This window comes from Cibotium barometz, chromosome 7 (genome assembly GCF_041138505.1).
Source record: "Cibotium barometz isolate CiBa-2024 chromosome 7, ASM4113850v1, whole genome shotgun sequence".
Taxonomy (NCBI): Eukaryota; Viridiplantae; Streptophyta; class Polypodiopsida; order Cyatheales; family Cibotiaceae; genus Cibotium; species Cibotium barometz.
Window position 1 is genome coordinate 44,485,505 of NC_141052.1, and position 72,089 is coordinate 44,557,593.

The 72,089-nt window shown below is 43.6% G+C and overlaps 1 protein-coding gene across 1 annotated transcript; it reads right to left on the bottom strand.

The window, feature by feature from the left end:
- Window positions 1-1,625: 1,625 nt before the first annotated feature.
- Window positions 1,626-55,743, bottom strand: LOC147637055 (uncharacterized). Its single transcript, XM_086800670.1, has 16 exons — window positions 55,461-55,743; window positions 38,945-39,000; window positions 29,881-29,962; window positions 29,597-29,747; window positions 29,327-29,495; window positions 29,028-29,241; window positions 28,719-28,902; window positions 28,330-28,431; window positions 27,747-28,073; window positions 3,855-3,938; window positions 3,605-3,766; window positions 3,405-3,488; window positions 3,070-3,204; window positions 2,869-2,987; window positions 2,610-2,779; window positions 1,626-2,194 (listed from the first exon to the last, which is right to left on the bottom strand). The coding sequence occupies exons 2-16, from the start codon at window positions 38,982-38,984 to the stop codon at window positions 2,046-2,048; spliced, it is 2,172 nt and encodes a 723-aa protein (XP_086656796.1). The 5' UTR covers window positions 38,985-39,000; window positions 55,461-55,743; the 3' UTR covers window positions 1,626-2,045.
- Window positions 55,744-72,089: the final 16,346 nt, after the last annotated feature.

Genomic DNA, 72,089 nt, shown 5'->3' on the forward strand with positions numbered 1-72,089 from the left:
TCCAATTCCTTTATTGCCAAAGGATGGAGCATAGAGAAGGTGTACCGCAGGGTCAAAACAGAGTTTTACGAAGGACAAGAACAGGGACCACTTGGCCCACGATTGTGATTATTCCCCCTCTTCTAAACCGACTCCGAAGCCCCTCCATGGAGAGGGTGTCTTGAGCAGGTCTCACTCCTCCCATCCTTAGTTACGCAGATCATCTCTTGGAATGTTCACAAGATTTTGGGGGGGGGGTTCGGGGGCTTCCACCACAAAAGAGGGGTACTTCTTTAGGAGCTTTAAGAGATCTTACATAGGAGGCCCAGTTGATCTCTTGCTCCTACAGGAACATCAACTTTCAAGAGGGCGCACCCGCAAATGCGGGAAGATCTTGCCCGAGCACAACCATTACTTTTTGGTCCCCCGTTTTCAGCCCTAACAAGAACCAAGGAGGGGTGTGCATTTCGATCAGTGAGCAACTGCTTCCATTGGTGCTGGATTCAGACATCATTATCCAGGGGAGAGTGCAATGGACTATAGTCAAGGTTGGGGTAGGACCGTGTGGGTCTCCTCAACATTTGTGCCCCCAATAGGACTGTGCAGGGCGGACTAAGTTCTAAGCCCAGGTGAGACAGCCACTTCCCTACCCCACCGAGCCACGAGCTAGATGGACGTACCGACCAATCTCAACGTCCCATACCGCCACGAAGCTACCCTCGCGGGCCTCGAGACTGCTGCCGGCCTCGGCTGCATGAAGCAGGTGCACGTCTGCACTAGATCCACGCTCCTGACCATAGAGCTCTCACAAAGTCCGCGAGACTCTATATGACTAATGACAAACCTTGGCCACCCTTTTATAGGCTCTTGGCCGGTCATTGGGCGTCCACACTTGGGCGCCCGCCCGTCCATACTTGGGTGCCCGCCCGTTAGTCTCCCCCTAACTCAGCTCGCCAATCAGCCAGCCTAGCTCCAAGCTTCCCCAAGCCTCGAAGCTAGTCTTGTGTGCATGTAGCACACGGGAGATACACACTGTGCACATGACAGGCAGTTGCCTAGGTGACTGAGTCAAATCCCACCCTCCACTATGAGGAGAGAGCTCATGGTCAGGCCCTCAAGATAGAGTCTATCCCCACCCGACTCTTAGTAGAGTCCTAGTCCTGGCGCTTGTCAAAGGTGAGCATGTACTTCAGCTTATTGGCTGGTTTTTTATATAGCTAACAGAAGGACCTATATCCTGAAATATTAATTATGAAAAAGGTAGGATTGGATAACTTTACCACTAATCTTGCAAACAAAAAGCAATTTTTGTATCTTTGAAAGTCTCGTTTATTTTCCCCTCTTTAAATGTACTGTTTAAATTAGGAAAATAACACAAGAAACTAGTTGGGAAAAATATATATATATATATATATATATATATATATATAGCGCCAAAACAGTCTTCGATGGTCATCATTTAAGCGCTTTAATTATAAAAAGTGCTAAAATTTTAATTTTTCTTTAATATATCTTAAATAACTTTTCAAAACATTATAAATACAATACAAAATTTCTCCACATCAAAAATCTCTCTCCATACGAAATTTTCGTTTTGCAAAATCAATGCAACTTTTCTTGGGTTAGAGCCATGGGAAAAAAAAGAAAGCAAGGAAAAAAGAAATCTATTATCATTTATGAAAGAAGAAAAAACGTTTGACAGACAAACAATAAACTCACTTAATTACCTTCACCTTAGGTTTAACAGTGAAAATTGAAATAAGACCTCACAACACTGCCCAGCCCACCGGTAGAATTTTAGAATTTTCATTTTTTTTTGTGAAGAAGCGCACCGGAACCCCAACACCCCCCCCCCCCCCCACACACACACACACACACACGGGGCACATTTACATATATGTACACGGGGGGGATGCAGGACAAACATCCTTTTTTATGACACACTGCGAAATGATTTTTACATGCAACCTGAGATTCACACAAGCCATTTTCTTCCATGTAATTCCCACCTCTTATCCCATGGGTATTAGGTCTTTGACTTCATGTCATGCCTCCTTGAGGATTTCTCAGCCACCCTTGCTGGCCCTCTTGGTCACTGGTTGGCGAGCCTTGCTTGCCTGAGCAGGCGGTCCTCGTTTCAATCGCCTCAAGACAGGAGGCTTAACTTCCGTCACCTTCGCAGTATCGTCGCTCTCCACAGATGCATCGCTTGATTCTGCAGAGGATGCAAAAGACTAAAAATTTAATATAGCCTTGAACAAAAGAAACCTTCCTTCTACGCTCCTGTGGGATCAAATTCCACCGCCTTTACACAGACAAGCTAGCTACCACCCCCGTATTCAGTGAGCTTAGCCTATACAATGACTCTTACTGCAGTTCTCAATCTGTTCAGTTTACTTTACTGCATTGACAAGTTCATATCCCAAATCTTTTATATGGTATTGGACTGCTAGTTAGTCATTGCAATGCTACTAGAGCAAGGGAGGAACGGTTCTGTATCAAGCCTTGCAGGTCAAAACACTTCTCATTCATGCTGTTCCCCCAAATCCTTCTCAAAATAAAGACAAAGGTTACAGCATTTTAATGACACTGGCTTAGAAAGCTGCTAAAAAGACATGCAATTGCATTACCTTTGCTGCTCACAGTAGAGTTGCCAGCAGTTGTGGATAGCTCCACTTCTTCTTTTGTCTGCGCAACTCCAGGACCATATGTTCTAATGGCACCAAGTGTTACAATTCCAGCTTCAGCCTCCACTTCAGGAATTTTACACGATCCTTTAAAAGGTGGCATGTAGCAAAACCTGCATGCAAACATATGCTTTAGTGCACCAGAATAAGACACCAAATGTACAACATATGATTCACAGCAAACCATTGTTTGACTACTTACCAATCATCTGGTAAATCCTTGTCGTCAAAGTTCGCATCCAAAATCCGCCATTTCAAGCACTTATTGCATTGAACCCAACTATGGTCAGGAGTGTACTGGGCATTTTCATCCTTCTTTCCCTACATAACAATTTGAATTATCTCAACAATACCTTTTTACAGATGAAAATGTGAGAAAACAAAGAGGAGTTGAAACCCGCACCACTTCCAAGGAGTCAAAATTTTCATCCCAGTACCGATTGGCCATGTTTCCAAGCCAGTCATCCAAAACAGCATAAGCCTCGCAATCTTGAAAACCTTGCTTATTGTTGAGCACAGCAACACCATCTCCAAGCCTCTGTAACACATAAAAAGAGAATGTGGTTTTTGGGACCAACCCCATTCCCCGACTTCAGGTTCTAATCTGTACCTTTCAAACACCCTATAGCACATATTAGATACAACATTACCACTTAACTCTACAATTTGAGGGACTTGTTGCCATAGCTGACAAGATCACAAGAGGAAGAGCTCACAAACATGGCTAGTCTTGCTTACCATTATGTCAGTCACATCAATGACTCCAATAACACCGCGTCCCATATCTGCTGTGTGGATCATTCCTCCTACACGTTTATATGCCTGAACTTACAAGGTTAGCCATGGTAATCTGATCATGTCTGTAGGCATTTAAAGGTCACACATTCAAACCTTTTTCATTAATTCACTCCATCTGTATGCCAGCATTCATATTATACCTCAATCAGCCGTCCATGCCAAAAAAGAAAAATCCCACAATTTCCACGATCTCTTTCTGCTTGGCTGCGTCCAAGTGTGAGCTCCACTTTCCTCCCCCCCAGAAGTGTGTCTTTGAAAACTCGAGTTTTATTTAGAGATTTATGAAGGCGCCGGGTTTTTACCTTCATTCAACTCCACCAGAATTACACAACATTCTCATGTAACCTACATCATGGCTAACATTGGAGAAGCAAAAATTGCATCCAGTACCAGTGTCCCTTGTATGTAGATCTTCATCTTCGGCTCTAAAAACATGACTTCCAAGTATGCATGGAGAGAATAATCCAAAGGAACCTGCATTAAAAAGCCATAAAACAACCCTTCAACTGACCTGACATTTAAAAAGTCAGATCTCTCTGTAACAGAATCACTTCAGCACTCTACAAGCTGTACAATGTTCATAAACAATTCAAAAACTCTTGATGAACCAAATTGTGTGACGTATCTACACATGATACTTAAATAATCTTCCTTTTTTCAGATTTAGTTAGTTAAATCAGTGGAGGGGGTGTTGCACATGCTAGGGTGGATGAAAGACAACCACGGTACGAGTGTGTGCAGAGACAATGAGAGAGAGATGATGAAGCTCAGAGTGTCGCACAACTCAATGATGATTGGATTAATGATGATGAGGACGTAAATCTTTCACCACGTAGCCTCTCACCCTATGAAACCTAAAAACATGTTTCCTAGAGAAACCTACGACCTGTTTCCACATGAAACCCTTAGGCCTGTTTCCCTTTGAAACTTTTGTCCTGTTTCCATACAAAACCATTCATGGCACCATTCAACAACAGTGCCAACTACGGCATACATCTAGTTACCTGTTCCCTCATGAAACATCTAGAAACATAGAGATGCCCATAGCTGTAGGTCCCTCTATTCCTTTCTAGCAGGAAGAAAACAATCTGCTCCATGAGCACGCAGCCATGCGAGCTTGCATCACTCCCATGCCAAGAAACATTTTCAATTGACCTGTACTTGCTTGCAGCCAACCAAAACATCCCATAAACAATCTCAAAACAGTCCTGGCTCTGCGCCTCCTTCAGCCCGCTCCTTCCGAGAGAGAGAAAGAGAGAGAGAGAGAGAGAGAGAGAGAGACCCGTTCAGCCCTGCGCCGCCTTCCATGGGAGAGAGAGAGAGATAGAACAGTCTTGCACTTCCTAGAGCCGGCCTCCTTTCAAGAGAGAGGGGGCGTGAGAATCTGTTGGCTGGGCGCTTCCTGCAGCCAGCCCACCAGCCTCTTTTCCAAGCCAGTAAAGCATGTATCTCTGCTGCATCTGCCCGACCAGCCCTTCCTGCAGACCTGTCCGCTTTTCAGCAGAGCGAGAGAGAGAGAGAGAGAGAGAGAGAGAGAGCTGCAATCTGGCTGCTTTCCAAAGGGAGAGATAGAGAGTGGGTGAGCTTGCTGAGCTGTACGCTGCTCTGCAGTCTGCCCACCTGCGCTCCTTGGTGACCAGCCGTCAAAGAGAAAGCACCCCCGTCTGCTGGCCCGACTTGTAGCTAGAGAGGGAGAGCCTCCACGTGCTGTTCAGCCCCTGTGTGCCACCTGCAAACAGACCGCCAGCCTGCTGTTCAACCCTGCTCCTCTGTCCAGTTCACATGCAGTCCATCCACGTGGAGTCCAAGCCAACAGCCGCCAGAGAGAGATTTAGAAGCTCCTGCGGGTGTAGCTTTTTGCTGGCCCCTCCAAAAGAGAGAAGTACACCTTCTTCAGAAAATAGGCGCCCCTCCTTTTCTGCCCGCCAGCCCTTCCTTTTGAAAAAGCACAGACGGCTGAAGCTGCAGCTCGACTCCCTCTAAAAAAAGTATAGGCCCCCATAATAGCATAAAGGCCACGATTATCCCCTAAAAGGGGTTCTTTTATTTTTTTAAAGGCTTTTAAACCTTTGTCCCCTCCAAACCCCTTTGTCCCCATGGGTTATGAGAAAAGACTTTAATCACTTGGCCCCCTTCATACTTGGGGTTGTCCACACATGGGTTTACTTTTTGACTCCAATCTGATGCCATTCACACTGTCCACCATGTCCCCGTGCACACCTGCATACTGTCCAGAGAAAAACACAGGGTCATGACATAACCCCCTCTTGAAAAATAGCAAGCGTCCTCGATTGCACTCAATGGCACAATAAGGCATCTTATGAGCAAAGACTCCCCATACGACAAAAGCAATGGCCCTCAAGTGCATCTGGGTGATTAAAAAAAAATCATCCTGCACAATAAGGTCACACCGTCTCGTCAAAGTGACAAACAACTCTTGCTTGTTCCTGCAAAACCTGCAGCAAAAGTCGAAAACCAAGTGGAAACACGTTAACTGTGTTAGCCAAAAACAAAACCATGCATCATTCTACATATGACACACATATGCATGACACATATATGCATTCGCAAACAATATGCTCCTCAAGATGCTCTACCTACTCTAAAGTAACAATCTAAATCCAAACAATACATCCACTGGGTACTTCCCACATACTCCCCTTCCTCTTAAGAGCTCACTCCGGAGCTCACTAAAAAGCCAGGGTCCTCTTTGAAGAGTAGTCAATGTCTCCCATGTAGCGCCGTCCTCGACACGATCCTTCCACTTGATCTTGTATTCCGTGATAAGCGTATTACGCAATCTTCTTTCACGAAATCCAAGAATCTTTTCAGGTTCGTGCGGAACAAATGTCATGTCCTCGACATCTATAATTTCTTGAGGAGTAACTAACTGATCTGTTGCACCCAGTACTTCTTTAAGTCTACTGACATGAAATGCAGGATGAACTTTCACATGAGAAGACAAATCCAATTCATATGCAACTTAACCAATCCGTCGTGTAATACGAAATGGTCCACAATATCTAGGGAATAATTTCGGAGATTGACCTGTCCGTAAAGTCTCGGAATCTTTCGGAACTCGCAAATACACCATCGTTCCTTCAGAGAACTCTCTGGGTGAACGATGTCTATTAGAATAAAATCTGTCTCGGTCTTGAGCACTTCTAATAGATTCCTTCGCAACTTGTAACATTTCCTGCATATCTTGCAAAAAATTATGTGCTGCATCATGCTAAAGTCTTGAGAATCCTACTGTAACAGGTGATCTAGGTTGAAAACCATACATAAGCATGAAAGGACTAAAACCTGTACTCGTATGCTTAGTACTGTTATATGCAAATTCTAACATAGGAAGATAATCCTCCCATGAACTCTGTCTTTTGGATACATATGCTCGAAGCATATCCTCCAAGATCTGATTCACTCTTTCAGGCAGGCCATCAGATAGAGGATAATCAGAGGAACTCAAATTCAAAGTTGTTTCCAACTTCTCAAAAACAAGTTTCCAAAAATCACTCGTAAACTTCCCTATCGGTTTGGATATGTTTATGGACATGGATATGGAAGCCTGGATTTGGCTATTGACCCAAATGCAGGGTCTATTTTGTGAACATTTTGATGTAAGAATTGTTTGATGTAAATATTGTTCTCAAAGGCTGTTTCAACGAACAATGTGTAAGGTCATTAATTAAGGAACTTGTTTTATATGACACACAACGTGGTAGGACTAATTAGAAAACAAAATTGATACATGAGTTGGGTGGAAAGTGGGAGGATGGAACGGCACCATCCTATGGACGGGTGGATCTAATTAGTCGGGTAACTTTCCAACAAATTAATTGAAAACTCTATGTAGATAAATAGGTCCCTGGGCAATCTTCCTCCTTGGGCTATGCCTTGCATAGATGGGAAAAAAAGCGTTGTCTCTAGGAATCAAGAATGGAGGTTTCCCAAATTAAGATCAATCACTCTATGATTTGATTTTAAGAGCCATTTAGAAGACCACGCTCCCTCCATGGGATAGAACTAGGTCTTACCTATTAATTGTATCCTTGTATCTTTACATGGTCAAGGTGTCGACGAGTAGGAAATTTTTCTCTATGTCTTGCAATAACCCGTACAGTCTAAACAATTGCTCGATAAACTGCCGTGCTAATTGCGTAGCTGTAATAGTCTTCCAGGTCGCTTAAAATCTAGCCATTTTTGTCAAGCGATCTACCACAACCCAAATAGAATCGTGGCCTTGATGTGTTCTTGGCAATCCGGTAATAAAATCCATGGAAATACTTTGCCATTTATTACCTAGGATTTGCAAAGGATGCAACAACCCAACCTGTCTAAAGCGTTCAGCTTTATCTGCCTGACAAATTTGACACTTGAGAACATAATCTTCTACATACCCTTTCATCTTTGGCCAATAAAAAGTGTGTTTCACTAATGATAGCGTCCTGTGTACCCCAAGGTGTCCAGCAGAAGGGGCGTCGTGACACTCCCTCAGAATCTTGGACCTAATGTCCGGGATCTGTGGTACACAAATTTTGTCATTACGGAATAGTAAACCATTCCGAATCATCCACTGACCTCCTGCAGCCCGTATAGTAGACTGCTCCGTCACCGAGTCTTGGTCAATCAATGAGCTCCCGTCCTGGATCTTCTGCCAAAATGGACCAAAATAACTATCAGTCTTGCAAAGCCCTCTCAATGACTGAAATAAGTCGGTAGAAATCTCGGTGAACGACAAAGTATTCACCTCTCGAATTCGACTAAGCGCATCTACAACACTACTCATGGACCCTTTCCGATAACGGATCTCAAAATCAAAATCTTGCATTAACTCCGCCCAACGAGCTTTCCTTCCTCTCAAATCATCCGAATCACACACATACTTGATTGACTGATGATCAGTCAATACCACAAACTTGGAGCCATATAAATAATGTCTCCAAACCTTGAGAGCATGAATCACAGCATAAAGCTCCTTCTCAAGGGTTGGCCAACGAGATTGAGTGTCGTCTAGCTTTGTACTTTCAAAAGCAACCGGTCTACCATCTTGAAACAAAGTAGCCCCGATAGCATAGTCACTGGCATCAGTTTCAAGAACATAAGGCCGACTAGGATCGGGTAATGCTAAGATAGGTGCTTCCTTGACTTTATCTTTCAAAAGGATGAAGGCCATATCCAAATCGTTATTCCAAGTGTAGGCTAATTTAACTTACGTCCACGACCTTTCAATAAGTCGATCATCGGTAGTGTGAGCTGAGAGTACTCCCACACAGATTTCCGAAGAAAAACAACAAAACCGAGAAAAGAACGAAGTTGTTTCACTGTTCGCGGTATAGGCTAGTCCAGAACCTTCTAAACTCGGTCATAGTCAATGCTCAATCCATCTCAAGTGATCTTGTGTCCCAAGTAAATCATGTCGGTCCTTAAAAAACTCACATTTACTTAACTTAGCATATAGTCGATTCTGTCTTAAAATAGATAAGACAATCGTGAGGCGTCTGACATGATCCTCAAGAGTACGACTATATATCAAAATATCATCCAGGAACACCACCACAAATTTTCCCAAATGTTCACGAAAAAGATCGTTCATCATTTCCTGGAAAGTGACTGGAGCATTGGTTAACCCAAAAGGTAATACGAGAAACTCGTAATGGCCATACCTAGTCCGAAAGGTGGTTCTTTCGACATGCCTTTCATGAATACGTATCTGGTGATAGCCAGTACGTAAATCGATCTTCGTGAAATATTTCACTCCTGCTAACCGGTCAATCAGGTCATCTGATCTAGGGAGAGGATAACGGTTCTTAATGGTCAGCTTGTTCAATCTCTTGTAATCTACACACATTCTCCAGGTGTTGTTCTTCTTTCTCCTAAGCAACACAGGTGCACTCCAAGGTGATTTACTTGGACGGATCTGGCCCATCCTTAAATAATCTTCGAGTTGTTTAGCCAACTCATCTTCCTCAGCTTGGCTCATCCTATAAGGTGGAATACTGACAGGATGAGCACCAGGGATCAAGTCATTCTGGCTGATCAGAGGGAGGCACAGTGTGTTATTGTGGAACACAGATCTGTGTGCATAGATCCTCTGTGCTAAGAGGCATTGTGGGCCGTCAGATTGGACATACAGGTGTAATCTCTTGGCTGATTTTTGTTGTACTCAGCCATTCATATTTTTGGAATTGAATAAAGAAATACCGCGAGGGGCGCCAAGCTTTGGGGCCAACAAGTGTCGCTTTGTTTTCACATTTGGGCACTCTAGCTCCAATCTGTTTTGTTTTCACATCTAGATTACAAGTGGACGGGTGACTGCTAGTCTACCGCACTCTGGTTTCTATCAGAGGCGGGTTTCAAGGTTCTGTTGCCGGGACCAATCATCAACTTTCTGAAGGGGGTGAGCTCGTGGTTGCTTTGAAGAAAGCCATCGCTGAAAATTCAGCAAACATGTCTGATACAGAGGATGAGTACTTCTATCATGAAGAAGAAGAGCAAGAGACTTCTCCTGAGAGAGATGTATCTGAGGATATTTTTGCAGGAGAACAGGCTGCAGATGTTGAGCCTTATGAGGATGTAACACAGCCAAAAGATGTGCATGGTAAAGAGGATGATGATGCTCGGTTCAAAGATCGTTTGGCTAGTGTTATGGATACTTTTATGCAGCTCACACAGAGTGAGAGATTTGCTGAATTTATGAGATCCCGCACAGAGCCCCGCACAGAGCCCGAGAAAAAGAAGAAGAAGGCTCGTTCAAAGAATCTTCCACAGGGTCATAGTGGTGCCATCCCACAGGAACCATCTTTTGGCCAGTTTCCGAACATGCAGCATGCTTATGGTGCAAACTCTCAGAGTTCCTTCTATGGACAGCCACCAATTCCTCAGCAGAACATGCATCCAGGTTATTTTGGTGGTGGCTCGGTGTTCCAATCTATGACTGGGGGTTATCCTCAGGGAGGCATGGGTATGTACGGGCCTTTTGGAGCCAATTTTCAGCCTGGCATGCAAGGGAATATGTATGGTGGTATGCAGTCCGGTATGCAAGGAAATATGTTTGGAGGCATGCAACCTGGGATGCAAGGCAATATGTTTGGTGGTATGCATAATGGAATGTTTGGAAACATGGCTGGAATGTATGGTATGCCTGCTGTGGGAATGGGAAATGTTGACCCAATGATGGGCATGAATGTTGGGGGCACCAATCTTGCGAAGCCACTTCCATATGATAATCTAACGCCTATGGAAAAGGCACAGGATTACAAGGAAGGGGGAGCTGCAGTGAAGTTTGACACATTCAGTGGGGCCAAGGATAAACTTAAAGCACTTACCTTTTTACAGCAGTTTGATGCTGCTTTTTCTGATGGGAATTACACAGAGTCTTCTAAGGTGAGGAAAGCTGCCACTTTTCTCAAGGGCAATGCTTTGCAGTGGTGGTCTACTCTTCTTTTGCAGGGCATAGCACCCACCACATGGGTCCAATTCAAACAGGTTTTCTCTTCCGTATTGCTCACATCTACATTCGAGGTGGATGTTATGACCGCATGGCACAAATTGGATGCTTCAAAGTGTGATAGTTTGGAGGATTATAACAAGAAGTTTTGGGAAGCTTTACTCCCAATGATTTCTTATCGTGCCGTGCCATTATCAGAGCAGGTAGAGAAGTATTGTTGTGGGCTGCCCAAAGAGATACGAGGTTATTGTATAAAGACAAGAGTAACGAACATGTCACAGATGATTGAAAATGCTATGACAGCTAATGCGTTACTCACTGGTGGTTCATCTGGGTTTAAAGGCAGTAAGAAATTGAGCAAGAAAGCTGAAAAATTTGGGCATGCTTCTCGTGATGCTAAAGGGTCTTCAGAGACGAAGTATAAGAAGTTACCAATGCCCAAGAGGACTTCTGAGGAAAGACAGGCTTTGAGAGATGCTCAAAAGTGTTTTTACTGTACTGAAGAGGGGCATATGTCATTCAATTGTCCCAAAAGAAAGTCCCAAAAGGACTCTGACAATAAAGGAGAGCCCAAGCCAAAGAAACAAAAGCCTTCTGCAAGCTTAGTTCCTGATCTTGTGGGGGAGCAGCCAGGTGGTGAAGCAACAGAGTTGTGCAGGGCATGGGGTAAAGTGAGAGATCAGAATGCCTTGATCTTCTTTGATACAGGTGCTAGAGCCAACTTCATTTCACCAGATTTGGCTGGCCGATTGGGGATTCGCGCAGAGGAGATGGGGCCGTTACATGAGTCTAATATGGCTTGTCCAGGGTATGCAGAACCCGTTACTCCTATCATTAGGAAGCTTCGGCTTCATATGCAGCATTATGTGGACAACGAAGAGTTCTTCATCATGCCTTTGGATGGCTGTGATGTTTTGTTGGAGAAGCCATGGTGCCACAGGGTACATGCGGTGGTGGATACTTACAATAGGAAAATCACTCTGACTCATAGAGGGAAAGAGCATGTATTGGATGTAAAACTCAAAGGGGAATCTGTTCCTATTGTATCCGCTTCGGCGATTTCATCAGTAATGAAAAAGCATCTTTCCGCGTACTTGATTTATGTAAAGGATGCACAGGATAATGAGTCTAAGTCTAATTTGTCAATGTTAGATAAGGACAGGGCTGATTTCTTAAGTGGGTTTCAAGACTGTTTTTCCGAGTCATTGCCAGGAGAATTACCTCCTGAGAAGCCAGAAGATCATGCTATAGATCTGATTCCTGGTAGTACTCCATCGAATAGACCGCCGTATCGTGTTAGTGCAGCCCAACAGGAAGAGATTATGAGTCAGGTGCAGGAGCTTTAGAATAAAGGGTTGATACAGCCTAGCTCATCACCCTTTTGCTCACCTGTGCTCTTAGCGCAGAAGAAGGATGGTTCTTGGCGCATCTGTATTGATTACAGGGCGCTGAACAAGAATACCATCAAGAATCGATTCCCCATACCGAGGATCGATGACATCTTGGACTGCTTACAAGGCTCCACAGTTTTTAGTCGTATTGACTTGAAAAGCGGGTATCATCACATACGCATTAGACCCGAGGATGTGCATAAGACAGCATTCCGAACCACGTTTGGGTTCTATGAGTTCTTGGTTATGCCCTTTGGTTTGACAAATGCGCCTGCCACATTTAACAGAATGATGGACAGGATTTTCAAGCCTCATAGAGAGTTTGTGGGCACATTCTTTGATGATATGATTGTGCATTCACAAACTGAGGAAGAGCATAGAAGGCATTTGGCCATTGTGTTTGCAGAACTCAGAAACCATAGGTTGGTTGTTAATGGCAAGAAGAGTGAGTTTTTCTTGCAGGAGATACATTTCTTGGGGCATATTGTGTCTGCGCATGGAGTCCATATGGATCCAGCAAAGGTTGAAGCAATACTTAATTGGCCAGCTTTGAGGACCGTGCATGATGTACGCAGCTTTCTAGGATTGTGTTCCTATTACAGGCGTTATATACGGCACTTTGCTGAAATTGCTTCGCCTCTTCATGCTTTGACAAAGAAAGCAACTCGGTTTAGATGGGCTGATCGGGAAATTACAGCATTCAAAAAGCTCAAAGAAAAGCTTACTTCGGATCCAGTATTGGTGTTAGAGGACCTCCGAAAGGCTTTTGTTGTCCAGTGTGATGCATGTGGAAGTAGCATTGGTGCAGTTCTCATGCAAGAGGGACATGTGATAGCCTATGAGACTAGAGTTTTGCAAGATGCTGAGAAGCATTTACAGGTTTATGAGAAAGAGATGTTGGCTGTAATTCACGCTCTTTCTACATGGAAACACTACTTGCTTGGGGCTGATTTCACGGTACAGACAGATCATCAGACCTTGCGTTATTTCCTCACGCAGACTAAGCTTTCAGAGAAGCATATGCGTTGGGCAAACTTTTTGTCAATGTTTCACTTCCAGATTGTGTATGTGGAAGGCAAAAAGAATGTAGTGGCAGATGCTTTGTCACGCAAGCCACAAGTCTCTGCAGTTTCACTTGCTTACCATCATGAGCTTGATGAAATGAAAGAGCAGTATGCCCATGATGAGGACTTTGAAAGGTTGTATGATCAGATGTCTGAGGGTCAGCGGCATGAGCATTATACTCTCAGAGATGGGTTTTTATTGATGCATGGCAGACTGTGTGTTACCAGGCCATTGCGACTCAAGGTTATGATTGAAAGTCCTGCTCCACCGTATGCAGGTCATAGAGGTATTGACGCCACGGTCAAAGCAGTGGAGACTTTCTTTTATTGGCCAACCTTGAGAAGAGATGTTGATGCCTTTGTGAGGCAATGCATCGTATGTCAGAAGGTAAAGTTTGACCGTCAGAAGACACCAGGGTTATTACAGCCTTTACCTATTCCGGATAGACCTTGGGAGAGCATTGCCATGGATTTTGTATTTGATCTTCCACGGACACAAACGGGAAATGATGGCATCTGGACTATCATATGCAGGTTCAGTAAGCAGGCTCATTTCATTCCCGTGCGTAAGATGATCAAAGTGGATCATATGGCGAAGTTGTTCATGGCGAACATCTTCAAGTATCATGGCTTGCCTACGTCTATCATTAGTGACCGTGATCCACGGATGACGAGTTTGTTCTGGAGAGGGTTGTTTGACAACATGGGTACAACTCTCAAGTTTTCATCGTCATTTCATCCACAGACAGATGGTCAGTCAGAAGAGGCTAACTCGACAGTGTTGGATCTTCTCAAGTGTTATGTGTCAGAGCACAAGCAACAATGGGAAAAGTATCTTCCTTTGGTGGAGTTTGCATATAACAACACTGTACATAGATCGACAGGCAAGGCGCCTTTTGAGATTGTGGAAGGAGGGAAGAAGGTACCACCCATTTTGCATACAAAGGATAAGATCTTTGAGGCTGATCAGTATGTGGAGAGCTTACATGAAGCTTATCAGAGAGTTAAGTTGGCACTCCAGAAAACTCACCAGAAGCAAAAGAAAGCCGCAGACCGTCACAAACGTGATTTACAGTTTGCATTGGGTGATTGGGTTCTTTTGCGCTTTGAAAAGGCTAGACTCAAGAAGATGAAGGGTAAAGAGCGCTTATTCCCTAAATTGAGCATGCGTTATTATGGGCCTTTTCAGGTTTTGGAAAAGATTGGTGAGGTAACCTATCGTTTGAAGTTACCAAATCACTGGAGGATTCACAATGCTTTTCACGTGAGTCTCCTTAGACCTTTCCGTGGGGATGTGCCTGAGGATGTATCAGATGAGGCTCAGCCGGAAGTTGAGGAACTTGATGAGGTTCTGATTCCAGAGCAGATACTGGCACATAAAGAAAGGAAGGTACGACGTAAAGTTTCCCGTCGCTATCTTGTGAAGTTCAAGAACTATTCACCGATGGATGCGAAGTGGATGGAGGAAGGTGACTTAACAGATTCACCTCAGGTTTTGCAGCTTTATCTCGATGCCTTTGAGTTAGAGCCAACTCTTATTGTGACTCATGCAGGTTCAGCAGAGCATGGGTCTAGAGCATTACCTGATGCTCAAGAGGGGGGTAGCACCTCCACTCCCTTGATACAGACAGGCTCAGATGACATCTAGAGGTCGCTTGGTGCAGTTTTTATCTCACCCGAAGGTACTGAGGCTGACAGTACATCTGTTTATGGGACTTCTATGATATATGTGTACTAGTCACATGAGATTTTGTGGATATGTATGGTTCACAGTGGTATACAACTTGGACTATTACTATGCCATTGGTTTGCAGTGAATGTTGACACATGTGTATGGCTTAGAGAGATTGGGACGCTGATCTTGCCATATTGTGTATTTCACTTTGGATATTTTGATGCATCACCAGAATGCAATCGAGGACGCTTGCCATTTTTCAAGAGGGGGGTATGTCATGGCCCTGTGAAAATGGAACAGCACAAGTGTGGGCATGGTGGTTGCAGAGTCAGAATATTGAATGATTCACATGGGGGGTGCCCGGACAGAGTTAAAGATGTGTGGACATCCCTAGGTGTGAAGGGGGGAACTAGAACATTAAACTTTTAATGTTTATTAAAGTTGCCCCTAGGCCTTAGTGGCCCTAGGGAACTTTTAAAGTTTGGGGGCCCTAGGATTTTTATGGGGAGGAGGCCACTCCACTTTTGGAGTGAGTGCTTCTCTCTCCTCCCCCTCTCTCTAGCTTTTGGGAAAAGGAGTCGTGGAGGGGATGCGCTTGTGTACATGCGTGGAGAAGCTAAAGAGAAGAGTCGACTGCAAATTTTGTGAGCTGCTGCTGCTGTTTTTCTGAGTGCAAACCAGCCGTACAGCACTGTACGGCCAGATCTGCTGCAAGTACTCTCTCTCTCTCTCTGGCACAGGCTGCGGGTCTATCTCCCTGCTGGACAGGCTGCGCACAGGCCCTGTACAGGCTGTGCAGACAAGTACACAGCAAGTACAACACTGTACGACTGCCGTACAGTGTGCGGACAGTCAGGTACAGCAAGTACTGCTGCAAGCAGCGTTGGACAGGTGCTGGACAGGTCTGATTACGCAAGCTCAGGCGAGCACAAGTGTGGACAGCAGGCTGCATTTGAAAGTACAACTCTTGGCACGTATCCCGAGGAGACGGGTACGGGGCTGTTTTTCAGATCTGTACATTCAAAGACAGCATAGAGGTGAACACAAGGAGGAAGGTACAGACAAGTACGTGCATGCGTGTGAAGCAGGATTGTGGAAACAAGTGCCTGCAAGTACAGATTGGTACCGTTGCTTCCTCCAGTGCTGATTCACGAGCTGAATTTGGTAAGCTCCGCTTCTGTTCATCTATCTCTCTTTCTACTGCTTGATGTGTGTTGCAGATATGAGCTATCTGGCCCCTTGTGAGAGGAGGGGTATGGCAGATTCACAAGGGTTGAGACAGAGTTTGGACAGCATATGTATGTATGAGCTGAGATGTTGTATCATGCACTTGAGTTATGCCAGATGTATGCTCATGGCTGCCCTGCTTAGTGGTCTTGGCTGGTCAGAGGGAGGCACAGTGTGTTATTGTGGAACACAGATCTGTGTGCATAGATCCTCTGTGCTAAGAGGCATTGTGGGCCGTCAGATTGGACATACAGGTGTAATCTCTTGGCTGATTTTTGTTGTACTCAGCCATTCATATTTTTGGAATTGAATAAAGAAATACCGCGAGGGGCGCCAAGCTTTGGGGCCAACAGGTGTCGCTTTGTTTTCAGATTTGGGCACTCTAGCTCCAATCTGTTTTGTTTTTACATCCAGACTACAATTGGACAGGTGACTGCTAGTCTACCGCACTCTGGTTTCTATCAGAGGCTGGTTTCAGAGGGCTTTTTACCACACGGCTCCCGAGTGGCTATTGGTCAACTTAGAGTTTCATCACACCGATTGGAGATTGAGACTGGCAGGGCAACACGGATCCCCCGAGAGGAGAGGGTATGCAGATTGTGCAGAGAGGAGGTGGAGAGTGAGGAGCATTATGTACGCAGATGCAAAGCATATACAGCCATCAGAGAGAGATATCCCATTTTATTCAGAGAGCCACATTCCCTACGCCAGATCTTCGAGGCAGCAGACCAGCGCATACTGGGGAGATTCATTCTAGACAGTGCCACAGAGAGACATCATTACAGGCTCAGACAGCTCCAGAGGGGGGACGACAACCACAGATTACTACATTTTTTCAGAGATCCATCCCACTCCCAGCCCCTACACGGCAGGGAATTACTCTCCAGAGAGCAGAGACACTCAGAGCCCGCAGGAGACAGAGGACACCTGGCTTTCGGACACCACGCCTATACCAGAGAGAGATGACAGAGATCGGAGCTCAGTTTCCCAGAGAGGGTGCGGAGCGACAAGCTCGCTTCAGAGCACACCCAGGGATGTTCTTCAGGGAGCTGTGGACACCCCCTTCATTGATGTATACCATTTTATACCCCCAGTATGGTACGGGATGGAGCTAGCTAGGTTGCATATCATGATTGTCTACTCCATGCATATAGCTTTGCATTCTCCTAGTAGTAGAGCTCCATCCCCTCCCCCCACTCATTGTATTTATTGCACACCCAGATTCAACTTTTTAGTTCAGTACTTTTTCATTTTGTTGGGATGACAGAGGATACCCCATACAGGTACACCGATTTGTCTAATAGGCCGAGTTCGGTCTTTTGGAAGACGTTAATAAAATCTTTCTTTCCTTTCTTTCTTTCTTCATCTTGCAACAAACCTACACATGTATGCTGTAGGATACATAGAAAGAGCTCACCCGAAGGTGTCCCGCTCGCATCTTCCTCCCTGAGAGGCTCTGATACCACTGTCAAATCCCACAATCTCTCCGAGAGTGAAATCTGCAAAACAGCCATGAAAAGCAAGACAAAGCAACAAACCCTAACCCTAGAAGGAAAAGCGGAAGAAACATATCTGGGTGCAAGCATACTCGCCACCCAACCATGACAGCCGTGAGCGAGGCTCGCAATCTTGGCCGTCCCCACCGAGCCACGAGCTAGAGCGTCATGCTCTCGTGAGTGCCCTGCCTTCGTCCTCATTCGGTGTCCCCTACTACCCGGCGTTGTCCCCCAAGGACAACGGCCTCCTGCACGATGGTGCTCCTGCTCCACGCGCTCTACACTCTTGTGCTCCATCCATCAGTGTGTGCCCAACTGGTACCCCTCAATCCAATAAATAGGAAAGGAACGCCCAAAAAGCACACGCTATCAATAGCGGACCAAAAAGCACATGTCCGCCCACAACACATCACACTCTAGCTCGCCAATCTGCCTTCCCCGAGCGTGCACATAACAGGGATGCCGAGAATGCTCCTATCCCCATAAATCATGACGGGCTCCAGAAAAGCTTTGCAGATAGTAAAAGTGTCCTATCCCCAATTGGGAATACGTTCATACTGGCGAAACCACTGGATTCCTAATATCATGTCACGCCTCAATAGAGGCTAGACAATGAAATCTCGTTGGAATAAGGTCTTTTGAACTTGAAAAGGAATCTGATGTGCTTCTGAGAAATGTGGGTGCGGAGACCAGGTGTAAACCAGTCCACATCCAAATGATAGGACACTATTATACAGCTCATTTTGGTAGCCAACTAAGGAGAGATAGCATGCTCAAAACTGCCCATGTCAAATAAGACTACAAACTGGTGGCCCTTGGCAAAGCCATAAGCTCGGATCAAGCTTTTCTGTGCAGCATCACTCTCACCCTCCTACTTAGCATCAAGTACCATGGATGGCATAGGATGCATCGAAGGTAAAAGTTGAACTGCGTTGGTGGTTGTCACCAGCCTGGACATTTCCCAGTCTGAAAGGGGTTTGGTGGACTCCAGGATGTTTAAATATTTGGAAAGTACAAGCTTTGGGAATGGGAGATTATCCTAGAATACAAAGGACCACACTCCTAAAATTTAGGAGAGTTGCTATTTTTTGGCCCGACTCCGATGGAAATTCTGTTCGCGTCATTACATCTGGAATTGAGCAGATACCAAGAGTTGGCAAAGTGCCTATGACAGAATGTCTACCAGTTGGGATATTTTTAGAGATAAAGTTTATGCAAGGACCCATCTCTTAGATTGGGACATGTGGCAAGGAGGTGGACCAAAGTGAGACAAGTGGCCTCACATTTGTTAGAAAGTCGATCAAAGTGAGACAAGTGGCCTCACACTTATCACTTCAGCTATTGTGTGGCTCTCCACTTGTCATCGTAGCCTTCTCTTGCCATTTTAGCTCATGGGAGGCCCAAATCTATAAATTGGAGCCCTCTCTCTTCATTAATGGAGGCTCTCTTGCTGCACACTAGCCTCTACCACCATTGAGGCTGCCCTAATGATGGCTACTCTCTTTCTCTCTCTCCTGAAGGCTGCCCATGAAGAATACCGGCTGTTGGGGACTGTTTTAGAGGCTTCCATCGCGAAGAAATACTGAAGGCAAGGGAATGTAATCATTTATTATGATTTCTAGCCATTGTAATTGTTGCACCAGCATTTGTACTTGCTATACCTGCTATACCAGCCACCGTACGGACTGTACCAGCCACCGTACCGGCTGTACCAACCACCATACCGGCTGTACCAGCCACTGTACCAACTGTACCAACATTTGTACTTGTTGTACCTACTGCACCAACCACCATACCTGCTATACCAGCCACTGTACTTGCTGTACCAGCCATTGTACCTGCTATACCGGCTGAATGAAGAGTTGTACTTGCTGTACCAGCTCTATTACATGAAGACCCGTGGTTTTTGGGGAAGAATCAGTACCCACACGGAGGTATATGGATTATATTGTTGGCTCGGCATTTCTACAGCCTATGTTCCAGCTTGGTAGCCTTGTGTTGGGCTGTGTTATGGCATTTGTATAGGGATAATCCGGCATCTCCCGTGGGGAGAGTAAGGCCCTCAAGGCTTGTACATGATATTATTCTCCTTGGGTAATAAAATACTCCAAGGGGGGGGTCGGCCCATTCCGGCCTCTATGCGGTGTCACACGTGCAAGCTCCATTATCAGCATTTGTGGATGTTTTGTCCGGCTTTATGTTTTATGCAAAGTGATGATGGATATGTGTTAAGGCTGTGGCCATGTTTAAGTGTTTTAACATGCATTGATGGTATCAACAAGTGTGTAAAAGGCCCTAGTCCCCCGGGCACCCGCGCGAGTTACATTGGTATCAGAGCATAGACTTCCTTGGAAGCGAAGGCTTCCTTTTATCAATAAGGAAGAGAAAAGATCTCAAGTGGGGACCACACTTACCATCATTGCTATTAAGCATGGCCAGCCACTTCATAGCCTATGAAGCAAGAGCATGAGCAGTAGACAGCTTGTTGATCTAAGGATTTATGAATTCACAAAATTTATCTTGGAAGTAAGGAGTTGGCTTTATGTGCATACATTTAGCACTCTTTCTATATGCATATTGTGGATTATATTATCAAGCTTACAAGCAAGCTATATGAAGATATATCTCGGGATATCTTAAGGATATGGTGAGGAGATATTTCTTTTGGCTTCATGACCAACGTGCAAAGAAAAGCTAAGTATACTTTGAGTTTGCAAAGTTGGTGCTTTTGCTATTTACTATGAAGTGTTTTTGATGGTCACTAACCCTTGTATAGCCATGCAAGGAGAAAGGTGGTGTTGTTTGCCTTGAGATGGTTTCAGGGAAACATTGTTTATGGCTCCCTTTATTGGGATGGATTATATCTATGGAGATTTCTTTCTTGGATGAGATTTATATAGATATTGGGCTTTACAAGCAAATTTCTATGGACGAATCTGTCCGAGTTTATAGAGAAGAAATCTTTGGATATCTCATGGATATGATGCTTTTATGGATAAAGTCCACCTCTACTCCAAGGTGTGTGGTTAGCACGGAGTATGTGGTAAGAGGTATGGTATACATGTCTATGGATTCTTGGACTTCTTTTCTAGGGATTTGAATTCATTCTCAGGCTTATGGATTATGTTTATGACTCCCTTTTACTGGGATGGATTATTCTTTATGGCTCCGTTTATTTGGGATGCATTGGACTTATGGAACTCATGGTTCACATACCTTGTGTAGTGTTCTCTTGTCCTACGTGCTCTCTTGAAGATTGTTTCTACCATGTGAGGGTGGAACAATAGAGAGCAGATGGAAGGGAACATGGGCACTTCAAAGGGTAGTGACAAGCACAACATACCCTCTGTAGTGTTCTCTTGTCCTACGTGCTCTCTTGAAGATTGTTTCTACCATATGTGGGTGAAACAATAGAGAGCAGATGGAAGGGAACATGGGCACGGCACTTGAGAGGGTAGTGTGAGTTGGTGGCCGAAATGCCTACAAACTATTGGTGGCCGAAATGCCTATAAACTATGTGTAGCAGAAATGCTTATGAAACACCAGGTTATCTATGCCTGCGACGAGTGATTGTTTTATCTTGTTACTTGAGCCTCTCATCCAAGGTGTGTGGTCAGAGTACCAACACGGAGTGCAAGTGGTAAAGTGGACATGACGCCTGGTTGGCACGGAACTTATATCTATGCCAAGGATCATGTGGACCGATGCCTTATTGGCAGAAGACTTATTTTGTCTCACCCATTTGCTTGGGACATGGATTATGATATCTGGACTTATGGGACTGTTTTGTCTCGCCCATTTACTTGGCACATGGATTATGATATCTGGACTTATGGGACTGATTTGTCTTGCCAATTTACTTGAGACATGATTATGATATCTGGACTTATGGGACTGTTTTTTGTCTCGCCCATTTATCTTGGGACATGATTTTGATATTCGTATTATGGAGACTTATTTAGTCTCGCCCATTTCTTTGGGACATGGATTCTTCAGTTATATTGGATTTTTGAGACTGTCTCGTCTCGCCGACTCAATGGAATATGATTATATCTTGAACATATGGCTTAAAGCTTAAAGTTGCGGACAACTTTTAAGAAGCAGGGGCGGATGTCACTAGCCTGGACATTTCCCAGTCTGAAAGGGGTCTGGTGGACTCCAGGATGTTTAAATACTTGGAAAGTACAAGCTTTGGAAATGGGAGATTATCCTAGAATACAAAGGACCACACTCCTAAAATTTAGGAGAGTTGCTATTTTTTGGCCCGACTCCGATGGAAATTCTGTTCGCGTCATTACATCTGGAATTGAGCAGATACCAAGAGTTGGCAAAGTGCCTATGACAGAATGTCTACCAGTTGGGATATTTTTAGAGATAAAGTTTATGGAAGGACCCATCTCTTAGATTGGGACATGTGGCAAGGAGGTGGACCAAAGTGAGACAAGTGGTCTGACATTTGTTAGAAAGTGGATCAAAGTGAGAGAAGTGGCCTCACACTTGTCACTTCAACTATTGTGTGGCTCTCCACTTGTCATCGTAGCCTTCTCTTGCCATTTTAGCTCATGGGAGGCCCAAATCTATAAATTGGAGCCCTCTCTCTTCATTAATGGAGGCTCTCTTGCTGCACACTAGCCTCTACCACCGTTGAAGGCTGCCCTAATGATGGCTACTCTCTGTCTCTCTCTCCTGAAGGCTGCCCATGAAGAATACCGGCTGCTGTTGGGGACTGTTTTGGAGGCTTCCATCACGAAGAAATACTGAAGGCAAGGGAATTTAATCATTTATTATGATTTCTAGCCATTGTAATTGTTGCACCAGCATTTGTACTTGTACTTGCTATACCAACCACCGTACCGGCTGTACAAGCCTCTGTACCGGCTGTACCAGCCATTGTACCTGCTATACCAACATTTGTACTTGCTGTACCTGCTGTACCAGCCACCATACCGATTGTACCAACCACTGTACCTGCTGTACCAGCCACTATACTTGTTGTACCAGTCATTGTACCTGCTGTACCGGCTGAATGGAGAGTTGTACTTGCTATACCAGCTCTATTGCATGAAGACCTGTGGTTTTTGGGAAAGAATTAGTACCCACACGGAGGTATATGGATTATATTGTTGGCTCGGCATTTCTACAACCTATGTTCCAGCTTGGTAGCCTTGTGTTGGGCTGTGTTATGGCATTTGTATAGGGATAATCTGGCATCTCCCGTGGGGAGAGTAAGGCCCTCAAGGCTTGTACATGATATTATTCTCCTTGGGTAATAAAATACTCCAAGGGGGGGGTCGGCCCATTCCGGCCTCTATGCGGTGTCACACGTGCAAGCTCCATTATCAGCATTTGTGGATGTTTTGTCCAGCTTTATGTTTTATGCGAAGTGATGATGGATATGTGTTAAGGCTGTGGCCATGTTTAAGTGTTTTAACATGCATTGATGGTATCAACAAGTGTGTAAAAGGCCCTAGTCTCCCGGGCACCCGCCGCGAGTTACAATGGTAGTAGGCTATGCTGGAGGAGGAGGAGATGTTGTGGCAATTGTGAAAGAAGGCTGCTTGGAGGCTTGCTCCGTTTGCCATTTCTGACAATCCTTCTCACCATGCCCAATGGTATGACAGAAAAAACATCTTTTTCTGTTTGATACTTCCTTAGCTCCTCTGGAGGAAAATAGCCTCCAATGATGCCTTCTTTAGCTTTTTCCTCAAGAGTTTTCTTAGGTTTGAATTCCTTATTCTTCTTACCCCCTCAACTAGAGCAAGAACTTTCGTCCTTCTTAGCATCTTAAGAACATGAATTACCTTTCCCCAATTGCGAAGCCGTTGCTGCTAACTGCTGGAGTTTGGTACTAGACTACGGTTGTTTTGGCTTGCCTCCGTTCATCTTCATTTCTTCATTTTGAGCGAGAGTCAAAACCCAGTCATATGAGTTGGATTCAAAGTTACGAACTGTGAATGTTAGAATCCAATCCACAAATGAATTGATCCATCTTAGCCTGCTCAAATAACCCTAGCTACTGTGCTAAAGTGATAACCTTACTTGAAAACTTAAGCACGGGTGAACCGTTCTGTTTAAGTCCATAGAATTCATCTGCCAGGTTGGTCAAATACTAGGGAGGAACAAATCTTGTCTTTAGTTCATGGACGAAGATATCCCAGCGAAAAGCTGCGACACCTGAGGTTTGGTATGTATGTAAACTAGACCAATGTTGCCACCAGTGACTACCTCACCCGTTAGGTGAGAAGCCGCTATGTGGACTTTATCACGAGGATTTGTTAGCTTTACCAAAGGAGAATATGCATTAAACTGATGAATAAATTGATTGACAGCTAAATGATCACACTTACCATCATATTTACTAAATTTTGGTTGAGTTCGGTTGACAATCGTTGATGTCACGGCAGTCTAGCTGGTAGCACCTATGGGCGGAGAAACTGAAGAGAGAGTGTGTTGAAATTGCAGATACATGGACTCCTTTTTCCGCTTGTGTTCGAGTATCATTCGCTCTCAGTCGAGCTCTCGTTGGTGCTTCCGAGCTGCGAGGTGAGCCTGACGCCACTCTTCTTCAAGCCTGCGTTGAGCTTTCTCAATCCTATGGACGCTTGCAACATGCAGAGCTTCACTTACAGGTTTATGAGGAGGAGTTGTTGGCTGTAATTCATGCCCTTACTATTTGGAAACACTATCTTTTAGGGGCTGATTTTATGGTCAAAACTGATCATCAAAGTTTGAGATACTTTTGACTCAAAGTAAGCTCTCAGAGAAGCATATGAGATGGGCAAATTTCCTCTCAATGTTTCATTTTCAGATTTTACACACTCCAGGGAAAAAGCATAGAAGGGATGTACAATTCAAACAAGGTGATTGGGTCTTGCTGAAATTTGAAAAGCCACGCCTTCGGAAGAGGCCAGGGAAAGAGAGAAAGTACCCTAAACTTTCCAACAGGTACTATGGACCTTTTCAGATCTTGGAGAAGATCAATGATGTTGCATTTCGGCTTGTACTCCCAGATCATTGGAACATGCATAATGCTTTTCATGTGAGCCTATTGAGGCCTTATGTGGGACCGACACCGTTTGAGCCGGTTTTGGAAGACCCACCTGAGGTGGATGAGCTGGAAGAGATTCTTCAACCTGAACAGATTATTTTTCACAAGGAACGAAAGCTTGCGGGAGGCAAACTTGTTCGTAGGTACCTTGTGAAGTTCAAGAATTATTCAGCTTTGGATGCGAAATGGATGGATGAGGCCTACTTCGAGGATTACCCAGATCTTTTGAAGGCCTATCTGGAGGCTTTTCAGTTGCGGTCAACTCATTAGAAGCCGGGGGGAATGTCACAAACCCCTATATTCTAGGGACATGCGGATGCGTATCAGGCCTAGAAACATGCGGATGCATGTATGTATTATGCCTGGGCATGTGTATGGATCATATGAGTGGATGCATATGAGTCCAAGGACATGGCAGGACATTTGTGGACTTTCGGGCGGTGCCCGTGTGGATTCCGGCCATGCACACATGGTGTGTTATGATGGCAGGCGGAATATTTTCAAGTACAAGAATGATGATAGGTGGTTCTCCAAGTTTACATGTGCACAATGCATAAATGATGCATGCCATAACTTTATTTTACTTTGTGTGACATTGTCTTGCTGCCTGGACAATGCTTGTTATTTTGGCTTGTGAAGTCCGAGGGACCGGGGACGCCCGGGCACCTTGTGGACACGTGTGTGCACTCCTGTTTGGACCTAAAACTGTGGGCTTATGGGTTTTGCAGGTGGTAAGTGCGTCCATACTCAATTTACAGCTTACTTCATTTACTACTAAGGTTTATTGGTTTGCAGGTCCACACTCATTAATAAGTGGCCGGACAACTTATAATGCGTTCGCATTTGGTTGGACCAAAATTAATGAAGTCCGGACAGCTGATGGCCGTTTCCCATTTGGTTGGACCTAAACTTATAGAAACAGGACAAATGGAGCACTATGGGCTGGACACCTTATGGGGACACATGTCAGCCAGCATGTGTACCCACCAGGCCCCTGAGGTGGCACCTGAAAAAGGCGCCTCCCTCAAGAGGCCCTTTTGGGCTGTTTTACTCATTATTCAACATATTGGAGAGCTGGTTGGAGCTTTGGGAGTTGCTACAGGGCTGGTTGCTTGCTTCCCGGACTCACACAAGCTTGGACAACGATCCCCACACTCTTCTAAAGGGCTGGTTGGTAAATTTCAGACCTGCAATTTCTGGTTATTGCGAGTTTTGGGCTGGTTACAGGTGTCCAAAGTCAACTTGGACAGTACAGGGCAGCTCTAGGGACCTTCACAGGGCTGTAGGACCCTTTACAGGTGGATTTCTCGCGACAGAAAGTTGCTGTTTTGGACTGGTTATTGCACAAAACAGGCCGGACAGCAATGGAATATGTGAGCATGGATGTGTCTCAAGGATTCCTGGTATAGCAAGTGCTTAGGGCAAGCATTGGGGACACTTGCTCGCGGAGAACACAGGTTTCTGTATCAGTTTCTCGCGTGGAAACAGGGCCTAAAGATCCATTTACATCTTGTGCAGGGCGGATGTACCTGTGAAGAGGCTTGTGCAGGGCGGATGTACCTGTGTGTAGGGCGGATGTACCTACAGACTCTCTTGTTTGAAATGTATTCATTCATAATGTATTTGGAAGAATCAACCGTAATCTTGTACTTTGCAGACTCTTTTGGTAATATAACCTAAAGGGGGGGGGGGGGGGGGGGGGGTCAGCCTATCATCGGCCCCTTTATGTGGTGTACTGTCATTTTCAGCTTTGTGGTTGTAATGCTCAAGTGTTAAGTGCTCAGAATCTTGTTCACATTTATACGATTCCAATACACGCGTCCGCCTCCCGTTACAGTGCGAATGCTAAAACCTTGTGTAGGCTGAGAAACGCAAGGGACTGAAGCACTTCTTCCTTGGCTGATTGAGGATGATGTGTTTTATGCTGCTGAATGCTTCTATGCTTCAAGCGATGAAGATCCAATGGCTGAATACTGAATCGTTGAAGGCTAAGGCTGAGATGGATGGAATGATGCAGGCAATTACTTATGTGGCTACAGAGTTGGCCGACTATAGCATTAAATGCTACACGACTTGGTAAAGTGATAAATGCTGAATTATATGCTAAATTTGCTGAATAAAATGCTGAATAATTGTAATAATAATGTCAAATAAAGTTCTAAGGCTTCTGCAATGGTTTACATGCACATGGGATGAATGTTATGCAATGCAAAATGCTTTCTAATGCAAACCCTAAGCTTCTACTAACTTCTCCATGCATGAATGATTCTCTTCAAGTGGGTTTAGGGACTTGACTGACTGACTGACACTCTTAAGGTTGAGGAATGACCTACGTAGCTCGTGCCTGACATATCCCACACCGGGGATTACAATGGGGCCACGGCATATGACAATATCATATCCTAAAGGGTCCTACTGTTGTACAATGATGCACTGATGATGAGCCATCTTGTCACCATGCACTACAGTGCAGAGTGCATGTAACAAGACCATAGCTTGGAGGAAAGCTCGGCTGGGGATATCCATGTCCGGTCTACATGAAGCCAGGTCAAATCCAAGCGGATGATGCAGTTGATGTAATGTTGTGAGAGATCAAGAAAGTAAGAGTCGAAGCTGTACTCAAAGGGAGGGAGGTGGTTCATCTGAAAGCCATGTGACTCAAAACCAACTCGTGAGTCGTAATCCCCTTCACACTAAGGCACTTCACAAAAGATTATTGATGTTTCTCTTGTAACGTTTTTTTATCTGAAAGCAATGTGACTCAAACCAACTCGTAATCTCTTTCACACTAAGGCGCTTCACAAAAGATTTATTGCTGTTTCTCTTGTAACGTTTTTTATCTACAAGATTGTGAGCAGCTTTGCAGCCCACTTTTTAGACTTGTGAGGATTAGAACTACATTACACAACTGTAAAACACACTCCCTTATACCTCTTTCGTCATTTGAGATGGACGTGAGCGCACACGCCGTGATCGTATTGTTATATCACGCTTAAACCTGTGCCCAGCTTCTGTAGCTTTTGGATCCCATTGAAGGCTATAGTTTGATCCCCACCGGTCCAGATTGTAAATGCAAACCGTAGTTCCAGTGTTTTCTTTGAAGTCAGAGAACCTTGACCCAATGCTGTACTCATTAAAGGGTGAGAACTCCTTCACAGCATTCAACCTAGTGTCTGCCTCTTCCTTGCTATGAACTTGCAAATCAAACTCCATCCAGCCACCTTCTTTCCGGTATGTAATGATAGGGATTTCCACCTCCTGCAAGAACACGAACGTATAAAGACTTCAGAACTTGAAAAAATAGATCATCCAATAATCTTGTATTGAGATTGTCCAACTCCATTTCAGATCTTGTATTCGTCTAGATGCTCGTCTCTTTCCTCAATCAACCCGGGTTAAAGGCCCAAATAGGCATCCAGACGTGTACACAAGGTGAACTGCCCAGGTTGTCGGGCGTCCAGACGTGTCCTTCAGTAATACACTAGAACAACAGGTGGATGAGCATAAATCTTACTTCTTTATCTTCGTTGTAGGACCGGGAAAGAAACGAAATAGACCGTGTCTCTTTACATTGGGTAAACACAACAGCATCCTTGCCGAGTCGCATTACCCCCGTCTGTTACAAACGCCACAAATACGTCAACTATCAGTGTGTATGTTTTAGGAGTATCAAGGAGAAACCATGTTATTGCATATATATATATATATATATATATATATATATACCTAGATGAATCCAGGAACATGCCCAAATTCACCTTTTAGGAACGTGCATGTTATATACTCATGGTAGTCAACCCACAAGACTATATAACTATCAACTCCGTTATGCATAGTATGGACCAGATACTACGACATCCCCACTAACGTCATCAGTGCCCAATTGAATCATCCACAGCTTACCTTGAAACCAACCCCAAACCGTCCAATAAGACCTTCGTCCTTGTTGTTAGGTCTCTTATGACCAAAGGAGACCATGCGCAGAATATCTGAATGGCTCATACCTGTTCCATTATCCCTTACAGAGAGGACTGGTATCTGGGTATCCACTAATTTGAAAAACTCTTGGTCAATGGTGATGTCAATCCTGCTCAAAATCAAAGAAACAACAGCATGAGATCCAAAACTGAGGGCAAGCTTAGCCTCTATTTAAGAGAAGGGTTTGCTTTTAAACAAACGAAAGTTTAATTGACAACTGCTTAAGACCTTCACCTTGTTGCTTTTGCATCACGGGCATTATCAATCAGCTCTGCCAACCCCCCGAAAATCCAAGAAGCGTGATTTTGCCCAAGTGTCTCAAGATAGCTGGGATGTGTCTGTGCATACTTTGGCAGCCCGTGAGGCAGCTTCTTATCTTTCTCTAGTAAATCTGACTGACTGCTCCTCTGCTGTACTGATTCTACTGCCTTCGACTGCTCTCTCAGGGCTGCCAGAATGCAATCCAAGTTATAAAACAACAATCATTCTTATGGTAAAAATGCTTCAAAGCAGTTTTAAACATTGCCCATTACCAGAAACAACATCTGGATTCAACACCGGCTCTATTGGAACGTAAAAACTTGGCTGTGTAAAAGCCTTCTGCTGTCGGTAGCTCACAACAACTTTTTGCTTGGGGTGAATCAAACCCTGGGCAGGTGGATTGATCAACAGTTCCCATCCAGGGATCATCACAAAAGCAACCTATACACAGACCCACATACTAGTATTCATTTTGGGCTCCATGCATTTAGCTACTCTTCCAGTGGACTGCCGAAATGAAAGCTAACAAAGAGATGCCTTGCCTTGCGGTACTGCATTAAGAATGTGAGAAATCTTTGCCATTCATCTAGCCGGGCAGGATTGGCTCCCAAAGGGTAGAAGTCAAAAGTTCGTAAAACATTTAGAGGATAAATAGACTCTGCCTCCACCTTCTGAATGATCAACTGTGGTGGCCTGTCTCAATACACAAGATACAAATAGGCACAAGGAAGAGTCCAATTTCCATTAACTGACACACGACTACCACACATTCTTCATATGGACATTCTGCACGCTACGGCTCTTGAAAACAAAAACTGAATCTTACAGTGCAATAGGAACCCTGTAGCTCTGAATGTCAGAAACAAGTTTATTATCTTTCAAGAGCACCCCCCTCCAGCACTGTTCACCTGCAGCCAAAAAGTTTTTTTTTTTTTAATGTATTTAGTATGAGTGGAAAGCAACGTTTGCATGCATATACGTACACAGACACCCACATACATATACAGAGACGTACATTGTTTGCACGCGTGCATGCATTCTTGGGATAGAAAATCAAAAGGACGGGAATGAAGAGAAATGACTGGAAATCTTCTCTTTTAAGGAAATAGTGACATTCACAGACACGCTAAGTCCAATAAAGATCATCTTGATTCCATGCCAGACCCATTCAGTAGTAACAGGTTCTGACTTGTGTGTTGTATTCTCTTTAATAGGCCTCCTTATTCTTTAAAGTTGTGTGAGTGGTTCTGAGAGAAGCAACCAGAGCCAGCTGATTTTAGCCAGATGTTGCAACCTACTGTTAGGTAGCTGCACACATTTAATGTTGGTCACCAAGCTCAAATCAGCCAACCTGCTTTCCAGGAGTCCACAGTCTACCTGATGCACCCTACAATGCCCAAAAAACTACCACTTAGTGCTGCCTGGCCAGAGAGGCTCTCTCGTCTTTTTCTGGGTGAGATCTTACTGCCTGTTAGGTCAATCTGAGAGTTTTGTTTCTTACCATCAGTAAACAACAAGGCTTGGTATTGTGGTGCCCAAACAGTAACTTGTCGAGCCTCAATACATGTCACGTGCACACCTGCTTTACTACTCAGGACACCTTTTGGGATGGGCACTCTGCATTTTGTAAGCCTTTGCTCAAGGACATATCGCCACGTACCATATGCCTGTAAGGTTGTACATGCAAGTCCCACACATGTCAAATGTAACCCACTTGCAAGCTGTAATGATGTACATCTGCTCAGAATACTTATTAGGCCTTTGGTCAGATACTTGGACCTTAGTAGCCAGGTGTTTCATGAAATGTATTTGAAACATTTCTGAAACGTTTCATAAAAATCTCAGAGGTTTCACTCATATGCTGCCGGTCTGTTTATAATGCCCACGACATGCTGAAAGACATATATGCAACCGCTTTCAAACACATGGCTGCAGGTCTTCTACTGCTGGCCGCTGGGCTTGCTTGCTTCTCCTATGCTGCTGGCGGACTAGGGCTCTCCCATGTTGGGCATCTAGGCTTGATGCCCATGGGCTGTCCCTCGGGTTGCCCATATGCAAGGCTTCCTAAGGCTGGCCAAAGGCTAGCCTAAGCCTTTTTCTTCTACATGCATCTACTCTATGGTGACCAAAATGCTCTTTTCTCCAAGTGGGTTAAGTGACACATACGGACACCTAAGGCTTCAGATGTGACCTACGTAGGTCGCCCCTGACATGTCCCTTGGACTAGGGCTCACAATGGGGTCACGGCATACAACAAATAAATTCCTAAAAGGTTTTATTGATGGAAAATGGGCCAAAGCTTTGCAAAGAGAGCTTGGGACAACTCTTGCCCACTTGCTTCAATTGGTGCTTCATGATGTATGTAGTTGACATCTCTTATAGACTTGTTGGCTTCTCTGATGTAGGCTCCTTGTGCTTTGGAGAGGCAGTCCTTCGCAGACGCAATAATCTTTGAAATGTTTCTATAGTCCTTCAAAGACTCAGTAATCTTTAAAAATGTTTCTGTAGTTTTGTTGGCCTCCAATGATGGCAAAACCATCCTCGTTAAGAAGAGATGAGAAACGACATCCAAATATTGCCTCGTATGGAGTCCATCCAATACTGGTTGAATGAATGTTGTTCAGAATAGCCTGCACCAATGGAAGATATTGTTCCCATTTCAATTGATGGTCATGGCAAAATGATTTGAGAACATCAAAGGCCATCTCCTTATAAATCTTTGTCTACCCATGTGTCTGTGGGTGTAATGCACTAGAGAGTATTACTTGATAACTTAGTCCCAAAGTAATCAAAAAATGGTCTCCAAAAATGTGAAGTGAACTTGAAATCTCTATCTGATGCGATTGTCCATGGTAAACCACAAATGAGGTACCAAGTCAGATAAAGAGGTAAGCAATGTCTTATGTTGTGCCCGTTTGCTTGCAAGGAATGAGAATGCAAAACTTACTGAACCAATCATCAATGGTCATACACTATGTATTCCTAGTTCCCATAGCTACTGAAAGAAGGCTTATAAAGGCCCCTCAAGAACAAGCTAAGGCTGAACAACCCAGCTTGCTTGGAGTGTCTTCGAGTGTCGAACCTTCACTTTTTGGCAACTTTGACATGCCTGGACATATTACTATGCGTCCCTCCTCATTTTTGGCCAAAAGAATATTTACTCTTAACTTCTCCAAGGTACTGTTGATACCACGATGACCCCGAACCAAAGAATCATGGGCAATGCCTGTCTTTTCTCCCTTAGAACACATCGTCGGTTTTTGTAGAACAATCAACCATCTTGAACTGTACAATGACCTAGTTTTGAACTCAGGGCCAAGTTGTCGTGAGTCCCGAATTCCAAGAATCCACATATTGTGCCTTCACCTTGAATCTCAAACATAGTGGACTCCTCCATGGTTTGAATGGTGGTCTTTCGACTAAGAGCATCAGCACAGGGTTATGTTTGCCAGGGACACACTCAATCATCCCTCCAAACTATTGGAAAAGTTGACTCTACCTGGCTTGTCTCTCACTCCAGGGCACTAAGCATGGTCTGTAACCTTTTCACGTGCCTAGTGATCCATCTTTACTGTGAACTCTCGTAAAAAAATGGTTTCCAATGCTTGACTGATGTGATCACCATTAATGTCCTAGGACATGACCAAATCACCCTAATCGGGACACTGATGGGGGAGGGGGGAATTTGAGAACACAAGAGCAAGTGCACTGCAGAAAAACACAGCAATGGAGAAGGAGAGAGAGAGAGAGGCGTGTAACTATGCTCTATATACACAAGAAAACCCCGAATACCTGATACAACAAGTGGGGGAGCAACCCACATGAGTAGTTGGCCTGCTCAAAAGATAGCCGACAGGACAAAAATGTCCACGACCAGCACATGTCCCCAGTCGGCCAGCTTCTCAGATCGGCCAGCACACAGGACAAGTCGGGGACCAGTAGGGGCAGTCGGCCAGCATCCAAGACACCCAGACCAGCAGTCGGCCAGTGTCTGGATCAGCCAGGAGCCACGGAACATCCTCCCACACCTGGTAAAAATAGGGAAAAAATATGGAGAGTTGGGAAAAATGAGAAAACACCTAAATCGGGCGGGCACACCCACAACAGAGACCCTGGTGTAAATATACAAACAGGAGATGACTACTACCACCCCCTCTCAGCTCCTGGATGTGGAACCAACCCCAGGGAGCTGGAGTGCCGCCGGAGCATAGCCTGAGGTAAAGACTTCGTGAAGAGGTCCACCGCACTCTCCTTCGCCGAACAGAACTCTAGCAAGATGTCATCAGCAACGATCTTTTCACGAACAAAATGCCGCTGGATGATCGTGGATTCCACCAATGGAAACCCAATCTTGCCAAGTAACCTCTGCAACCTCACCACCTCACAAGCAGCACCATAAGCAGCCCGATACTCTGCCTTTGTCGACGACAAGCCAATAGATGGCTGCCTCTTACTGCTCCATGAAACCGCTCCTGAGCCAAGGGAAAAACTGTAGCCTGATGTCAACGTCCTCGTGTCTGGCTCTCCTCCCCAAACTAAGTCACTCCAACCATAGAATCTCACTCCATCCATCAATCCCCCTCCTGTGAAAAAGAGTCCTAGATCCTTCGCATGCTACAGAAACCACAAGATACGCAATCCTACCTCCCAAAGAGTCCTCTGCAAACATGAGCTCAACAGCCTCATCAGAAAGCTCCCGTCCAATCTGGTCAACAACCAAAACAATGAACCATTCTGCTTCCGAGTCAAGGAGGTATCATACTGCTCACAAGGATCAACAACTGTTACGGTGGGATGCCAAGTCCTGGAAACCTACTGAAGACCACTCAAGGCCTTCGTAAACCTGTAAACAACCCCCTCTGAAACCGGAACCACAAAGCCTGGAGAATGTGCAACATTCACCTCCACCTGCAAGTAATCAACTGCCACCTGCCTAGCCTTCCAATAGGTTCCCGAGGAAAGAACTTCCTCATCTACAGGAGTTTCTTTGTCCCGAATGCTACGAGACATCAGAGCATAGGTTACCTGTAAAGTTTCCTCTGACTGACGAACACAAGAACTACTAACATCTATACTGGAAAGTTCCTGCCAACTGCTGCCATCAACAAGCAAGCCATCCACCATCTAGTCCTGGAAAGCCTGCACCTGCAGCGTATCCACACTTGAGTGGCCATTACCAGACTGCCACTCATCAGAAAACTGAGGACCTGGGAGAGTGAGTGTTGAGAGTTTGTAAACTCCATTCTCCACTCTGCCTTCCCAAAAACTACCTGGCATGTTGCCTTGTCTCGGAGAGCAACAAAATGCTCATCAAACTCCACCCGTATGCCAGTCTTGCAAACCTGATGCACTAACAACATATGAAAACCAAGTGATGGAACATACAACACCTGGAAGGAATGCTTCCCCCCTCTGCCATCGGGAACAATCTCCAACCTGCCCTCACTGTGAACTGGGATAGTGGATATATCCCCGGTAAGAATGTGACCAAAATACCTGCAAAGATCCTGTAAAGCCGAACAGGAAGGAGTCATGTGCCTGGAAGCACCACTGTCTAGAATCCACTCCCGAGTATCCATAGCGGAGAGTCCTCCAACCTCCTCCCTGCACGAAGAAAATAAAACACCGGTGTCCATAACCTCCATGTGCACAAAAGCTAGAGTCTTCACAGTTGCTGCAGAGGATTCGGCACCCTTCTCGGTGCTCCGCTTTGGGACACTGCCTCCAATAGTGGCCTTTCTCGCCACAATCATTACATGTCCTCTCTGCCTTGAGTTTCTCACGGTTTGAGTCGGACATCTTCTCAAAAGACTTCTTCGATGAAGCCTTCCCTTTGCCCTTGTTGTTATGGCCTTTCGACCGTTGGCCAATTAAGGCCTCCGAACCTCCGCCCTATGGAGGGTTCATGAATCTTTCCTCCTAGTCCAAGACCATGGACACAAGCTCCTCCCATGTCATGGTGCTGAGTCTGCCACTTGTATCAAAGAAGAGTAGAATGCTAAGTACTGAGAGGGAAAATGCGACAGCAACGTGATGGCCATATCCTCCGATGATATCTCTTTCCCGGCCTAAAGAGCTTCCTGCTAAAGAGCCTGCAGCTTGTTAATGTGCTCCAGCATCGTCGATGACTTTGCAAGATTCATAACACGCATCTGTACTTCCAAGAAATCCTCTTCATAGACGATACCCTGTTATAGAGAGAAGCCAAATGCTGCCATATACCTCTGGCCAGCGTCATATGCTTGATATGATTGATACCTGCGGTGTGCAGTTGAGGAAGATGAAAGAACGGACTCTAGCATTGACACGATCCCATAACTGTGCATGTGCCTCACATTCCTTCCGAATTGAGGGTAACTCCCCTTCCTCTAACTCCGGCCGTGGAACCCCAACAACAATGAAATCAGCAAGGTCGTAAGACTCCAAAACAGATTCCATCATTACCTTCCATATGCCCTAGTTGTTCACGTCCAACTGACGGTCCACTGGGAACGTGGAGAGTGTCGGGATCTTCACATGCCTCTCACCCATCTCAAGTAGATCTGCCATTGCAAGGATGTAACTAAAAAGGGTGGATGGGTGGGAAAAAAGATGAACTTAAACCTACAAGTGACTCTCCAACAAATCAGCCCGCCTTCCTCTTGCTTCTCCTCTTCTCGAACAGTCCAAAACAGTCCACCAATCAGCAACAAAACAGCCCCCCTCTTGCTCACACAATTCCCAAGATCTATCAAGAGCCTAGAACTCTGATACCTTGTCAGAATATGCAGCGGAGATCATGACAAAATCTGAGAACATAAGAGCAAAAGCACTACAGAAAAACACAGCAATGGAGAAGGAGAGAGAGAGAGAGAGAGAGAGAGAGAGAGGCGTGTAACTCTGCTCTATATATACAAGAAAATCCCGAATACCTGATACAACAAGTGGGGGAGCAACCCACATGCTGCTCAAAAGACAGCCGACAGGACAAAAATGTCCACGACCAGCACATGTCCCCAGTCGGCCAGCTTTTCAAAGTCGGCCAGCACACAGGACAAGTCGGAGACCAATAGGGGCAGTCGGCCAGCATCCAGGACACCCAGACCAGCAGTCGGCCAATGTCTGGATCAGCTAGGAGCCACGGAACATCCTCCCACACCTGGTAAAAATAGGGAAAAATAGGGAAAAAATAGGGAGAGTGGGGAAAAATGAGAAAACACCTAAATCGGGCGGGCACACCCACAACAGAGGCCCTGGTGTAAATATACAGATAGGAGATGACTGCTAATGAGGACTACCATCTGGAAGGGTCACAAGACACAAGCACCCAGATTGTGCGTGGAATTATCAAGTTTGGGCCATTAAAGAGAGAAAAAGTAATTATAAGTTACTTTAAGCTATTTTTGGCAGTTCTATTACAAAAAGAGCTCTATCTTTAGTGAAAAAGCAGATCGTGACTCATGGCGCGGAGTTTTTCACGACAGCAGGACTTGCAAAAATACCTCGTTTTGTGTGCCACTTGATCCTAGCCCTTTTTTGGCAAGTATCCTTTGGTTTTACCCGCCTTCTGAAGCTGTTCGTGCAGTCAAAATCTTCATCAGAGCTTTGTATCTGCTGTTGGGTCATCCTTGATTACCGTTTTTGTTGGTTGCTGGAACTATTATGCTTTCTAGAACGCACTTCCCTTCACACACGCGCTTGCTACACAGCTGATCGCTTGCTGATTTTCTGATCATAACAGCCATTTGGCATGTTTTCTGGTGTTATCTCTCTCTACCACACATAGGCAAAGGTTTGCTCAGTGAAAGCACACAGGCAGGCCTTTTTTCTTGGACTCACAGAGGGCTGGACAGCACCTTTCATTGCAAAGAAAGTGTCCCACTCACAGGTATCTAGGTATCTCGGGTGTCCGTGTGGTGCCTTCCAAGTGTCGCATGCATAGTAGATGCCACACGGGTTGATTTGGGATTGTTTTGTCGCGAAGAAGGTCTTGCTTTTCAGGTGAAGATTGAAGATCAAGGGTTCTACACTGACAGGGGCCACCCACAGGGTTGACATACGCACCCACGAGCCGAGGTTCAACCTGTATGACCTCGTGGTGAGAATAACGCATCTGAGGAAAAGTCTGGATTGTTTGCTTTTGTTTTTTTTTTTCATTGTTGTACTGGAAGAATTCGGTGCATACTAGTGGTGAACCCTCGGCAACCACAAGTTTGTACTCTGGAGCAAACTCCTTTTGGTATTTGATATTACCTTGAGGAGGGGGGGGGGGGGGGGGGGGGTGTTGCAGGCGGGTCAGCCCATCTTTTTGGCCCCTAGTGTTGTGCACAGTGCAGATCTCTTTTCTCTTTCATGTTGCTGAAGATTAAAGTGCATTATATCTTGGTTCTCAGTTATCAACGCTTTCAGTTCCATTATGCTCACGGAGGGGCGAGAATGAGGGCGGCGGTGAAGGCAGGGGAAGGGTGAAGAAGGGTGAGGGGGGCTGGAGGGTAGACAGCAGCAGGAGGGGCGGACGGGTGCACGCAGTAGGCAGGGGCCGAGAATGGGCTCACGGCCAGGGGAGAGTGCAAGGGTGGGCAAGGAAGGAGGAGGAGGAGGTGCGCAAAGCAAGAGGAGCAATTCGCGAAGGTGGTCGGAGGGGTGGGGGAGGGACGGGAGATGGTAAAAGCAATAATTCATGACTTTGTATCAAAGAATGCTCACAGACTGCCTCACAGAAGTCGTACCATGATGGATGGTGAGAACAATTGGAGACTGGTGGTGTATACAACCACTTGGACATCTTGCAAGAGGTTAATGAACAGCTTGACAGTCATGGATATAAAGCAATATGCAAATCATCCTTCAACAAGATTTGGAATACAGTTTTTAAACAAGTCACACTCTCAAAGACAAGTAGCTTCTCCAAATGCGACTTTTGCTCGCAAATAAAGTTAAAACTTGCTGCAACAAAAGTTCTTCAAGAGAGGGAAGTACTATTTCTACGACGTGAACACATGTTGAAGCAAATGTCATGCAGAAGTCTTTATTATGCATGGAGGCTCTCCTCCCAGCTGGATCCAAAGCAGAATCTATGCATCATTCATGATAAGATCAAGCAACTTAAAACTTGCATCACAAGAGTTCCTGATATAGCAAAGTCTTTTAGTCGTGTGGTACAACTCCCAGTGTCCCTAACTGGCGTATTGACACATCAACATGGGCAAGGAGCATATGGACATTTGATTTACCATTTTGGGCTGGTGGATCAGATTTTACCATTGGCTCTGTTGCAATGTGCCTTCGTCACTTGGAAAATGGAAAGCCTTAGTCCCACTAACATAGTTGCCAGGCATTTCATGAAACTCATTTCAAAAAGGTTTCATACCTTTTTGAAACATTCTTCACAGGGGAGTGCCTTAATACATTTAGCAAACCTAGAATGAGACATGGTAAAAGAAGGATATACTGGGCAGCTTGATAAAAAAAAGCCCCAATTTCAAAATCTATTTTTTGTAAGCAATTCTGTCAAATCAGCCAAAATTGAAGCTACCAAGAGACCTTCATGGGAAGATTTCACACACAAAACAGCACAACCACATGGAGGCAGTTGGTGCCTCTATGCAAACTGATCTTTTTGTGTACAGAATGGGTTACTATTACAAAAAACACAAAAAAGGGATGGAAAAAAACTGGTCTGAAACATTTTCAAAAGGTTTGGTACATTTCAAATGATATGAAACGTGTGTTTCATTGCAACTATGAACCAGGTTATAAGATTAATCAATACCATGTTGGCACATTCTAAAAAACACAACAATACTCATAAGAAGTTTGCTATCAAGGCTCAGACATTTACGCATTCATGTTTGAAGTAAGTGAAAACACAATTCATATAAATCACTTTTTGCAAATAAGGTGACACAAACCTGGACTCCTTGGAGCTGAATCCATAAGCACACCAACCATGCAACTACCAAAACATCTGTAAAACAACATTGTAACGCAACCTCATAACATAAGTTCTGATTTGTTAATCTTGAGACAACTTATTTTTAGTAATGGTCTGCAAGATTTGACATTAACCGACATTTATGTCAAAGGTATGTGAGAAGAGCACCAATAAGACTGGGTTTTAACTGAATATGAAAGCAAAGTGCAAAGTCAAAAAGAGCACACATTTTGTTTTAACCCAATAAAAAGCAAAACCAAAATAATTAAAGACGTATACATGACCATCAATCAATACTTTGTTAGGAAAACATGCTGTATAACAGTATACAACAAGTCGTCTATCAAAAATTGAGTTTTGCATAATATCAATGCACAGACGTTAAAAGATCTAGCTAACCTAAAAATTTAATTATGTCCAGCGTTACATCATCTCCTTGCATTCACCTATTTATTGTTCATCTTATCCATACCCATCATCAAGGTGGTTTTATATATAATCAAAATTCAAATCACCATTAATGGTTTAGCCCCCTAGACTTCCTATTTACACACTCATTGCTACAAGAGTCCCGTCAAAATAGGACATTCAAGACTTCCTCCCCTTGAAAACGTTTACATCATCAAAAAACATCAAGAAATCTCTTCATTGGATTGCTAATCTTCCCCTAGGTTGAGATTTCCTCTACCCTATTCATATTGATTCAAAAATTTGTTTGTGTAATGCTTAAAGACTAAAAATGAGTTAAAAAGGTTAAACCAATGGCAACCAGTCTAGCACTTATCTTCAAGTAAATTCCTAACAACAAAGAAACTAATACCTTGATATGAAACCTTAATAAAAAAACTATATTTACTCCCAATAAGTGGATAAGTGCTTACCGGTATACATGATTATCATATGGATTTATGGCTCCCATCACTAGGCCGTATTGGATTCATGGAGCGCACAACAACTCATGGATTCAAGTTGTTTCTATTGGCAACCAAAATACCAGGTGCTGCTGAGAACAGAGAAGCGCAGGGCTGTGGGACTGATACAGGCGCCTGCAACTGCTGAATACAGGCTGTACAGTGCTGTACGACTGCAAGTACAGCCTTGTACTTTCTGCAGGTACACTGTACGGCCAGTTCTAGGGCAAGTACAGGTGCTGGACAATTCTGTAGCAGACAGCACAGGCCACCAACAGCAAAACTCAGTAGGCGGCTACTTCTGGTTCTCTGCAGAAACAGCCCGTACCGTCAAGTACAAGCAAGTACCGTCAAGTATAGGCAAGTACAATCAAGTACAATCAAGTACAGTGCTGATTTTCAGATCTGTATTTTCAAGGACAGCATAAGAGTGAACATCAGGAGGAGGATACAAGCACATGTGTGAAGCAGGGTTGTGGAAACAAGTGCCTGCAAGTACAATTTGGTGCTGTTGCTTCCTCCAGTGCTGTTTCACGAGCTGAATTTGGTAAGCTCCGTTTCTGTTCATCTATCTCTCTTTCTACTGCTTGATGTCTGTTGCAGATATGAGTTATCTGGCCCCTTGTGAGAGGAGGGGTATGGCAGGTTGACAAGGGTTGAGACAGAGTTTGGACAGCACATGTATGTTTGAGCTGAGATGATGTATCTTGCACTTGGGTTATGCCAGATGTATGCCCATGGCTGGCCTGCTTAGTGATCTTGGCTGATCAGAGGGAGGCACAGTGTGTTATTGTGGAACACAGATCTGTGTGCATAGATCCTCTGTGCTGAGAAGGATTTGTGGGCCGTCAGATTGGACTTACAGGTGTAAACTCTTGGCTGATCTTTGTGTTGTACTCAGCCATTCATTGTATTATAATTGAATAAAGAAATACCGCAAGGGGCGCCAAGCTTTGGGGCCAACAGGTGTCGCTGTGTTTTCAGATTTGGGCACTCTAGCTCCAATCTCTTTTGTTTTATCATCTAGACTACAAGTGGACGGGTGATTGCTTCTACCGCACTCTGGTTTTCTATCAGAGGCCGGTTTCAAAGGTCCCACACATTGGGAACCTTCCAGAATCAAAAGAGCTCCCATATGTCAATACATAGCGTGATTGATACCTCGTCTGGAGGGTTATGGACCACGCTTCCCCAATCCTCCTCCCGTAAGACAGCAAGATGCTATCCTAGGGGCTTAGTTGACTACAAGTCATTATTTGCCACAGACTCCATAGAAAAGCTTGTCGAATAAGCACACCCGAGTACAAGCTATCGTTAAATTGTTGTACACGAGGATTAATTCTACTATTCGTCAAGCGTGTCCACAACCAAAGCTATCCCACTTTAATACACAATAGAAGTAGAGTTAGGATCAATACTCGGTACCGCTGCATTCATGGACTACCGCATAAATTGTGACAGTACCTTGTGTGCATGAATACTAATTGGAACCTCTACAGACTACATAGTACTATCACCAAAACTCGTCGTCGGTGAGGCGTGGTCAAGCATGGGGAATGCAGGTCAAAAATGACCGCCAAATAAAGGTAGATAAATCAAGCTTCAGCTTTTTGCAAAAACACACTCACAAAGGTCGACATTCAACCCCCACTTCACATAAGTAGGCTATTATGAGTATGTACCAAAACAAAAGCAAGCTTATACCCCGATTCGGGAAGGCACCCAACTTTCTAGCCCCTCTTTTCTCCTTTTAAGTCCTCTTACCAAAAGCGGGTCACTTATGCCAAAAATAACTCAACACATGCTTTGTTGAGAGAGGTGCATTGTCATGTGCATGCACATGGACATGCTAATCCCAAGGCTCATCCCTGAAGGGCAACAAATAAACAGACCATTTAGGGCATGAGCAAGGCACTCGAGGACACCAGAAACGATCCCCATGGATCAAGACTTGGTCAGCTAAGTGTGCAAGCCTTTCTGGGCTGGTCGGAAGAATTTATGGATTTTATGTCCGTTGATGCTGGCCGACTGCTGTCGGCCAGCATGAGTTGGCATCTACATGTCTATATAAGGCTCAGCCAAGAGTTCTTTTGATCATCTAACAGCGCCACAGTGTTGGGAGGTTCTTCCACCTTGCCTAGGGCTGCCAGAACTATGTACCCTTCTTGCACACCGGCATTGATGTATGGAGCAGCGGTATGGGCGCCAGGCCTTGCTACCCATTGGTGGACAGTGGACACAGATAGAGAGACCACAGGCCCTCATGATGGGACGCATGATACGCAGCAAACCGTCAGTACCTCATGACATTATCCGAGCAGAGTTTGCTCCGCCTCCTATGATGGTAGAGGCCATATTTCAGACTATATGCCTGCTAGACAGATTCAGAGAGATGCCACAGGACAGATTGTCATACAGAGCTTTTGAGGCATCGAGACAGCTGGCTGAGGCACGAGACAGAGGATCATGGTATGCACAGGTCACACATTGGTTCTCACAGCATAGCCTAGACATGGATCATCTACCACCATTCCAGTATGACAGGGATGCACCACATATCCGTCACTCTCATAGTGAGAGGAACAGAGTATTGAGACAGGACCTATGGCAGCTCTATACACGAGAGACATGGATATTGCCTACACAGCCTCTTCCACCGAAGATGCTATACTACAGAAATCACTTCATGAGTATCACCGATGATGGATTTATAGAGAGGCCTAGATACATGGAGGGCTTTTTACCACACGACTCCCGAGTGGCTATTGGTCAACTTAGAGTTTCATCACACCGATTGGAGATTGAGACTGGCAGAGCAGCATGGGTCCCCCCGAGAGGAGAGGGTATGCAGATTGTGCAGAGAGGAGGTGGAGAGTGAGGAGCATTATGTATGCAGATGCAAAGCATATACAGCCATCAGAGAGAGATATCCCATTTTATTCAGAGAGCCACATTCCCTACGCCAGATCTTCGAGGCAGCAGCAGACCAGCGCATACTGGGGAGATTCATTCTAGACAGTGCCACAAAGAGACATCATTACAGGCTCAGACAGCTCCAGAGGGGGGACGACAACCACAGATTACTACATTTTTTCAGAGATCCATCCCGCTCCCAGCCCCTACACGGCAGGGAATTACTCTGCAGAGAGCACAGACACTCAGAGCCCGCAGGAGACAAAGGACACCTGGCTTTCGGACACCACGCCTATACCAGAGAGAGATGACAGAGATCAGAGCTCAGTTTCACAAGGAGGGTGCGGAGCGACTGGCTCGCTTCAGAGCACACCCAGGCATGTTCTTCAGGGAGCTGTGGACACCCCCTTCATTGATGTATACCATTTTATACCCCCAGTATGGTACAAGATGGAGCTAGCTAGGTTGCATATCATGATTGTATACTCCATGCATATAGCTTTGCATTCTCCTAGTAGTAGAGCTCCATCCCCTCCCCCACTCATTGTACTTATTGCACACCCAGATTCAGCTTTTTAGTTCAGTACTTTTTCATTTTGTTGGGATGACAGAGGATACCCCATACAGGTACACCGATTTGTCTCATAGGCCAAGTTCGGTCTTTTGGAAGACGTTAATAAAATCTTTCTTTCTTTCTTTCTTTCTTTCTTTCTCTCTCTTCTTTGTGTTTTGCATCAAGATGTTCCTATAAAAGGTGTTTAGGGCTGAAAGAAGACACAGAGCTGCTGCGCATCTGACACTGGTATACAAGCATCAGGTTCAGCAATGCTAAGCACTGATGGTGTCCCAAATGAAGATGCACAGTCCAAGCAAGGAAACACAAGACATGGAAGAAGTTCCCAGGAGGTTGGTTGGTGGTATTCCACAAGACCCAAGGGGAATGGCAGCCCTATGAGTCGGATGCCACTTGGGACATACCAAGAAAGGGTTTCACGAAAACAGTTCCAAAGGATGATCATCATCCAGGGGGTGGAGTGAGGATGCCAAACTCGATACTCAAGAAAAGGAGCCCAAATAAAGTGTTCAGGGACGAGGCATGAAGAGCCAGAAGGACAAGTGCAACAAACGCACACATCTTCACCAGACTTTGGAGTGGGATCAAAGACCTAAGGCAAGGTTTTCAAAAAAAAGGGTGGCAAGAAGGGAAGGATCACAGGTATGGGAGACCATATGTGGAGACAGGGGATGATGACAATCATCCAGTGTCGGGAGCTGGAATCCCGTCATCAAGTTTAGCAGAAAAGGATGTCACGTGCATCGCACACTTGGATGCCACGTGCACACATCTGAACAAGGTGCAAGACCTGGAGTGGAAACTGGTCCCATGTGAGACCAGTCCGAGACGAGTCAACCAAGGTTCCACTCTACGCATCCGAGGTCAAGTGTGCATTGTCCTGCACAAGAATCAGTGCTAGTCCGTATTGCGAGTCTCCCTCTGGAATGATGTCAGATGACCTTTATGTTTGGTGTGCAACTAGATACCGAATGATCCTTTTGAAGACCGCAGCCGAGTTCGACCCTGGAGTTGCAAATGCGACCAATGGAGATTAGATTGATAGAAGACCGTGTAGTAGCATCCCGTGCTGCTACGCAAGAAGACGCCACGCGACGAGTGGAACATGAAAGATTTCTTGCAGCCTTGGACGCAAGAGTGACACCCGTTGCTTCCTCGAGTTCATCCTCCGGAACTTCAGTGAGTATAATTGTAAGATCGACCCCACAACTCCTTATCCCTGGTTGCATCATTTTGAAGCTTATTTTGTTGCAGTTAGAAAGAATAATAATGACAGAGTGATCTTGGCTAGTTGGTACTTGGAAGGTGAGGCAATTCCTTGATGGACAACCACCTCCGAGAGAAAACGCCAACCAAACGGGGTCTTCCCCCAAGACAGAGCACGGGAGCCTCTGGCTCCAAGAACTCGACCACTACGCCCAAGCTTACTCCAGACCAAAAAGTTCAGGCAGGCAAGACTGGTGGGAGACAGCTTAGTGCAAGGAGGGTAGGTGTTTCATTTGTGGCACAAAAGGACACACTTCTAAGGATTGTCCGAAGAAGACTACCACTCCACAGACGACCACCCCAACCTCCACGACTTCCGTGGTGAGTCCAACTCCCACACAGACCCCAACGGTTGTCCCTAGTTCTTTGGATCCCGCAACCGTTAGCCACGAGCTCGAAGATAAGCAGCAGGACGGCCAGGACCTAGAGTATGAGTGCAACGAAATGCTCAAGACCTTTCGTCCTGACTTCGGTAGACAAGAAAGTTGAGAGATTTAGCACAGGAATGAGGATGAGCATCAAGTTTGAAGCTCAAGGTGCTAAATTAGTGGATTAGGGCATAGAGTTTGTGCGAGATTTTATGGTTGCCTCTCTTGTAGAAGCAAATATAGTTCTGGGAATTCAGTAGTTTCACGAGTTCCGGCTAGATATCGATTGGAACAGGCACATTTTTGGATTCTCCAAAACGTATCCAAAGCCCCATCGACCATTAAATGTGAGCCAAGAATCCCGGACTTTCCTCTCATAAGCCACTTGTAGGCTAAACGAGAAATCAAGAAAGGCGCACAATGCACGATGATATACATCCAGACTACCCACATGGTGGCCAGTGCTTTATGAAAAGTTCCAAAATATTTTTCTTCGGGACAATCTCCCTCCCTCCCCCTGCCTAGACTGGAGGACCATAAGATAGACCTCCTCCCAGGCTCGGATCTCCCTGAGCAAGTTTTCATACCGCATGTCTAAGGTAATGGAATCGGAGTTGGACCGCCAACTCCAAGAACTGAATCTGGCTTCATACGCCCCAGTGTGTCGCCAAACTGCTACACCGATTCAGGAAGAAGGATAGTTCTTCTCGATTGTGTGTCAATTATCGCACACTCAATAAGCTGACTATCAAGAGTCAATTCCCGATGCCTCGGATAGAGATTATATTCTCGAGGGACCTAATGGGACCAAGGTGTTCTCGAAACTAGACTTAAAGAGTAAGTGAGGATTGTTAAGGGGAACATCCCCAAGACGGGCTAACTATGAATTTGTGGTCATGCCTTTTGTTGGCTTGACGAACGCCCCAACCACATTCAACCACATAATGATGCGTGTTTTCAGGGACTTGATTGAAAGAATGTGCACAAGCAGAAGTAAATAAACATGAGAGAGAGAAAGATTGCAAGCAAGAACAAGAGCTTTATTAGCTTGAGGTTACAGAGTACAAGAGCCAGCAAATAGGGCAATGTAAGATGATTGAATGAATAAAAGAGAGAAACTCTTATATACTTGTGCATGAGGCAAGTCGGCTGTAGAAAACAGGCCGACAGGACCTCCACGACAGCATTAAGGAAGATGCAATATTTTAACACCCCCCTTGCATCTTGAAGTGTGCAAAAAAGTCAAAAGAAAACTGATGACGAAGGTGCGACCATGGACACCTCAGCATGGCCAGTACTGAGTACACCTCGGAAAATGCACATGTCAGCTTGTTGTCTTCAGAAAACATAATGCCACTATAAAGAGCAAAAGAAAATCTGCTTGGCTCCAAACTCAAAGTAGAACTGTGAACACATCACATCTAATAACCTCGAACAAATGAACATGGAACACATCCTGTCCATAGTCTCTCCTGACCAATAGTTCTGGAACTCATCCGAACCATGAAGGAAACTTGGTTGATCCTAGAACTCATCTGGACATCCGGACCATCAAGTGAACTTGCCTATCTTTATACTTGGAACTCCGACAAACGGGTCCCATGCTCCAGATTTAATATAAGAGAGCTTTTAAAAGCCCCCTCTCCCGCCCACAAGCCGTTTTTGGAAGACAGCACGCGGGGGGATGCCCTTAGGATCAGAGCAGGACACCAGTCATGTTCTCTCCAGACTGTAAGGCCTTGGGAGAGCTGGGGTTATCACTAGACGAGTTTGTGTCAGTGTCATGTGACTTGTCTTTGCCATTCTTTGAAGACTTGCCCTTGTCCTTAGCTTTGCCTTTGTCCTTTGACTGACAATCCTTTGACAGGTGGCCTCTCTTCCCACACTTGTAACACCGACTCCGAACTTTCTTCTGCACCGTCGAGAGTGCCTGATCGGGTCCAACAGACGATGAAACTTTCAATTTTCCCTGTGAAACTAGGATGGATTCCTCTTCCAAGAGGAGAGTACACAGATCATCAAACTCCAGGAAACGTGTTGTGATCTGAACCCGCAAAGCTCGGGAAACCATGTCATAATCTGCAGGAAACCTGATGAGGAGGAGAGCAGCTAACTGAGAAGAGGTCAGGGCAGTACCCATTGCCACTAATTGGTCATGAATTACCTTAACCTTCATCACAAACGACTGCATGGAAGTCCCTGCTGTAACCCCCGTAAAAAGAGCTAACCCAATAGGTTGACAGACCACATTGTAGAGTGTCCCGTGCATATAGATCTCTCAGCTTTCTCCAAACAGAAGCAGCACAATCCAATGTTTGCACGGCGGAGGAGACCTCTAGTGAGATGGCTCGTACATGTGCAAGTGAGCTTTTGATTCTTGATTCTCCCAAGCTGAAAGTTCTGCGTGAAAGGCATCCTCCTGGTCCTGAGTCCAGTTCCTAGAGCTGGTAGGGCGTTCGGGCTTTCGTTCGTGGCCCTGAACAATCTCCCAGAGTCCCTTGTGTGTGAACCAAACCTTCATCTGTAGCTTCTAGTGATCATAGTTTGAACCACTGAGCTTGTCCTCCTTGTTCATGCAGGGGGGACCCATGTCTGCCTCAAAGAGGCTATGTCTCAAACAACCTGTGTAGCTAAGCAATCCACGTGCTCTCTCAAGCACCTTTCCATAGTCACAAGGAACGGGGGACGGTAATGGGGGACAGGGACGGCCATAAGTAGGGAACGGGGACGGGGGAGGGAACGGCACTCAAAAAATACTTTTTTTTTTAAGTTTTTCCACCCTCAGGTAACTACGCAGGCACCGGCTAACTCTACTTTGTGAGACCCCCTATATGAGGAGAAGGCATTTATGAGTAGCACGGGTCACCTGATAGGTCCCGGTTTAAACACCGGATGGTGGCCGATTGTGACCAGATAGCATGAGACGATTCTGGAGAAGGTTGGCACACTGCCAACCAGGCTACATGCATATGCGGTGAGTTATTATACACCTACTGCATATGGGCTGTAAATTTTGAGTCCGTTGCGGCGCGCAGTTTCACACCAGCCTACTTGGGGGAAGGTGCGGAGGGGGGGCGTGAGCCCCTCTCTGCAGGGGGTCCGGCTCCCCCCCGGCCCGAAGGGCCGTTTACGCTAAACTCCATGTTTGTAGCCTTGTAGCCTTGTTCTATATGCGCAAGAGAGAGAGAGAGAGGGCCAAACAAGCCTCAAAGAGCCAACAAGAAATGGGAAGCGCAACGGCCAAAAACGGCAGGCGTCTCCTCACAGGTCCGTCCCTCACCGGCGTCCCGTCCCTGCGCCGTCCCCTGTGAGAAACGTGCCATAGGGGACGTCCGTCCGTCCCCGTTGCTGGTCCGTCCCGAATCGGCGTCCCCGCGTTCCAAGCTGCCATCCCCTCCGTCCCCTGTGACTATGACCTTTCCACAGGATCCAACTAGGGACTAGTAGCCCCCTCTGAAGATGCAGGCTGGACAGCAACAAAATTGTCAAATCCCCATCGGATCTCCTCGTGGAACGCTCCTGGTACAAGACTCGAACTTGCAAACAAACAACAAGGGGGTGCAGGCTTGACTCACCTCCCAACCATGACAGTCGTGGGCAAGCCCACAGTCTTGGTTGTCCCCACCAAGCCACGAGCTGAGCTAACTAGGTTGACGTACCGACCAATCTCCACCTTGCGACGTCCCATACCGCCACGAAGCTACCCTCACGGGCCTCGAGATTGTTGCCGGCCTCGGCTGCATAAAGCAGGTGCACGTCTGCACTAGATCCAGGCTCCAGACCATAGAGCTCTCACAAATCACGCGAGACTCTATATGACTAATGACTAACCTTGGCCACCCTTTTATAGGCCCTTGGCCGGTCATCGGGCGTCCACACTTGGACACCCATCCGTCCATACTTGGGTGCCCGCCCGTTAGTCTATCCCTAACTCAGCTCGCCACTCAGCCTGTCTAGCTCCAAGCTTCCCCAAACCTCGAAGCTAGTCTTGTGTGCGTGAAGCACACGGTAGATACACACTGTGCACATGACATACACCCCTTCCTCTAAGAGCTCACTCAAAAGCCAGGATAATCTCTTTGAAGAGTAGTCAATGTCTCCCATGTAGCATCCTCCTCAACATGATCCTTCCACTTGATCTTGTATTCCGTGATAAGCGTAATACGCAATCGTCTTTCACGAAATCCAAGAATCTTTTCAGGTTCGTACACGGAACAAATGTCATGTCCTCGACATCTATAATTTCTTGAGGAGTAACAGGTGAATCCAACTGTAACAGGTGATCTAGGTTAAAAACCATACATAAGCATCAAAGGACTAAAACCTGTACTCGTATGCTTAGTACTGTTATATGCAAATTCTAACATAGAAAGATAATCCTTCCATGAACTCTATCTTTTGGATATATATGCTAGAAGCATATCCTCCAAAATCTGATTCACTCTTTCAGTCTGGCCATCAGATTGAGGATGATATGAGAAACTCAAATTCAAAGTTGTTTCCAACTTCTCAAAAACAAGTTTTCAAAAATCACTCATAAACTTAGAGTTCCTATCACTGACTATGTCCTGCGATAACCCGTACAGTCTAAACAATTGCTCGATAAACTGCCGTGCTAATTGCGTAGCTGTAATAGTCTTCCGGGTTGGTAAAAATCTAGCCATTTCTGTCAAGCGATTTACCACAACCCAAATAGAATCGTGGCCTTGATGTGTTCTTGGCAATCCGGTAATAAAATCCATGGAAATACTTTCCCATTTATTACTTGAGATTTGCAAAGGATGCAACAACCCAGCTTGTCTAAAGCGTTCAGCTTTATTTGCCTGACAAATTTGACACTTGAGAACATAATCTTCTACATACCCTTTCATCTTTGGCCAATAAAAAGTGTGTTTCACTAACGATAGTGTCCTATGTACCCCAGGGTGTCCAGCAGAAGGGGTATCGTGACACTCCTTAAGAATCGTGGACCTAATGTCCGGGATCTGTGGTACGCAAATTTTGTCATTACGGAATAGTAAACCATTCCGAATTATCCACTGGCCTCCTGCAGCAAGCCTGAATGCTAGGCTGTTCAGTCATTGAGTCTTGGTCAATCAATGAGCTCCCGTCCTGGATCTTCTGCCAAATGGAACAAAATAACTATCAGTCTTACAAAGCCCTCTCAATGACTGAAATAAGTCAGTAGAAATCTCGGTGAACAACAAAGTATTCGCCATATCCAAATCGTTATTCCAAGTGATAGGCTGATTTGACTTACGTCCACGACCTTTCAATAAGTCGGTCATCGGTAGTGTGAGCTGAGAGTACTCCCGCACAAATTTCCGAAGAAAACAATAAAACCGAAAAAAGAACGAAGTTGTTTCACTGTTCGCGGTATAGACCAGTCCAGAACCTTCTAAACTCGGTCATAGTCAATGCTCAATCCATCACTAGTGATCTTGTGTCCAAAGTAAATGATGTCTGTCATAAAAAACTCACATTTACTTAACTTAGCATATAGTCGATTCTGTCTTAAAATAGATAAGACAATCGTGAGGTGTCTAACATGATCCTCAAGAGTGCGACTATATATCAAAATATCATCGAGGAACACCACCACAAATTTCCCCAAATGTTCACGAAAAAGATCGTTCATCATTTCCTGGAAAGTGGCTGGAGCATTGGTTAACCCAAAAGGTAATACGAGAAACTCGTAATGGCCATACCTATAGTCCGAAAGACGGTTCTTTCGACATGCCTTTCATGAATACGTATCTGATGATAGCCAGTACGTAAATCTATCTTCGTGAAATATTTCGCTCCTACTAACCGGTCAATCAGGTCATCTGATCTAGGGAGAGGATAATGGTTCTTAATTGTCAGCTTGTTCAATCTCTTGTAATCTATACACACATTCTCCAGGTGTTGTCCTTCTTTCTCCTAAGCAACATAGGTGCACCCCAAGGTGATTTACTTGGACGGATCTGGCCATCCTCAAATAATCTTCGAGTTGTTTAGCCAACTCATCTTCCTCAGCTTGGCTCATCCTGTAAGGTGGAATACTGACAGGATGGGCACCAGGGATCAAGTCAATACGATGATCTACTGCCCTTTCAGGTGGTAAACCCGATGGCAATTCCTTAGAAAATACATCTTGAAACGAATCAAGTATCTTCTGTAATTCTTTGCTTTCAAACACACTTAATTCATTAACTTCCATGGAAGGGATGAGAAATAAAGAAAGTGGAATCAATACACAATGGAAAGCCGTATACAAAGAAGAATCCATTATATTTCAAAAATCAAATGTATTTACAAGAGGACTAGACCAATCTATCTCGACTTGAAGAGTTTTAAACCACGCAATCCCTAATAACAAGTCTATATTTTCTACGTGCATAACATAGCATTCCAGAGTATCTTTGTAGTCCTGAATCTGGACTGGAAGCATCTCCACCTTTCGATCCATACTTGCCTTCCCGTAGGTAGGAATACCTCATAGGTATGATCGCTGGGTGTCATTGTCTTTGACGTTCACAATATGGCCGCCCTGGTTCAAGACCGCTCCGATGCAAGCTCATCATGTTCAACCACAAAAAGATCTAGAATTACCAACATTGGTCCTTTGCTAGCATAAAGTTTCAAGCCTGACATGATGTCAATCTGATGATCTTCCGATCTCTCTAGCTTCTTACTTGACTTGAAGAGGCTGCATCCAAGATAGCAGCCCTAGGAATGGCCTCCTGTTTCCTCCACGAGAAGCAAACCTGGTGCCTCTAAATCGTTTTGCAATGGTGACTCCTTTGACCTAAAGATTGACTTTGGTAGCTTCAACTCCTTCAGCTCGGTGGCTCTTTCCCTAGACATTTGAGCTCTTCTTTGATCCTAATCCTTCTAGATTCTCCAAGCAAGGAATTCTTCGTCTCTGAGAAACTCTCTAAACTGCTGAAAATTTTGATACTCTATCGATGTCATGGCCGTGGTCTCATGAGAAATAGATCGACGGCCTTGGTTCCCATCTTAAAGTCGTGGACTGACCTCATAGTTGTTCCCTTCATTAGGCTCTTCATTTCCCTCTTCTCTCAACATGACTGTCACCCCAAGAAAGTTTCAAGAGAAATCTTGCTCTAATCCACTGTAAGCTCAGCGGGACGTGTCGTACATATTCACATAGTATTTGCTCAAGAGAGAAGGGTTTCCTTACCAAAACTGAGAATGCTAGAACCAAAAATGCTAGAACCAGCACTCAACCACGTATCCAAGAGAAAAACATATAGAGAAAGAGAAAGAGAGAGAGGGAGAGAGAGAGAGAGAAAGAGACGGGTTTAGAGATCTTTGCAGAGTACACAACACTGAGCGGGGAACAGGCCTTGCCCCCTTTCATAGGAATTTATTCAAGAAAAATCCACTCGGGCACGCTAGCCAGGATCAATACAACAATGAATACAAAAGCAAACAAATTTGCCGATGTAGTATATCCAAGTCGATGCGCGATTGGAGGTGTGTTACAATAGAATGGCCATCCATTAGCTTACATGTCTCAAGTTTTGCTCGCAGAAAAGAATTACTCGATCTACCATCAAGAACTCCTAGCAATTATTAAGGCCTTGAAACATTGGAAGCATTTCCTTCATGGTCGTGAATTTGAGATTCGCAATGACCATCAAGCATTACACTAAATTCAGACAATGCCAAGTGTACAGTGAAGTGACCGTCACCACCGCTAGAGCCAAATCTTTCAAAAATTCGGTGATATGATTGAGTACCTTCCAAGAGAGGCCAACCCAGTGGCCGAGGCTTTGAGCAAGGGAACAGTGCCATTGATTCCACCAGACTTGACCTTGTTGGTACGAAACTAGATAATATGAAGCACACGTATGCAGATTTTGAGAAATTCGATACACAGTGGGAGCATGCATTGGATGCCACAAGACCATGTCACTTCTTGATATAAACTGATTGGCTTTTCTAAAAAGGCTACCTTTGTGTCATGAAGCCGTTCAAGACAGCTCTTCTCCATGACACCCATGTCGTCATCACTCATGGTCACCGAAGCATGAACTCGACTTTGAAGAAGCTAGAAAGATAATATTATTGGCCAAGAATAAAGCGCAATGTGACGTTTGTCAAAAAGTGATAGCTCCTTGTAACGTTTGTTAGAAAGTGTAGCTCCTTGTGAGAAGAAGATAAGATTGTTATAGCCTTTACAAACTCTTAAAGGACCTTTTCAAGATATATCAATGGACTTTGCCACAAATCTGCCTCCTAGTCCGAGTAAGCATAATCTGCAATGCTAACTATTATTGATAGATTTGGCAAATTTCTTATGCTTATTTCATACAAGAACAATACGACTGCCGAAGTTATTCATTCAACATTGGTACCCAATAACGAAATCCCTAGGACCATAGTATTAAACCGATATACTAATCATTTCAAGAGGACATTCTTTGATAATTTTGATACTAAACTGACTGATAGCCAAACAGAAATCTACAACCAATTAACCTTTGATACACTGAAGTGTTATGTCCACGATCATCAAGATAAGTGAGAATTATATTTATCTTTAGTTCAAGCAATTTTAAATGCTTCATTTTCTTCACCTATTGACAAGATTCCATATGAAGCAACGTTTAGAAGACCATTCCAGTCGCTATTGACTAGAACCTCGTCTTTAGTACCTAACGCAAATACCATGACGGGATCTTACCAAGGAATTTTGAAATTAGGTAAAAACAGATTGACTAAAGTGCATGAGACATACACTCAACAAGTCAACAAAGACTGAAGGGATGTGAAGTCTAGAAAGAAGATTGGGTTTATCTTCCGATTATGAAGCAAAGATTGAAACAAGTGGACAAGCGATATCCAAAGTTATCATTCAGGAGCTTTGAATCTTTTCTTATCCAAAAAAAGATTAATGAGGTTTCAATGACATTGAAGCTACCTCCGAGTTAGACTATGCATAATATGTTCCATGTCAATTGGCTCAAACCGTATGCAAGTCCGATCCCTCAAGAAGTGAAAGATAAAGTGAAACCAGATATAGTGGATGAAGCTGAAGTGATGGTTTTAGAATAGATTCTTTTGAACCACTTCAAACATGGCTCAAGCCGAAGACAAAGATAGTTAGTTCCTCACGAAGTTTCAAGACTAAGGGACCCACAAAAAGGTTTAGCTTGACATAGAATTCTTCGAAAACTATCCGACTTTATTGACGAACTATTAGAAGGCTATGCAGCTTCCGTAAAGTTAAGCAGAAGGAAATGTCACCTGCATCCCAAACTTGGATGCCACATGGACATATCTAAAGAACAAGAAAGTGCAAAACCTAGAGTGGAAACTAGTCCCATGGGAGTTCAATCTAGGACAAGTCAACCAAGGTTCCACTCTACGCTTCCAAGGTCAGGTGTGCATTGTCCTGCACATGAAGCAATGCCAGTCCGTCCTGTGAGCCCCTCTCTAGAATGATGTGAGAACCAGATGCCAAACACCTGTGAAAGCATATCAAGACTCATTTAATCCTATATAGTCCTAGATATACTCTTAACTGACTCTAAGCCAATCCAAACCTCATCCTTGCCGGTCCAAAGTAGTATAATAAGGAGCACGAATCTTGGAGCACTCACCTAACCGCACGTCCAAGACCACGTGATTTTAATCTTGCTTCGATACAAGGAATTGAATATTAAAATCATTTTAAGATATAAAACGGAACCAAAATGGAATCATAGTATAAATTTTGATACCTCTTATGAAAGATGAGCCAATCCCTCCTTAAGATAATGCATTATGAAAAGGAAAATTTATCTAGTACAAGATTAGGGTGATCTAGAATCACCAATTTACTAAGTTCCACTAAAAAAATCAAACTAGATTCAAATAAGAATGTTGTTGCCTAATCTTCAACGTTACAAAGCTTCAGGACTTGAAATCTCCATCACATGATGTGACAAGGACCTCTCGACCATTCCACACCCTTACTTTAGGGAAACTAATGCATCCAATTGAGGTGGAAGCAACCTTCAACGTAGACCATCAAATCCTCACCCTAGCAAGTCAACCACAGTAGATAGGCCTACGAGCAAGCGCTGGTTGGGTACAACAGCAATGTACATAAGTACGGCTGATACGGGAGTAACAACAGTGTTTACAAGTAAGGTAACAACAGGTACACAGACATGCAGGTTTGCAGCTACTGAACAAAGGCTGTGGGTGATCGTACAAAGGGTACATCACGTTAAACGGAGGGTATAGACTGCATGGTACGGCCTGTGCAGTACAGGTATGTACGGGCTGCGGTGCGAAATGGCACGCCTATCATGTTAACACACCGATTAAAGGCAGCCAGGCAGCCAGCCAACAAAAGACTGGGAAAAAAAAAAGAAGCAAGGCATAAACCCTAATTAGGCAGAAGAACAAGAAAACAGACGATCGCAAACGAAGACCAGACAGAGGGGAGGGAAAGGATCTCACCTTTAAAGAAGCGGGGCTCTTGTTGTTGTGGAGAAGACGGGGGAGATTATTTCAAAAAACAGGGGGGGCATGGGCTTAGGGTTTCTAGGAGCAGAGTGGTGATTGAGGGTTAGGATTTCTGTGCACTTAGTGAAGCGAAACGGTGTGAGGGTTTTATGAGGCGCGTGCATGCAGGCCCGTAGAGGAAAGGTAGGCTAGGCTGACACGAGTATAATATATATATATATATCTATATATATCCAGTCGCTATCGGATTCTTAAAAGCTATACATCGTACCTGCTACCCTTTACCTACCATAATGAAGAATTTGACTTCTCTTTATCGCCTTTGCTTCAGCATGTTGATTGTCCTACCATCGACATAATATACGCCTCTCGCACCTTATACCTGATGATTCTTCAAAAGAAAACCTTAGCTCTCCACAATATTAATTGAAAGATTTCTTTTTTTCACTCATTGTATGCCCCTATTAGTGGGCAACCGGCAAGTCTTTTGAGACTCCAAATTCAAATTCTACCCAAATCTCCTAGAGCCTCTTCCTCTCCTTCCCGAACCTCCAAATTTTTGCCACGTGGCAGCTTTGTGAAACACTTCCTTAAGATTCTTGGCACGCTGCAACTTTGTGAAACACTTCCTTAAGATAATATAGAGATGGAGAAGAGAAGAGAAGAGATATATCTCTATATAGCCTGTCTCTTTCACTATCATCTGATTCTTAAAAGCCTACTATAATGAAGAATTTGACCTAATTATAGATAGATATGTATATATGTAAGCGTCTAGGTATATTAATTTTTATTACCTTTTCTTTAGTTTTATTTTTTGATAGCAAGGCCCTAGTCATTGCAGACGCAAAACATGTTTGTGAGGCGGCACAGCAAACTAGGACTAGGGAGCTGTCGTCCAACTAGGAAATACTGCACACAAATTCTACAATATGAAAAAAAGATACTCATGTATAAATGCAAAACCTTGGGACTACTGAAATCAATACAATTGGTTGAACAGTGTGTGTGTGTGTGTGTGTGTGTGTGTGTGTGTGTGTGTGTGTGCACGCGCGCGCGTGTGTGTGTGTGTGTTACACTAAGATTGAATTAGGAAATATTATATGGTTAATGGTGAGAAAAACACAAGTGTGTATAAGTGAAAAACAGATAAGTCTTTGGCTAGAGAAAAAGCTAGAATAAGCCCATGGAGAAAATCTTGGAGACTTTTAAAGTGTCCTCTAGTCAACCTTGAAGGCTATATAATAATGTACTTTGCATGCATGATTGGTTAAATGAATCATGAGATCTTATGTAATTGATATCTTGAGTCTCCTTCATGGCCCACATCTTCTTGAAGATTAATTATGCTCTGTACTTCAACATAAATTAAATTCTAGTGTTTAATCCTCCTCATATTTTAGCATGGTAGAAAACCCTAAATTTTTACATTGGAGTCAATAGTTAGGGTGGTGCTTTGGCTTAGAATAGTTTGTTTCTCTATTGGTTTCTACAAGACACTTTCTCTCTAATGTGTGTGTGGGGGGGGTGCGCACGTGTGTGTGTGTGTGTGTGTGTGTGTGTGTGTGTGTGTGTGTGTGTGTGTGTGTGAGAGAGAGAGAGAGAGAGGGATTCTTATACTATTTGGAGCCTTGTAATTCAATAGCTAAAAGTAATGTTATATTAATATCCTCAATTGTAACGTCTTCCTTTATGAGCAAGGCAAGAGTCTTACGAGGCTCGCTTTCTCTATGGGGATATAGGCATAGCCAATCAAATCAAACAAGTAATTCTAGCATCACAACCGTCGCATGCATTATTGACATAATAGGGCTCTCTCCACAATAGTACAAAAGAGGCCATTGTTAATCCAATTCTAGGATTAACAAGAGCTACCGCGGTCTAAATTGATCATATAAGTAGTCGAAATTGAGATTTTTGAGTGTTTTGAAAATATCTAAATGCATCAAAACACCTAATCACATCAATTGTTTGATCAATTGGAGAAATTTGACTCTCTTTGCTTAATTTTACCTTAAAAAAGAGACTATAATTAGGATTCTAATTAATCCCTTAATTTAGATTAATTTACATAATTGTTGATGCACAAAGATTAGTTTTTCCTTGCTCTATCTATGTGAAGAGTGTTTCACGGCATGAAAAACCAGTTCCCGTGAAAAAAAAAATCCCACGTGAACAGGAAAAATCACGTGAACGAAAAAATCACGCGAACGGAAATCTCACGTGAACGAAAAAATGACGTGAACGGAACAATGACATGAACGAAAATCCCACGTGAACGGAAAAATCACGTAAACGAAAATCTCACGTGAACGAAAATCCAACGTAAAATAATAATAATAATAATAATTTAATTTAATTTCCACGTGAAGTCCGGTTCACACGTGAAAAGTTTCATGGCGTGAAACAGTTCACGCGGCCAAAAAAAAAAACTCTGGAAACCACCCATGTTTGGAGGCCCATATCTCCTAAATCGTATATCCGATGAAGGCGCTCTAGGGCTCATCGGAAAGTTGACATCGAGCTTTTCGACTTTGGACTTGTTCATCCAAAGTCAAAATTGATTATTTTGGCCTCCAACTAGCAGCCTCAAAATTCAACCCGAAAATTGAGGCTAAAAAAACAGCCCAAAAACTACGAAAATTTATTTTAAAAAAACAGCGCGAAAACGACGACGACAAGCCATATTCGGGCTACTTTTTGAGAGTCTAAATAACAAACAGACGAATTAGGGAAACAAAGATGTAGTACTCCAAAAATACTATAACTCCCTCATACAAAGTTTTTCAAAATTCCTTTTGGAACACCCTCAAAAACGTGCTGCGAAATAGTGAAAAATTTCTCGAAAATATTTTTCGTCTTGAGAGAGTGATGGAAAAAGGTTTTAGGACCTCCTCTTCCATCTGAGAAGTTCCTAGCATACGCTTTTTCCGGAAAAATATCTCAGGTCGTTCACGTGCGTATAGCGCCTAGGCTAATTAGGGCAAACGGTCACCCATTTGATCCAACAAAGAGTACGCCAAGCCTCTTGAGGCTATAACGGACTGTGGGAAAGTTTAAAAAAAAGCAACAAAAAAAATTGATTGCTCATTAAGGGCATTTAGGCACTCTGACATGGCCACAATGGAAGGATTGCCTGCAATTACACAAGGACTGAACCTAATGGCTGACATCTTCGAGCCATTGAGATCCATGCCGCCAATTCACCTCCCCATGCCATTGACCATGCCTATAACAAGTGTGTCATCGGGTTTTACACCCCCTGTCACTTCGATTCCACCAGGCTTTGGTCCCTTACCTAACATTCCTACAAATTCTATAAGTATCAACTCTTTCTTGGATGCCCACACCTTGGACATACTGACTAGTTTAGGAAGGGAGGTGGCCCAAGGACTTAGTGAGTCTCTTCCAACAAGAGCACTCACATACGGTCTCAATGACTCATATAGAAATACGGCCATACAAATTTCCAAAATAATAGGCAAATATGATGGAACAACAAACCTTATTCAATTCATTCAAAAATTTAAACAGAGATGTAAAAAATACAACTCTTAACATCGTAAGTGTACAAAATGGGCAATTATCCACGGTGCAAGACATGAGAAACAGTAAAAAAGAAGAGTGTACAAGATAATAGCTCAACATGGGTAGAAGAACATGCTTTAAAATAGAATCCAAAAGAGAAAACAAAACCTTCTAAACCCAAGAAAAACAAAGGACAAAAAACTATCGAAACCAAGGTTGAACTAAAAGATAGGGAAAAGGAGTTGGTAGAAGTAAACCCAAAAGGGGACATAAACACGACAGAGCCAAAAGCTTACATGATGCAGAAGCCTCCACATCAAAGACCACCACACAAACCTCAACACCCATACATGCGACACATGATACAAAAACCCAAAAAAAAATTCGATCTCGTCGCATGGGTAAACATAGTGAAGAACTGACAAACCAAAGGAAGTCAGAAAATGAAACAAGTTCTAGTACATCACTAAGTGAGAATGAGACAAGTTCTTACTCTTCGCTCAATGCACCACATAGACCAATCAAGAAACTAGAACCCACCCAACCAACCCAAATGCATAATAATGATCACATGACATATCTAAAATGCAACAAATGAGCTCAAGAGTGCATGCTTAGCATGGTTGAATGTCTTACAGGGTCACCGGTTGAGCCTCATAATGCCAAACCTAAACCAGCAACCAAGATACAAAGACTAGAGGAGTATCGCGTTCCCTTTCGAGAGGAAGACATACTCTCTACAGAAGAGTCAATTGACACAGACTATACAAACTATAGGCTTGAGAAAGCACGTAAGGAATTCGATAATTCCCTTACAATATTAAAACAATCTCTCAAAACCTCAACATTCTTCTCTGATGATAAAGCCAAAATCACATCAACACTTGCACCTTTCATGGCTCAACCTAAGTTATACAAGGACATAACGAACTACATAAACCAGGAATGTCCGGATTCGCAAGTTTCTAAACAACCCTCATTAAAGGGCTAAGTGTGCCATTGTATGCATTGGGTACTTTTGAAAAAGCTGAGATCCAAACAGAGGATGAAAGTGAATGGGAATATGAAACAGACACAGGATCTGAAGCTGAAACAATAACCGAAACACCCATGGTTCCTTTGGAAGACTCTACCATGGTATGGTTGGATTTCCCTACAGGAAATGATGTTTAGCACAAGCGCGCATTGATTAGCCCTTGAGCAAGTCATAACATCATGACAATAGACACTTGGGTGTCATTAGGACAACCTAACCTCACCCCGACAAGCAATAGTCTTGCAAAAGGAACCAATGAACAAAACATTGAAGTTCCATGCTACTTTAGATACACTACTCGAACAATCGATGGCGATATGGAATTTACATTTCATGTCATCCTAGATTCCCTTGAGTATGATGTCATCCTTGGCAGACCTTGGATAAGTGAATCATTGTATTCACTAGATGAATCCATGTAAACAATCAGCTTGAACACTCCTGCATGCAATGTACAATTGCATGCAGGGGAGGAAGAAACCTTACAGGAGCTGGTACTTCCAACATATCTTACTGAAAAGATCCCTAGGATTCTGGTTAGATTGGAAATTACGAATGAAATCACCACAGCTCAAGTATAGCTTTATCCAACACGAGAACACAATCTCGTGACCCTCAAGCTATGGGATTTGTTAGGTCAACCAACACTCACGGCACATCCTGAAAGAATTACCTTTACACAAGACTTGAACATGCCATGTTTGGGGTACTTTGAACATACAATGTATATTGAAACTAACCCCCTCACTTGCAAGTTTTTCGTGGTTAAGTATGTGTTGGAAGCAGATTTGATCTTGGGGCATAAATGGACTCTTGCTACCCAAGCACCACTGTGCTTTGCTAGCGATAGAGTCATCATGATGGTCAACGACCAAAGACAATACCATACTGTGAGGAAAAGGATCCAACTTTAATGGATATCTATTATGCTGAACGCAAAAGGATACAAGCCTTTTCCACAAAAGCCCCTCTACACAATGACCTACCATCTGCATCAACAACCAACTCCGATAAAGCCTCTACTCCATCAACCCCATCCTCACCTACGAAGTTCGATGCCAAAACCTCGCAATCAGAGCTATTCCTGAAGAATTTCCTAGAGCCCAATCATCTATCTCTAACAGGGAACTCAAAGGAAAGGCTCTGGATCCTATGCATCTTCACATTAACAAACCTCACCAAAGGAGACAACCACATGCTCCCAGGTCTCGTCATCGATAGCCACTCCACAAGAGACTCTAACCTCATCAACAATGCCAATGAGTCTCAAACCTGCAACCTCAGCACCAACAAAAGTTAAGGAGGACCCCAAACCTTCCACATCACCCCAAAAGAAAACTCCACCACGACAACCACAATCAAGATATCCTAATAGTATCGCCTAGCATGCAACAAAAATAACTTACAAATCAACAAAAATAGCATGTTGATAAAAATAGATATGGTATTTTTTCTTTATCGTGTGCTCTCCCTTTCCTTTATTTGTCTCTTGTTGTTGCATCCCTCTCTCCCTCTCTCTCATAACATCCTCTATCTCTCTCTCTCTGTCTTAACATTCCCCCCTCCTTGCTTATATGGTATTTTTTCTTTATCATGTGCTCTCCCTTTCCTTTATTTGTCTCTTGTTATTGCATCCCTCTCTCCCCCTCTCTCATAACATCCTCTATCTCTCTCACTCTGTCTTAACATTCCCCCCTCCTTGCTTATATAACATCCCTCGTCTTTCTCAACATCATTGTGTGCTCCCTCTCACAATATCCCTTGTCTTTCACAACATCATTATGTGCCCCCTCTCACAAGATCCCTCTCTCCCTCTTGTACCATCATTCCCTCTTTCTCTCTCCTCCTCTGGCAGCCCTCATTCTCTCTGTTACAATCTATCTCTCTTCAAAGTTAGCGTTCGAATATAAGTCAAATTCTCATAATGCCAAGACATAATCCCCCTTTGTGTCAATAGAGTTCTCGTGTCTACGTGTGTGTGTGAGAGAGAGAGAGAGTTGAGAGTAGCAACTACAATGATTTTTATTATTTGTGTGTGAGAGAGTAGAGAGTAGAAAGTGAGAGAAGAGTTGAAGTGGTGGAAGTAACCACCTTAATAACGGCTTGAGGAGAGTGGAGTTGCACAAGTTGAGCTCAAAGACTATAAAGAGGACCGAGCTTGGGAATACAGTAGGCTCCCCAAGATAGTTGTACTCCTTTCTTGCTATCCATGAATGTGTAGAGTTCTAGGAAGGGTAGGAAAGGACTATAAAATTTATCGTTAACTTCTATGTTAATGACCTTATTGATAAAATGATCCATCAAACAAAATTGATGCCATTTTGATTAATGAAGAAGCATATTGTCAACTTCTATGTTAATGATTGATGAAGCATATGTTACAGATCATCAATGTTCACAAATGAATGAATGATGGTGTTATAAGATGTTGATACCAAACGTCAAAATATTTTCAAATGATAGCAAGGTCATAAATATATGATGGGTTTAGGATGATTTTCAATAATCACATTCCATCTCTTTAACAACATATGGACTAACTTCAAATAGCCCATTTTTTTAAGGATTAAGGTTATTACCTTTATGTGTTATATACCCCATATTCCTAAGGCTTTTATAAAGCTAGGCAACCTAGAGGGCTTGCCAATGTGTGAGCAAGTGACCAAACCATGCAAGTTAAGCTTAACTAAGTTAGGAAGTGTCTAGGGGGTTAGATCTAAGGCTATAATTAAGACATTAAATAAGAGCTACACCTAAGGGTGTGAGGACTAAGGTTTTTATAATACCACTTGTCTCACATTGGGCTTGGGGGAGAATGGACAAGGTGGAGTGTGTTCTTTCTAGAAGGAATCCTATTGGGGAGGTAAGAGAAATGTACATGAAAGAAGGCCATAAGAATACACTTGTCGTTTGGGCAAAAAATTGAAGACTAATGTGATAAAAATCATCATATTAGGGTTGCTCTTTGTTTGGAAATCTACATACCGAATTACTACAACTATTTTACTTATGTTGCCTATTGAATTCTTCTTGTACCTCAAAGATTGAGGGTGGGATATCCTAAGATGCCTCTAAGTGATTCACCTCTACAGCTTGTGTGGCTCACTTTGTTTTTGTTTTTGTTGGCAATCACCATAACCCTCCTTGAAACACATCCAAAAAGAGATTACCTAGTGAATCGCAACTATCGTGAGGATCTTTCCAATGGCTGAGCTCGTAACCCTCGAGGTCTCCAAGCTCTACAGCGCCTTGAGAAGCAATTCCACTGCGTCTCCCGCCGCGAGGGTTGTCACACCGTCGCGTTGCACTACGGGTCCTCATCCCTCCTCTCACCTCACTTCACTCACACACACTCACTAGCATGCATTAGGGTGAGAGATTAGCAAGAGCAAGACTCAATTGTACAATGGGAGAGTATATTGTATTATGAGAGAAATTCACTTATATACATGGCCATAAGTGTTTACACTCACTTAAACTATGGCCGACCGGGCACTTTAGGCTCATAAGAGGCCTAATGCTATTACAATGACTACTCTCATAATATATCCATGAAGTACATCACTTAGGACTTCATCCTAACTTGCTACCACATGCTCTTGAAGCAGGAATTGCCATAAATACTCTGTCACACCATTACGGACGCCCGTCCAAGTTGTAGCTTTAGACACTATTGCTTGATATCTTGAATGTATGACCCTTTGGTGTATCTCTCATGACTCCTTGATGTAAGATAATGGCGATAGCTCTTGTTAATCCTAGAATTGGATTAACATTCCCCCCTTCTTGAGATGACAATCACGTCCTCGTGATTGTGTCGAAGACTTTTGTGTGGCGAGAATGAATAAGCTTTGTCGATAGCTTTGATGTTGAATGACGTTCAATGGTCTGTGTTCCTCCGGAAGGAATAAGAAAAGCTAGTTAATGAATGAAGAGGTTAGTGGTGTATTGGGAATTCCTAACGGGGTGGGAGATTTTTACAAATGATTGCATTTTTTTATTTGTGTGTGTGTGTCTTTTTTTTATTTTTTATTTGTGTGTGTCTTTTTTTTATTTTTTATTTTTTATCTTTTGGCTCACTTTGTTCTCTGCAAGGTTACATGTGATTTTTGTTAGTGGGGGACACTAAGAGATGTTAATAAAGGGAGAGAAAAGAGAGAAGGATCCGGAGGAACATAGACTTTATCATACCACCTGCCTACCTTCTTTTAGGAACTGGGAAGCACTTGGCGAATGCCAAGTAGAAGAAGAGAAGGAGCCTATGCATTTGTCATGCCCTTCGAAACAGAATAACTTTAAGGCAAGTAAGTTTTACCTAACTACACTGAAAAGCAAGCCATTTTCCTCTCTGCAAACTCCAGGAGGGAGTCATCAGAATGAGATGGTGATTCTCAATTCCTCATTTGATTCATTGAAGTGACATTCATCATTTGAAGTATTTGGCTTGTGATGATGTCCCTTTGTGTGTGGCAGGATTCTTGTCAAATGTTGTTGAGTAGGACCTGATCCTGTCTTCTTCTACCCATGTGCTTTTTATGTTTTTATGTATATTTAAGTGCTCTTAGAAGCAGATTTTCATGAAGTACAAGAATTGAGTCATATAGACTCTTATTGAACTGCTTTGTGTTGAAATAGCGACTCGTTGGTGAGGATTGAAAGAATTACGTCGACTTGCAAGGCTAATATAGATATCTGCACTAAGGATTGAAGATCATTGATTTCGAAGATGGTGGCATCGTTTGGAGAGGTTTGTAATTTGAAGAAAAATTCCAAGCGATGGGTTGTACCATTGACCAGGCTTCCGCCCACCATGGCCCCCCCATCCAGAGATGTACCTAGAAGTTGTTGATGGTGAGGCATTGGTGCAAATGTTCTCGAGTACATGAGTATGGATTCGTACTCATGGAGCAGCTACTACATTAATTTCTCTAAAAGAATAGTAAGCAATAAGCTTAACAATTATATAGTGGCTAATGTGTGATATGGTTTAATCCATGATGAGACTTAAATCGTGAAAGTGCAGGTTCTTAAGCCTTGAGATGGAACTCCTTGATTTTGTAAAATTTTATTATTATTATTTTTTTTCACGTCGTGAAATGCTAAGACGTGAAACACTGAAGCGTGAAAGACCAGACGTGAATGTCATGACGTGAAAGAGCAGACGTGAAAGTGCAAACATGAAAGTCATGACGTGAAATAGCAGAAAGTCATGACGTGAATATCCAAGACGTGAAAGTCATGATGTGAAATAGTAGACGTGAAAGTCATGACGTGAATATCCAAGATGTGAAAGTCATGACGTGAAGATCCAAGACGTGAAAGTCATGACGTGAAATAGCATATGTGAAAGTGCAGACATGAAAGTGCAGACGTGAAAGTCATGACGTGAAATTACAAACGTGAAAGTGCAAGGACTGACATGGGTCATGACTTTACAACTGTGTTTACACTTGATTAGGATGGATCATTTATCATTTCCAGAGGGGTGACAAGAGCATTGTTATTTTGTTCTTAATGTGCTCTTAAGTCTCCGTATTTAATCTTGAATTTGTTGCTAAAATGATGTCGAGGCACTAGGGAAGACTGCTGATTGTTTGCTTGAACAGACAAGCTCTTGTGTTGGTGCTGGATACACGAGAGTGGTTGAGAGATTTGCTTGCTGTTTCTTGGGCCTCCATTCTTGTTGAACTATGAAGTTGTTGGGGTTGAAGTCGGTGGTGAGGTTTGTTGAGAGATGTAATCGTGGTGTTGTGTGTATGTGGGAAAGCAGAGGTGCAAGATATTGTGTGTATGTGGGAAAGCACTCTAGAAGTGCAAGATATTGTGGTGAGATGGAATGCCACATGTAATATTGTATGGTGTGTGAGTGTTGACCAAAAGAAGTGGAAAAGGGAGTGCCACATGGATGATGACATGTAAAGTGGAATAAGGCTTGAGAGCCTATATCATTGTATGGTTCATTGTGATATGAAAATACAAGGGAATAGTGTTGAGTGTGCAATCTCTCTCTCTCTCTAGTCATGGAGTTTTTAGTGTGGTTTAATCCACCTTAATCTTATGCTTAATCTATGTCCTTCACCATGACCAATCCCATTTCTAGAATCTTAACATGGTATCAGAGCCAAATGGGCTCTTGGTCATGGGTGATTATTATGTATATTAGCTTGGTTGTGAGTTTCTTTGATTAAGCATTATATTTTCAGTTTATTATGAAAAAAATTATGCACACTCATATTATCATTTGGATTTGCATTTGTGATGAGAATTTGAGAGGAGATTTGCATTTGTGAGGATTTGAGAGGAGATTTGTAACAAGGAGGTTGCATAGAAGCTGCCCAAGAGAGTTGCAAATGGAGTTTTGCAACATGGAGAGCTTGCTCATCATCAAGGAAGCTGAAAATGGAGATTTCAGCATTATGAAGGCTATGGAGACTTCATCACCGTCAAGGAGAAGCTGCCAAGAGAAGATATGCTGCTGATTATGTCTCAAGAAGGTAGGTTTTGTGAAGACAAAAGAGAAGCTATAAAGGAACTTCTGCATATGAAGAAAGAAGCACATGTGGAGCATGTGCCATGGACGCTTGGTACAAGATTCAGCTCACACCTATAGCAATGGTAGAGTAGAAAGCACAACAAGGGCTTCTGATTAGAGAAGCATCACAATAGAGGCAGCAAAGGAAATAAAGGCAAAAGGCAGCAAGAGGCATGGCCAGTAGAGCAAGCTCATCACATAGAATAAGCTACCCAGGATACCCAGGATGCAGTGCAGGATTTGCTCCCAAAGCATGGAGAGAGAAATCATGGAAGCCTTGCTCACCCCCAAGCAGAAACATAGCATAACAACAGCAAGTGCTCAAGAAGTAAACCAAGAAGAAAAGCCGCAAAAGAGAGGCACTCCCGCAGTGAACAGCACTGCAGCTGCGTACGTGAGAGTTTGGCCAGTTGCAAGAACCTGAACTGGTCATCTCTGTCGGTGCCAAATGCCATGGCCGCCACCTTCAGCACAAGCAGAAGAACCAGAAAAAGAGAGTAGAGCGCACAAGAGAAGATAAGAGTCCGTGCGAATTCAAAGCATACGAGCTATGGCGGTGGTTGCAGAGGTAGCTGAGTGCAGAATCAGTCAAGAGCAAGGAGACCGCGCTGTGCAGAAGCAGTCGTGAGGAGGAAGACGACCAGTGATGTCAGGGAATCCGAGAATGGAGCTGAAAAAAAAATAATAATAATAATGAGTCTGACACGTGCAGCATTCGGCTCGTCAGCGTTCACAACAGCGCATTCAACGCGCGTCGAGTTGTTTTTTAAAATATAGGGTATAATCCCTTAAAAACTATTTCCTTCAATACGTGCAACGTTTTTTAAGGGTTGTTAACCTCTAGTTTTTGAATCACACAAACCTACATCCACATAAGGGTCCGCTGCCGGGCTTTGGCCAAAAAGGCTTTATAATTTTAAAATTGGGTAAATGTCGGCTTGTAAAACAAAGCCGTGGATGATTTTTTTTAAATTGGGTCCGTTGTCTAGCTTCGGCCAAAATGATTGTATTTTCACCCATGAATGAGAAGGGTAACCGTACCCGAGCTTGTGTGCTCAAAACGAGGATTTTTTATGTAATCACCCATGGTATGAGGGTCGCCCTGCCCGAGCTCACCTAGAAGCTCAAAATGGTTGTCGTGTGATGTGTGCATGAGCGATGCACGTGTGAGGTGCATGCGCATGGGTTGGATCCCACCCGAACTTCTACGTTCAAATCGGACTCAGTGGTTTCGCTGTGAGCGATGAGTCGGCTCAAAATGGACTAGGTGTCTAAGATGGTAGACACGGGCACACGTGTTTGGTTGATAAACACTCTAATGTATCATTGAGGGGGAGTGTTGAGAGATAGTGATTGCGTTTGTGCAATGCTACATTGATATGGGTGATGGATGATGGGTGAGTTGTGGAACACCTCGATTAAGAGGGGGTGTTGAGAGATGTAATCGTGGTGTTGTGTGTATGTGGGAAAGCACCCTAGAGGTGCAAGATATTGTGTGTATGTGGGAAAGCACTCTAGAAGTGCAAGATATTGTGGTGAGATGGAATGCCACATGTAATATTGTATGGTGTGTGAGTGTTGACCAAAAGAAGTGGAAAAGGGAGTGCCACATGGATGATGACATGTAAAGTGGGATAAGGCTTGAGAGCCTATATCATTGTATGGTTCATTGTGATATGAAAATACAAGGGAATAGTGTTGAGTGTGCAATCTCTCTCTCTCTCTAGTCATGGAGTTTTTAGTGTGGTTTAATCCACCTTAATCTTATGCTTAATCTATGTCCTTCACCATGACCAATCCCATTTCTAGAATCTTAACAAGGTTTTCTTCACATTGTTCGATTTTGGCAACCATATGATGGAATTACCATCATGGTATCCTTGTTGTTGAACTATGAAGTTGTTGGGGTTGAAGTCGGTGGTGAGGTTTTCTTCACATTATTCGATTTTGGCAACCATATGATGGAATATCATGGTATCCTTGTTGTTGAAGTACATGCACATGCACCCATCTTTGATGAACACTGTAATTTGGTTACCGATGTGTTGGCAACCATATGATGGAATTACCATCATGGTATCCTTGTTGTTGAAGTACATACACATGCACCCATCTTTGATGAACACTGTAATTTGGTTACCGGTGTGCTTGGTGTTGAGGCTTCCTTCTTTGTGATGCACTTGGGGGCCCAAGCTTTGGTATTTCTTTGGTAGTACCCTTGTGCTTGTTGCAGAAATATTTTTGTACCACACTTGTTGCATTGGTGGAGTTCTTTGAGGAACTCGCATAGGCTTTTGTGGACGGTGTTGTGGAGTACTTTTTTCTTCCTTGGCTTTCGAGTGCTACGTTGAGAAAGAGGTTTTGACTGTCGAGGCACCTAAATTTGATTGGCACCTTCATAGTAGCCTTGAGCTACAAGTAGTTGCTTTTCCATCCACATTTTTACGACTATATTGTTTTAAATGATATTTTTGTGAAAATTAAAGCATCAAAATTTCCCTACCATCCATTATAGTGCTAAAAGTAACATCATTTTCATTGTATATGTGGACTTCAATTTCATTGGGTTAAAGATGATATTTATATTAAGATGTGGTTCTATGCTAAATATGACATGGAGAATAGATGCCAATTTTCAAAGATGGAAGCTCTAATACGTGCATGTGATTAAGGTTATGGTGATATGCATGAATTAGTATGTGTGAGAATTTAGCATTAATTTAGGTACCAATTTTAAGAGATGAATGCTACAATATGTGAATGTGATTAAGGCTCTGGCTAATTATATTAATGTTCTAATATGCGTGAGAATTTAGTATTAATTTGTACATGGTTTAGGGTCTTAAATTCTGGTCACAAATTAGCTTGATTGAGTGTGGAGATTAAGTATAGTTTGAAATTAGAAGGCATGGGAAAGAGCTCATGATCAAAGCTTGGGCACTAGGTTTCAAAGGCTATTCGTACTCTACATGGAATCATCAAAACATATGCCCCCTCTAATTATAGCACTCAATTCTAGTTGAAAAAGCACCCCTCTTTACCTTACGAAAAAATCAACATTAGTGAAGATCCTATAGCTTTGGGAAGCTAAGATGCATGCGTGCATTTTTAGGGGTTGAACCTATGCGAAAGGGTGGGCCAAGCGGGCACGAAGGGGGTTTAGATGTTAAGGGGAAAAATATTAATCTAATATTATTTAACAAGTGTGGAGAGAGAGAGAGAGAGAGAGATCCTTTAATCCTCTCACATGAGATTGAAAGGAAAAACACCTGCCGCATGAGAAATGAAGAAGCCCATAAATGTCAATATGCATATACAATAACGAGGTCCAATATGTTGGCTTAGACTAGTAGAGACCATGGACATCGAGAATGATGCCAATGACAATCCCCTCCCACCAGAACTATTATCTCTCCATGACCTCTCAAGCAACTTGCTCCTCCACTTGGCCAACCTTGTCAGGACCTTTATGACACTTGGAGAAGAATTCTATTTCTCAAACACAAAAAATAGAGTAAACCATAGGCTTGCAACAAATTAAAAGCATGAACCTTAAACAAATTATACCAAAAAAATAAACAAGAAAGCTTGAAAAAAAGAGAGAGATCACTATCGACACAATTTATATGTATTAAAATCTTGCTTTTCAAAAAGACAACTCCAAAAATAAAGCTAAAGAGCTTTTGAGTTTTTAAGCGTAAAAGCTCTTCCAAAAATATAGCAAGCTACAATTATCAAGTCTTGGGCCTACCAAAAGTATAAATACTAAAATTGGTATGTACTTAGCCTTCCAAAAAAATAGATGCCAAAATATGTAACCACAATAGGTATTCACATGTCTTCCAAAATATCTCATCGTCGTGATCCACCAACAAATGTTCCACTTGGAAGACTCATAAAATAGTCTACCACTCAATCATCGCATATATCCAAAATAATCTTAGTCAGTGTGCACAAAGCCGATTAGTCAGCGTGCACAAAGCCAATTAAATAAATTAATCTTGACTATATCATACCAATGCATGTAGCTAATTAAACACGTTAATCCTGGAAAATGATATAAATAAAAGACATATCCCAAAATAAAATATCCCTGATACATACACAATGTTTAAGTAATGATCGCATAAGCATCCCCATTTGACCATAGAGGTTATGACTAATATTTCCTCTTGCTCGAGTTGCAATTGACCTCAATTGTGTGTATGGTATAAATGGATGAGATTTCGGTAAGAATGAAAATTTTTCTCTAGCATCATGATTCTTGAAAGTCATAAGGTACTTAATAGAAGTGTTGCCTATGCATGTAGTGGTGGTCTCATGGTCAATAGTAAACTCAAGCACACAAGATGTTCTTCTTCATCTACTAACTCAAGAGGTTCTTCTAATATAGGATGAGAAGGTAGAGGTCTTCTAAAAGGTATCAAAAGATTAATGTGAAAAGAATTATGGATATGCCAATTGGAGGGTAGCTCTGACTTGAATTATGGATATGCCAATTGGAGAGTAGCTCTGACTTAAATGCATTGTCATTTATCTTTGCAATAATTTTGAAAGGTCCATAAAATCTAAGAGATAACTTTACCATAGGATTGGTGTCTACGGACTTAAGTTCCCTTTTCTCAACGCGAAGAAGTACATAATCGCCTTCGTTGAAGATGACATGTTTACGTTTACAATTTGTGTACTTCATGCTTTTAAGGATTGGTATCTACTGACTTAAGTCTCCTTTTCTCAATGCAAAGAAGTACATAATGGCCTTCGTTTTGAAGATGACATGTTTACGTTTGGAATTTGTGTACTTCATGCTTTTCTTGAACTTTTTGAATGTTCAATCTCACTAAATCATGAATTTGGCTAAAGTCTCTAACTTTTTGAATGTTCAATCTCACTAAATCATGAATTTGGTTAAAGTCTCTAACAAAATAATATATAGCCTCAATAAAATGTGAAAGACAAGTTGTAGGAGTCGGCAAAGTCTTACCATAGACTATCTCAAGTTGTAGGAGTCAGCAAAGTCTTACCATAGACTATCTCAAGCAGTGTGTGGACAATTACTATATGCAAATTGCAATGTGAGGATAATTTTTATATACACAATTTGAGGACAATTATTATATGAAAATTACAAAATGTGTAAATACTTATCCCATTGCCTAGGCTGAGATAAAACATATGATCCAAGCAAATCAAGAATTGTACCATTTGTTACTTTAGTTTGCCCATTTGATTCAAGATAAACTGGGACCCGCTTGATCCCTGATATCAATACCATAGTCGTTTGACCTGTCAGGTAACTATGAAGGTAGTGGGTACATAGCACCACCCATTCGCTGAGGCTTATCACAATCTGTGCTTAGATGTCCAAGTTCACCACAATTCCAACATGTAGGGATGAAATGACGGCCCCTACCACGACCACATCCATACCCTGCTTGTCCATCTCCCCCTTCTTGATTATTGCCTCTACCTCTACCACGTCCACCACCTGTACTTCCCATTAAACTTAAACTCAAATTCTTCATAA

Excerpts from the sequence above, each read along its gene's own strand:
- LOC147637055 (XM_086800670.1), bottom strand. The coding sequence starts at position 38,984 with ATGGTTGGTGTGCTTATGGATTCAGCTCCAAGGAGTCCAG. Across the intron at positions 28,432-28,718 it reads GGTTTGGGGTTGGTTTCAAG|ACGGGGGTAATGCGACTCGG; the intron begins GTAAGCTGTGGA and ends CGTTTGTAACAG. Across the intron at positions 3,205-3,404 it reads TTGATGTGACTGACATAATG|AGGCTTGGAGATGGTGTTGC; the intron begins GTAAGCAAGACT and ends TATGTGTTACAG.